Source organism: Zingiber officinale, chromosome 11A (assembly GCF_018446385.1).
Source record: "Zingiber officinale cultivar Zhangliang chromosome 11A, Zo_v1.1, whole genome shotgun sequence".
Classification (NCBI taxonomy): domain Eukaryota; kingdom Viridiplantae; phylum Streptophyta; class Magnoliopsida; order Zingiberales; family Zingiberaceae; genus Zingiber; species Zingiber officinale.
The window spans coordinates 28,314,502-28,386,590 of NC_056006.1; the positions used below are offsets into that span (position 1 = coordinate 28,314,502).

The window sequence follows — 72,089 nt, forward strand, 5'->3', positions numbered from 1 at the left end:
TTGTTATGGGTTGCCAAAGAATGATGTGTGTGTGATTTTGCCCCAATTTGAGAATTCACGTTTCTGGCAACAAATTTCTGAACAACCGTTATTTGATCCTCATAATTCCAGAGTTTGCCAAATTATCAATCCTATTTTTAAATATGCTTATTTGGTCATGAAAAACACTATATTTGGAAGGGAAGACAAAGAGGGATCGGTAAGACTTGTAGACTTGTATTGTTTGTGGGCAATGGTCGAAAATGTTCCAATTAATTCTGGTTATTTCTTTCTTAAACATTTGGCAAAACTAGGGAAATCAAATTCCACCACACCTATTATTTTGGGGGGATTACTTACTCAATTGGCTTTGGTATTAGGATGTGATTTGAGTGAGTTAGAGGTGGTGGAGAGTTTTTGTACGTTGGATTTCAATTCATGTTTAGCAATGAAAATGATTAAGCATGAAGAGCATGAATTTAGTTTAGTCATTAAAAATGGTTTCCCTTTAAAATTGCCAAATCATGATTTTACTACAATTCATAATAAAGAGAATTGGTGTTTAAAGTTAGCTAGGCAACAATCTAGAGCCTTGTCAACTTTTACTCAAAAAAATATTTCTAAGGGTAACCAAGAGATTCATAGTTTTATGTTTCAAGAACTTAATTCTGCTTTAAAGAATATTCATAGTGATTTAGATTCAACTAATGAATTTCTTGAAGATAAGAAGCTTATGGAGGAGGAACTATTTAAAAAGCTACAAGATTGTTTCAAGAGCGAAAGAGAATTGTGTGATAAGATTTCTAAAATGATGAATGCTTATAGGGCTAAAATGGAATTTCATGAAGATCTTAGAGGTTGTATGAGATTTGTGCAGGATGATATTGTTAAATTGTTTGAATATCATAATTTTTTCAGAAACGAAGTTAAATGGTTTGTTAAGGATTTTGCATCTTCCTTCCCTGATTTTCCTGATCTTCCACCTCCTCCACCATACTGATTTCATCGGGACGATGAAAAGTTTAGTTTGGTTTTCAGTTTTTAGTTTTTGAGTAGTTTTTCATGTTGGTTCTTATTTTCTTTGCTTGTTGCTTTATTTTGCTTGTTTTTGAAATAATCATGGCAAAAAAAAAATTTTGAGAACATCAAATCTTCACTTATATGCTTTCTTGGATTCAAGTGAAATGTTAGCACGATTATTGTCTCGATTCATGATGTTCGCATGATGCTACTAGTAAACTTTGTGTAGTTCTTTTTTCTATCTTGGGAAGCATTAATAAGCTAAGAATCTTATTGTAATGAGTTTTAGTTTTGGTTCAACCTTAAGGATTTTATCTTCACTACACTTGTGCTTGATGCTTGAATAGTTGATGTCATTGAAATAGTCATGATTCATCTTGTTTGCTTAGTACTTGGTTTCCATGGTGATTTCTCAACTTTCATTTTGGTTACTGGATGAGGCTCAAATCATTAAAGCTCATTTGGAAAAATCAAAATATCCCAACATGTGTGCTAAAAGTACATTTGTGAATAAGTTTTGCACAATGCAAACACTTATAAAAAAACTAAAATAAAATAAAATAAGGGATATAAAAAACAGTTGTCATGAGTGGAATCTAGCAAGTCACCCCTTTGAGACCGAGTTAGGTTACTGGGGAAATGACTGCCTAGCTTCCCTTGAGATTGAGCACACCTTTGAGACCTTGGGTTAGTTGAGAAATATGAACCAAGTGAATGGTGAGTAAGTGCCTATCACTGGTTACTTGTCTTTCACTGGAAACATTAGGAATTCAAATTTGATGACGACTTGACTAGGACATGGATTGAAACTTGAAGGGTGTTGAGTTACTTTTACACTGTGCACAAGATTCTTATGCTTGAACCATACTTTACTTGTTTCCATGATCACGCTTGTTAATGAAACTTTTTGATAGAGTTAGGAAAGTGCACTGGGTTTTATGAATGTGTTGTAGAACATATGAATTTAGACTGCAGCATTTTGCTTGAGGACAAGCAAAGGTTTAAGTCTGGGGGTGTGATGTGCGTAGATTATATACTCTTTTATGCATGTTTTACACACATTTACATACTTTGAGCATGCTTGATCTATGCATTTTATACTTCTAGCTTTCCTTTTGGTTCGGAGATCTGCTTTTGTGCATTTTCTATACCAGGAGTCGATTTGGTGAAGAATCTACATCTTTGGGCATGCATTGGAGGAAGCGAAGGGAGAAAGCACCGTGTCACCACATGGCCGTGTAGTATTTCCAGAGACTAAGGTTGTGGCCGTGTGCACCACACACTGTAGCATTTCCGAGCGAGAGGGTTCTCGCTGTGGAGTCCACACTGCAGTAGTATGTGAGAGGGAGAGGGACATGGTGTGAATCTCACACTGCCGTGTCACGGGCCGTGGCTTGATTCCTCCTCTATTTAAACCCTTCTTCATGAATTGAAAGGATCTCTCCCCTTTGGGAGAAAGCAAGATTTGGTGGTTTCCTCCCATTCTTGGGAGGATTTCGATTCTAAGGAGATCTCGACGATTTCGACTCGAGCGAGGATTGGATCCAAGACAAGGCTTCTTGTGATAAGTTTTCTTTCCTCTTCTTGTTTTCTTGGATTGGGGATTCAAGGAATGCTTGTAATCTCTATTTCTTGGGTTTTCTTCCTCGATTCATGGAGTAGATCTTGTATTCTAGGATTAAGGGAGTATTTGTATGATGGATTGATGTAATCTCTAATGGATTTGCCATTTTCTTGTTTCAATGACATTGACTTGCTTGTATCAATTAGATCTTGAATGATTAATGGTGATTTGTGCTTAATTCTCATTCTTGATTGATTGTTTGGATTTCTTGTGGACTTTGTAAAGATAAACTCTCACTCGATCATCCGAGGATCCACGGATGGCAAGTGCAAGCATGTAAGGACGCTTGAGAGATAATCTTAGAGGAAATAGGATATTCGAGAGTAGGATGGATTTTGATAGATTTGCTTGTATCTTGATAGATTAATGAGTCGTGAAGTTTCTACGGTTGATATCCGAGGAAGGCATAGTAATAGGTGCACTTCTGTGTAAGGACAACATAGGTACATGTCTAATTAATCCTATTTAGATACATTTCTCAGTCCTTAGCCGGTTGTTTATTACAAGAGGGAACCGACAACTTTCTACATGTTTGGCAATTGAGGGATAAGAATTGGTGAACCATTTACATTCAAGAAATCTTACAAAGAAACCGAAACTTCTAGAATCTCCCTTTATCATAACCCAAAACACTAGACTCTTGTTTGTTGATCTTTAAGACTAGATTTGTTTACCTTTACTTTGCTTTTGAAATGATTGGATAGTTGTTTAGCTAATTCGCATTGAGGCATTTCTAGTGCTTATTCCAGTCCCTGTGGATACGATAATCTTTTATATTACTTGTGACATTTCCGTACACTTGCGGAGCGTAACAATACGTATAGAGAGTTGTCTACGTTGACAACTTCGAGATCCGGCACCATTTGGATGAGCGGGAACGCGAAGGGCTTCGCTTCAAAGGTATAACCTTTTCCCTTGTAGATCTAAGTGTAGATCTAGGTAAACTCGTAATTGTAGTTTTTCGAAAAATTTTTCTTTGCACGGATCCGTTGGCTAGCGAGTTTCGGCGATGCGAAAAGTGGTTTCATCATGCCCAAAAACCCAACATCCAAGTAGTTAGGTTTGGGTCAAAAACGGAAACATGACTTCGATTCGACCCATTTCAGCTCCGAGTGGTATTCCGGTTGCAAGGACTCCATCACTGAAAAATCATTATTTAAAGCTCTATAGGTGCAGAGAAAAATAAACTATAACGTCAGATCACATGAGCATCACAACGAAGCGTACTGGGCCTCGTATCGATTAATCTTATCCCTAATATAAATTCCAAAACATTCTAATGTTGTCCTTTGCCATAATTCCAAACATTCTGTCAAACTGAAACACACACTTTCAAGCCCTCTGTAAATAGTGCCTGACGCTAACCTTAGAAATGAGGTATAACACGCTACACTAGATATACCTTTCTCCACTAGAATTTCACTGATTTACAATGATTTCAGTGTAAATGAGGGACATCAACGCATTGTCAAACCCATCGATGGACCTCACTTTATTCGACCGCCTCAGTCTGAGTTGCAAGGATCAAATTGAAAATCATTATTTAAAGCTCTATAGGCTGGAAAAAATAAAATATAATCTCAGTTGATCTGATAGCTGGCCTGAATTAATTTAGTATCTATCGCTCAACGGGCGTCGGTATCACATCGTCAAACACAAATATAAATCTCCCAATATAAACTCAAACACATTGTAAGGTCCCGATGAAAAACAATTTAAAATTTAAAGTCAAGTACGCCATACCAACCACTTCTTAAAGGCCTTCTTATAAACGGTATAACCATTCCTCACCAGAATGTAGCTACTGTTTAAACCACCTACCACACCTAGACACCTCTCGATTGATTCACTCTGAGTCCATAGTGGTACTGATCAGAAGTGACCATGTTTAAAGCTCCATAGGTGTGCTGACAAGTGATGGAAAAAAACAAATTCAGGCACCGTTGGGCCTGATATGATTGAATATTAGGCCCAACGTGGGCCTGGTATGGTATCCTTTCTTAAAAATTTATACTATCTCCCCCTTTCTAAAAACTCAAAATGTGCTACCATGCTCCTTATCAAAAAAGAAATTAAAGTAAAATAAATTGATTCACCATAAATTTAATTTACACAAACAGTAAATCATTACAAGAATAGTATATTACAATTGTTCAGTATTTACAGTTTATAGTTTTTGTCAAACATGATTTTATGTCCATGTCTAAATCTATAAGCTCTCATATCAGCTTGTACAAAGTCTGTAGATCTCTGGAACATCAAACTCTCTGCATAGCGCATTATAAAAAAAACACAATCCAACCTACAAAAGAAAAGCAGAATGCATCATAAAAAAAGCCAAATCCAATTATTATGGAAGATACACAAATACTTACGATTTGCTTTGTGTGGGGCCAATAACTTGAATCGTTTTATACTCTCTCCCGGAGAAAGGTGTAAACCTTTATGGCATCTGGTATAGTATGACCAGTTTAGCTCCTTAAAAAATAACACCTACAAATATCAAACCATAGTAATTAATACATAACCAATAATTATTGGATATACGAAATTTGTTACTTACAGTTTGATTAAAAACAGAAGTGTAATTTTCTATGGTACCAAGAGAGTTATAATGAATTATTTGACTTTTCTCCAGGTCCATAACCATTAGATGCCAATGATCATCTTGGTTATTTAGAGGATAGAAAATATATCTAATGTCCTTGTCATCATCAGTTTTTGCAGTTTGTTTCAATGCATCCACGTGCATCATTCCGAACAATTCCTATGCAAATAATAGAGGTATTTAGGTGACTGCATCCAATATATATTATAAACAATTTACAATGAGATAAGGGACATACTCGGAATCCAACCCCACAAAATATAGATGGGTGGTACGGTGAGTTAGAGTTTTTTGTCTTCATTAGCAAGAATATTCCAATAAACATTTATGCAATCCCCATTGGTGTATTACGTCCAATCAAATATTGTCATAAAAGATTGAATATCTAAAGAGAAATTATCATTTGTCCATATTGGTTGCACCGTCACCCTACACACAAGGATACAGTCAATGGTATATAATAAATTTAAAGTAAAAAAAATATCATTAAAGTCCAATAATAATAATCCTTCATTGACATGTGGTTTAAGTATTTAGGCTGGCAACTACCTTACCTTAACTGACTGAGCTTCAATAATGCATCGGCTATCACACCATCTTGACTCTTTTTAAAAAATGTCTTCGCTTGTTGTAATTAAAATTATACTATGTCATTAAGGAATATAAAATAACAACTTATAGACTCTCGACCGTACCTTCAATATTTTGGTTTTGACCTTGTTAAGTTCATCACATTTTGTTTCTAGCTGCGATGAAATTGTATCTTCTGTCTTTGATGGTGCAGGAGCATCTGGTTCGATAGTAAGAATAAGCTGTTTGCCTTTTTTTTTTGTTGCATTCGGCTATCAAACTTCTCTGGGTTCTCTTTCTTTTGGGGGCTACCCGAAAATTAGTTGGAATTATAGACAGATTAGGGTCTATGCCTTCTGATGCTCTTGGCTCCCCTGATATGCTTTGTATGACTTGTTGGAGTTCTTTAATCTTATTTTCGGCATCAGCTATGATTTTTTCTTTAACATTTAAAATTCTGTTATCCACGTCAGAATTTATAGTGTCAGCCTTGGTGCCACTCGTATCCCGTTCCTTACGTAGTTCACTTATTTGTTGATCCTTTTCTTTAAGCATAGATTCCATATCAGCAAATCCTTTGCTGTTACTAGACTATCCTTTTCTTCTATCACCGTTGCCAGGTTTTTATTAGCTTCCTCTAAACTTTGAGTAGCTTTATGTAAATCTTGCTTTAAACTGTCAATTTTGTTATCCTTTTTCTTGCACAAAATATAATCTACCGTATCGTCACACTGCAGTAGACCTTCTTCGGCTTGCTGTAAAGATTCTTGGCCAACCAACTCAAGAGACTCAGTTGGTTGAGGCCGGTTTGGTAGTAAATCCAACTCTGATTCTGCCGGAATTAAATCTACTAAAATTTTATCTGCAGTTACACGGTCTATCATTTTTTTGACTGTGTCAACATGATAGTTAGGTCACCTCCACCATAGTATTCTTGGCAATTTTTCTGGATGGTCTGGATCAATAATGCTGATGTGCTCATACACCCATACCTACAATATGATTATAAAAATAATTTATAATATTTACAAACACTACAAGAAAACAGGGCTTCAGAAACGGATTTTTAAAACAAAAATAAAATCTGTTTTAGATTTATATAAATCAGAGACAGATTTAATACGGAATTATTAATTCGTTTCATTTGAGTAAATTATATATTTTTTTAAAAAAATTAAGACAAAATTTAAAACAAATTTGAAACGAAATTACATATAAATTTTTATAAACAAAAATAAATATGAATTATAAACAAAATTTGAGACTGTATCATTTTTGTGACAACTATTGTTTATAAATTAATTAAAAGTTAAAACGGAAATAAAATCTGTTTCAGATTTATATAAATCAGAGACAGATTTAATACAGAATTATTAATTCATTATATATTTAAAAAAAATTAAGACAGAATTTAAAACAAATTTGAAACGAACATATAAATTTTTATAAACAAAAATAAATATGAATTATAAACAGAAGACTGTATAATTTCTGTGACAAATTTTGTTTATAAATTAATTAAAAGTTAAAACGAAAATAAAATCTATTTCAAATTTATATAAATCAGATACAGATTTGTTACATAATAATTAATTTGTTTAACTTTAATGAAATATAATATTTGAAAAGAAATTTAAAACAAATTTTGATACGAAGCTATGTATAAATTTTATTAAAAAAATAAATATGGATTATAAACGGAATTTGTGATCGTTTAAATATTTTTAAACGAAAATAGAATTTGTTTTATATTTATATAAATCAGAGACATGGAATTGTAAATATATTCACTTTGATAAAATATAATATATGAAAAAACTTTAAGAAAGAATTTAAACCAAATTTAATATGAAATTATATATAACTTTTTATAAAGAAAAATAAATATGAATTAGGTTTTCTAACCCTTTCTCCTCGTCTTAATTTGGCTTTGGCTTTGTCTTTGGCTTTATCAGAGTAGGTACAAATTCTTTTTCCCCCGCCTCTGATTTTATTTTTCTCGTGCTTGGTGGCTATCTTATACGGCTGCAAAGGTTGCTCGCAGTTGTGAGGGCGATCGTAACCACTTAAGGTTGTCTACAGTTGCTTCTCAAGGCCGCAAGGTTCGCGACCTTTTCAATTAGCCCCCTCATGCGACCGTGAGGTCGTCCACCCTACAGTCCCTGAATTCTTATTATTTTTATTGATTTTTACTAATAATTGTGCACTTTTATTGTAAAATACGGTAATAAAAAAATAATAATAATAATTAAATAATAAGATTTAATTGGGAAATAATCTTAACGGAATTTTTAGATATTTTTATGAATTTTTCAGAGCTCGTAAGATGTAATTGAGAGGACACATCTGCACTTGAGAAAGATCTATTTGGAATATCCAATTTAAATAGGAGTTGATAAAAGAAATTACTTAGGTTTTAATTAAAATAAACCTAGTTATCTAATTTAATTAATGGTTATAATTCCTCACCGTGCCCTATTCCTCTCTAATCGTCGAATCCTTCCTCACCTTATCTCGTCGCCGCCCCGATTCTTCCTCCTCTCTCACGCCGTGTTTACTCTCTGCTCTTCTTCTTCTCCTCATCTTCTCCAACCGGTGCCCCTTTCTCTTCTTCCGCGTCATCTTCCCTCCTCTGCCGTCGTCTCCTCGTCGCGGAGGTCCTCACCACGCCGATTGTCACTAGAGCACCGCCGACAGCAGTCTTTCTCTCCGCGAGCCTCACCAACACCAAGCTCTCTGGGCTATCAGGCGGCCCGATCCTCTTCTACTTTTCCCCTTGCGTCTCTGCCCTAGATGCAGCCGACGTCATCGCATCCGACCACAGTACCTGCAATTTTGGGCGGCTAGCGTCGCCGCCATCTCTTTCACCGGCTGCCACTTCTTCCTCTTCCATCTGCCACCATCGGAGAGCTGAGTACACAGGAGAGTAGGGTTGTTCTTCCGCGTATCAGCAGTTGCGAGGGGTTACCACGCGTTGCCCCCTTCAATTGTGCCGTGGCCATCCGGTCAGCCACAAGGAGGTATGAGATGTTGTCATCTCTATTCCTCTTCCCTGTTTGACAGCCGTCACAACTTATCAACGGATTGGCATCTTCTGGATTGCAGATCCATTGCTGCGGTGACCCCATTTGTGCTTGGATTTGTGCCACTGTCGTGTATCTGTGAATTCTGAGGCGGTGAGGGTTGTTGGACAGATTTACCATCGTCGAAAGAGCCACAAACTGCTGATAAGGGTAGTAATCTGAACCTGATCAGATTTATTAGGTTGTTTCTTTTATCATGTTGGATGTGTGTTATGTTTCTTATTAAATGCTTATATCAAACTTGATCTCCCTTAATTAGAATGCACACACTTGGCTTTAATTGTTTCATGCACCCAACTTGTTTGATAAAATATTCCGTAGTTAGGTTCTAATTTTTGCATGTCATGTGTTCATTTCACGTTCGGTGAAATGTCTCTTTCAATAGTTAGGTTCTATCTGATGCATCTTAGTTTACTTAACTCTTGCTTTGTATTGCTCTTTCAATTGTTAAGTTTTATGTCTTCATTTAAATTCAATTAGGTTAAGTTAGATTAGGTTTCTTTAATGCTCTAGGTTTTGTTCCATGCTTAGTTTCGTTAATTACTTCATGTTGACTATTATTTTCTGCAATTGTATTTTATTCATTAGGTTTGATTTCATAGTTGCTTTGCTATTTCAAATCTTAGTCTTAGAATCCAAAATTTTCTATTATCTTGTATTTGATTTTGTTATATGTACTTAGAGATTCTAAGTTTAAGATTCAAATTTGAAGAAAATCCTACTTAAGTATTTGTTCACACTGACCTAATTTTTATGGTTTTGTGATGCCTATTGTTTCAGAGCCAAAAGAGTCTTCATGACTTGTTAATTCTTTAGCATTGACAACTATGGACTAATTAGTGGGTGATCATTGATATTGATTATGACTTTTGTATAATTTTAATTTATTTGTATTAAAAATTCTGATATTGTAAGACTTGTTTCATATTTTGATTTGTTAGATTTTCTCAACAAAATTGGTTGGTTCATTAATCTGTACAAGAGAAGCAATTTATCTCATGGAATTCGAAAACAGGGAGGGCAAAAAGAAGAAAATGAAGGCATGCATGTTATTAGCTCGAGGATAGAGGAACAAATTATTGAAAGAGAAAAAAAACTTGTTATTATAGAGGGAAGAAAATCTCAAGGAGATGATTTGGAAATGATTCAAGAAATGGAATATACAAATCATTTATATCTAGGAAAATTTGATCTTTATAGTTTGATTATTGGTCAAATTTGTTTGGATAATGTAAATATTTATTTATTTTAATGTTAATTGTATAATACATTTGGAATTAGAAGTTATTTCTTTTTAATAATTTTAATTTATTTGAAATGAAGAATTATTTAAATATATTGATGAAAAATATAAAAATGTAATATAATAATATTTAGTGATAAATTTAAAAATAAAATTATATACAGATTTATAAATGGAATTGTAAATAGATTTATAAACAGGATTAATAACAGATTTAAAATAAAATTAGAGACAGAATTTACATTTGAAATTAATTTTATTTTGTTAACTTGAAACAGATTTATAAACAGTTTTTTCATCCGTTTCAAAAATTGGAGACAGAATATATCCGTTTCAAAATTAGCTACGGGGCTTTCACTAACGGATTTTTGAGACGGAATATTCCGTCTCAAACTTTCTTTAGAGACGGAAAAATGATTTTCAGAGACAGATTTTTTCGTCTCTAAAGCCCTGTTTTCTTGTAGTGAAATATCGTGATATATATGTGTAATCGGACTTACAGCCAAAATATTTGGAAATCCCTTGAGCAAGGGGGCCTTGGGCGTTGCATCAGTACTCACACTTGTTGACGCTTCTTTTGTTGCCATTGCGAACCTAGCTACTGTATAACCACGCCCAGCAAAACAACTCTTAGATCCCGTAATAACGACTACGCTCTTATTCTAACACGCCCACACAAACCCTAGGTTAAACGGTTATAGAAAGCATAACTAAATGAGCAACCGATCTACGCACGAAACTGATTCTCGAATGCCGGTGAAGGTAGAGTCATGCCTCGAACGGGCTGCGTAGAATGGCTTCGAGAAGAAGATGACGACCGAAGTAGGAGAGTGTGCACTTTTGTATATTGAAACTTGGGCCTGATATCCCATTATTTATTTTATTTTAAATTTAATCGACTCGATTTATGTGTAAGATTAATTAATTATTATTATTTTGAAATAATACTCTTTAATATCAGGCCCCACGTTGGGCCTGATATGGTAGAATATCAGGACCACGGTGGGCCTGATATTCAAGCATATCAGCCCAACGGTGCTTCAATTTGTATTTATTTCCATCACTTGCCAAACACCTATGGAGCTTTTAAGCATGATTGGCTAGCACCTATGGATTCCTTGAACTCCATAATACCACTCAAATGAAATGGGTTGAATAAGAGGTGTCTAGGTCCATCATGGGTTTTGACCAAAATTCACTGAGCCCTCCCCTACTTGGATTTACATGAAATCAAGTCCCCTGTGAATGTCTTGGTGGGAGATGGTATATATGGTGTCAAAAGAATTTATACACCATGGATTAGAAGGTATGGCTCCGTGCCAGTTGCCACATATTCCACTTATGGCCATGCTATAGACTTAAACCCTATGGTAGCACCTTCTAATTTTATTTATTTTTGATTTTTTCATAAGGATCATGGTAGCACATTTTGAGTTTATAGAAAGGGGAGATAGTATAAATTTATAAGAAAGGATACCATACCGAGCCCACTTTGGGCACGATATCTTCATATCATGCCCACGTTGGGCCTGATATGCACTCATATGAGGCCCACATTAGGCCTGATATCAGGCCTACGTTGGGCCTGATATTCAAGCATATCAGGCCCAACGATGCCTATTTTTTTCCATCACGTGCCACCACACTCTGGAGCTTTAAACCATGATTTGCTAGCACCGATGGAGTCCTTAAAATTCCAGAATCCCACACGAACTTAAATGGGTCGAATCAGAGGTGTCTAGGTACATTAGTGGGTTTTGAACAAAACCCATGATGACCCTCCCTACTTGGATTTACATGAAATCAAGTCCCCTGTGAAGGTCTTGCAGTTTCAGGACTAAGAAGTTCTTTGTCCGTATCATTTGGAACATCATGTGTTTCTTGCAGTTTCAGGACTATGAACCAATTTTTTTTTTCTCGTAACTTAGTTACTTTGGTGTTCCATATTTACAAGCCTAATTCAAATTTCAAAGCCTACCTTGTGCTCTTGAAACCGAGTGTTGGTCCGAGCCTATTTGATTTTCTAAACAATACCAACCGTTACCATGTTTTTAGTTTTGAGAAGATAGATATGGTGTGCAATACAACTTATATACATTATCTCTCTTTTCACTGATAAGCACCAGCATCGCAATTTGGATGTCACAGGATATTGTGACTTATATTTGACTAATCACTATACAATATAATTAATATTCCAGTTCCAGTTTATTCTCTTCTCATATAATACATAATACTGTATTAAACAACAAAGACTACATACAAACATATAAAACTACCTACACTACGTAACTTAATTTACATTCTCTACAAGTTTTTGCCTTAAAATACTATGGATATTTAATATTTTATGAAACGATACGATACCAGACCCACGTTGTGCTTGATATGCACTCATATCAGGCCCAACGGAGGTTGATTATATTTTATTTTTTTCCCTACACCTATAGAGCTTTAAATAACGATTTTCCAGCAGATTTGGAGTCCTTGCAACTCCGGAATATGACTCAAACTGAAACGGGTCGAATCAGAGGTGTCTAGGTCCATTAGTGAGTTTTGACCAAAACCCACTGATGACCCTCCCCTACTTGGATTTACCTGAAATCACGTTCCCTGTGAAGTTCTGACTGGGGAGAAGGTATATCTGGTGTTAAAACGTATTTATACCCCATTTATAAGGAGGTATTGCTCCGTGCCAGTTGACACGGAACAGGACACAACTTTTCTAAAGGGGACTTTTAAAATTGTTGTTATTTATTTTTTTTCATTAGGACATTGTTAGAATGTTTGGAGTTTATATTAGAGGGAGTTAGATTTAATGTTTTATGAAACGATACGATACCAGGCCCACATTATGCCTGATATGCACTCATATCAGGCCCAACGGAGGCTGATTATATTTTATTTTTTTCTCTGCACCTATAGAGCTTTAAATAACGATTTTCCAACAGATTTGGAGTCCTTGGAACTCCAGAATACCACTCGAACTGAAATGGGTCGAATCAGAGGTGTCTAGGTCCATCAGTGGGTTTTGACCAAAACCTACTGTTGGCTCTCCCATACTTGGATTTACCTGAAATCACATTTCCCGTGAAGTTATGATTGGGGAGAAGGTATATCTGGTGTCAAAACGTATTTATACCCCATTTATAAGAAGGTATTGCTCCGCGCCAGTTGGCACGGAATAGGGCACAGCTTTTTTGAAGGGGACTTTTAAAATTGTTGTTATTTATTTTTTTCATCAGGACACTGTTAGAATGTTTGGTGTTTATATTAGGGGGAGTTAGATTTAATTTTTTATGAAACGATACGATACCAGGCCCACGTTGGGCCTGATATTGAAGCATATCAGGCCCAACGGAGGCTGATTATATTTTATTTTTTTCCCTGCACTATAAAGCTTTAAATAATGATTTTCCAGCATATTTGGAGTCCTTGCAACTCCGAAATACCACTCGAACTGAAATAGGTCGAATCAAAGGTGTCTAGGTCCATCAGTGGATTTTGACCAAAACCCACTGATGACCCTCCCCTACTTGGATTTACCTGAAATCACGTTCCCTGTGAAGTTCTGACTGGGGAGAAGGTATATCTGGTGTCAAAACGTATTAATACCCCATTTATAAGAAGGTATTGCTCCATGCCAGTTGGCACGGAACAGGGCACTACTTTTCTGAAGGGGACTTTTAAAATTGTTGTTATTTATTTTTTTCATCAGGACACTGTTAGAATGTTTGGAGTTTATATTAGGGGGAGTTAAATTTAATGTTTTATGAAACGATACGATACCAGTCCCACGTTGGGCCTGATATGCACTCATATCAGGCCCACATTGGGCCTGATATTAAAGCATATCAAGCCCAACGGAGTCTGATTATATTTTATTTTTTTCCCTGCACCTATAGAGCTTTAAATAACGATTTTCCAACAGATTTGGAGTCCTTGAAACTCTAGAATACCACTCGAACTGAAATGGGTCGAATCAGAGGTGTCTAAGTCCATCAGTGGGTTTTGACCAAAACCCACTGATGGCCCTCCCCTACTTGGATTTACCTGAAATCACGTTCCCTATGAAGTTCTGACTGGGGAGAAGGTATATCTGGTGTCAAAACGTATTTATACCCCAATTATAAGAATGTATTGCTCCGTGCCAATTGGCACGGAACAGTGCACAGCTTTTCTGAATGGGACTTTTAAAATTGATGTTATTTATTTTTTTCATCAGGACACTGTTAGAATGTTTGGAGTTTATATTAGGGGGAGTTAGATTTAATGTTTTATGAAACGATACGATACCAAGCCCACGTTGGGCCTGATATGCACTCATATCAGGCCCACATTGGACCTGATATTGAAGCATATCAGGCCCAACGGAGGCTGATTATATTTTATTTTTTTCCCTGCACATATAGAGCTTTAAATAACGATTTTCCAGCAGATTTGGAGTCCTTGCAACTCCAGAATACCACTCGAACTGAAATGGATCGAATCAGAGGTGTCTAGGTTTATCAGTGGATTTTGACCGAAACCCATTGATGGCCCTCCCCTACTTGGATTTACCTGAAATCACGTTCCCTGTGAAGGTCTGACTGGGAAGAAGGTATATCTGGTGTCAAAAAGTATTTATACCCCATTTCTAAGAAGGTATTGCTCCGTGTCAGTTGGCACGGAACAGGGCACAACTTTTCTGAAGGGGACTTTTAAAAGTGATGTTATTTATTTTTTTCATCAGGACACTGTTAGAATGTTTGGAGTTTATATTAGGGGGAGTTTGATTTAATGTTTTATGAAATGATACGATTCCAGGCCCATGTTGGGCCTGATATACACTCATATCAGGCCCACGTTGGGCCTGATATTGAAGCATATCAGACCGAACGGAGGCTGATTATATTTTATTTTTTTCCCTGCACCTATAGAGCTTTAAATAACAATTTTCCAGCAGATTTGGAGTCCTTGCAACTCCAGAATACCACTCGAACTGAAATGGGTCGAATCAGAGGTGTTTAGGTCCATCAGTGGATTTTGACGAAAACCCACTGATGGCCCTCTCCTACTTGGATTTACCTGAAATCACGTTCCTTGTGAAGGTCTGACTGGGGAGAAGGTATATCTGGTGTTAAAACGTATTTATACCCCATTTCTAAGAAGATATTACTCCGTGCCAGTTGACACCGAACCTAGTGACATTGTGCTCTTGAAACCGACTGTTGGTCCGAGCCTATTTGATATATTAAACAATCACAACCATTACCATGTTTTTAGTTTGGAGAAGATAGAAATGGTGTGCAGTATAACTTATATACATTATGTCTCTTTCCACTGATAAGCACCAACATCGCATTTTGTATATTGTGACTTATATTTGACTAATCACTATGCAATATTATTAATATTCTAGTGACAGTTTATAATCTTCTCATATACTACATACCATTGTATTATACAACAAATACTACATACAAAGATATTAAACTACCTACACAACGTAATAAGTTCATTTACATTCTATACAAGTTTTTGCCTTACAAGACTGGATATTTAATCCAATGTTTTAAAATACTTATCCCTCAAAATTGATACCATTTCATCAATTCTAATCTTTTTCATGTCTCCTTGTTTGAAGTCCATCTTCATATCATATAGGAGACATTGAATGTATTGCATCACAAAGAAGTCACAGTCAACGCTGTAAACAATAACATTTTTATGGTCAATAATTTTTATCAATAATTTATATTCACACTCTGTGCTTGATTTACCTTGCTTGTTGTTGTGGATATTCTATTGTGCGGGAGACCCATTTTTCGAATGAATAATGCCTTTCCAAGTTTGGATGAATAGCAGCAACATGCTCACGACTATCTAATTTAAAATCTGATACCTGAAGATTGAAGAGGAAATTTCCATTTTCCATCAACTAGCATCTATATTAAAATACAACCATATACATTATTATTAGATGCTCACCGCTGATTCAAATTCATATTTGTATTTACTTCCACTTGCTAGAGAATTGTACTGATTGAACGTCATTGATTTGGTGTCCATCAGCAGCAAGTGGAAGTGTGCATTATCACTGCACAAAGGTATAAATATATACGTTACCTCTTCATCTCCTCTATCCGTCTTTATCAGGTGTTGGAAGGCAAACTTACTTGACGATTTCATTAATGACTACAAATATGCAAAGTCTTACAAACATAACCAAATAATAAAAAGAATTCTAAATTTTACTATACTCAAATCAATTCCTTACTATGAAGAATGTCGAACAATATATTGACTTGTTGTATGTGCTTCCAGACGGGAATGCCCCCCTAAATAGAATTTTACAATATGTGTCGATTACATCCCCTCTTGTCAACATCTCTCCATTCACACCAGATAAAAGGTAATACAAATTTAAATAAAAGGGTGGTTCCTCCCAAACTATATCATTTGTAAACCTACAAAGTAAACAAATTAGAGATTATTTTTACAAATTTAATTTTGATAACCTTAGCTCAAATGATACGAGAAGCATATAATAGTCATGACTAATGTAATTTACATACTTTATTTCCTCCAAGGCTTTTAACAAGTACGCCACCTCTTCGTCTTGTTTTTTTTTTTCTTGGAAGACTTAAATTGCTTCTTCACATACTATTGCACATAAACACAAAAAGCCAATTAGATAATCCATTAAATCTAACAAAATACAATGAAATTTGCATATATCGTCTTACAACAATTGCTTGTTTCCTCATTTTGTCATATTTGGCAAACATATCTACATCATTCTCTGCCTCTTCATCAGATTTGTCTTCCATCAATTGTACAATATTAATTTCTTCTTCCATTTCATCCAAATCAATTTTTCCTTTCCCCTTGCCCACAACACCATATTCTATGACAACTATTTTTCCTTCTCCTAGACTTGTATCTTTCTCCGTAGGCTCACTTATTTGTATATTTCTACGCTGCCTCTTAGGTAAAGTTTTGAGCCACAATAGACTATCAATTGGAGTGTCCCTGTAATCATAGCGACTTCTGTCAAGTCCTCTCCTACTTCTTCTTGTAACACCTACAGGTTCAATTTGAGGATCGTCTACAGGCTCGCTATATTGAGATCCCATGCCTTTATTTTCAATTATTTTAAGTAATTCTTTCACCCTCTCCTTCAATTGTATATTCTCCAATGTTAGCTCTTTAACTATGTTTGCTTGAATAATGCAATTACAACACTCCTTATTAATATGCCTTCCTACTTCAGTGACTTCAATTTGTGATGCCTCCATTGCAGGTGGATTTTCAGCAACGCCATCAAAGTTCTCAACCAATGATTTTTCATCTTGGTTAGGGATTAGGTCAATCACAACCTGTAAGAATATTAAACCACATGTTAAAACAAGACTTTTTAACCAAACTATAGTCAAAGTATTCAAAATTTACCTTTTCAGATGAGACTTTGTCAATCAATTCTCTCACCTTACTAATATGTGAAGGAATATTCCTCCACTTATTTATTCTTGCTCCTTTGATTTTGTATGATTTTTGGATTGGAACATGCTCCAAAAACCATGCCTGATTGACCATCACAAGGGTTAACTATTTTAAAAATGTCCGCAAAATATTAAAAAATTTGACATAAATTATACACTTACTGCTAAAAGACCAGCAAATCCCTTTAGGTAAGGGAGGTTGGTGTTAGACTGTTTTGTCTCAGTTGATGAAAATATGTCCCCAATCTTAGGTAATTGTGGAGCCATAAATTCATGTATTGCTTCAACCCAGTTGAATCTATCAAGATTCTCAAAATCATCTACTATATCTATAAGACTTAAAGGGACCTTATATGTACTAGAAGAAAATAAGACATAAACAAATATATACAAAATATAGAATTTGCAAAATAATAAAAGATCATCTTCGCCTTCAACGCGATTGCCATAAAATTTAAGCAACTCCTCAATTCTTGATCTAGTAGCTTCTTTTTTGTTTGAGAAGTAAGTTAGAAAGAGGTCACTGGATGCTTTAACTGAATTGATCGGAATTGAAGCTCCACGGTCTGCAATATCAAGCAGCAATGAAACGTCTCCTCTTGTGAAGCCAACCGGAACACCTGACCAAGTTAAATTATTATTATACTTCTACCAACACATACAAAAGTATTAGGAACACCGTCGACATGATACGATGCCATATCAGGCCCACGTTGGGCCTGATACGACATCGTATCAGGCCCAGGTTTAACAAAACATTATATTTTACCATACAACTACTTTGTGATTAAAATACAAAATTATAAATTGTACCTGAGAATCTAAAGGTTTGACTACTTGAATTCCAATTTTGAAATATATTTATCAAAATCCCACGGATGTGCTGTATATCTTCTATGTCCAAAAAAATACGAAAGGGTGTCTGTTTGATCAGCACTATGTGTTGGTCATGTAAAATAACAGAGCCTTCATGCGTTCCTTTCTTCGTGGATGGTTGAAAAAAACTTTTAAAGTGACCGAGGACACTGTTCCAATGCAGTTTGTGTCCAACATCAACTGAACCTTATACTTTATAAAAATAAAAAAATTAAAATCATACTATTTCAGCTTCTCAAGATCACATAGTTTGTAAAATGATAACCTTTACAGCTAATTGATGTGGAGAGGATGATGATGCACCCGATCAACGTCTTTGCGCCATTATGATACTAGCTGATTGATGTAAACCCTAGAATCCTTCAGTGTTGGCGTGCGAACAATCTTGGTTTTTAATTGAACTGAAATGCTTGATGCCGCTTGAGAAACACTCGAGGTCACTAAACTAGGGTTTCACAAGAGGGAGCTACACTCGCATGTCACGAAGAGGGAGGTACACTAATCATCGAATTTATTTTTTTAAAATCAAAGTAATTGAAAACTGTGGTTAGGATGCCTGGAAAATGATGACTGATCAGAGGAGATTGGCGGGAGGGCTATATTCGGTATTACACATCACTTACCTGCGTCTTTTGGTAAATACAAAATGATGATACACCTTTTGATAAATACATTAAATTTAGTATGTCTTTTAATAAATTACCATAAATTATATCCTAAGGATACAATGTACATCACAAGTATATTATACATACTTTGAGAATATCATAATCGTCCTGTCAATAAGGTGACACGTTGGGACAATGGATCTTAACTCCATTCCCTTTGTTTTTATTCGTATCATTCGCTTTCGTCCCATTTATATATTAAATTAAGTTTTGGTAAAGTGTACTTGCCGTATTTAATGCTGAGGCTAATTTTCTTAAAAGTTGTTTGCAGAAACAAGGAAAAAAATAGGAGCAATTTCATGAAAAAGACAAGCAACAACCGTAAATTAGAGAAAAATCTTCATTATAGTATTAACTTTACATGTAATTCTCATGTCCAAAAAATTTTATTTCCACTCTCTACATATAAAGTATTACTTGTTTCAACTCCCTCATATAAATATTGATACCTAAATTGCCCCTCAGATTTTTTAGGTATAAAAAATCCAAAATTAAGTACAAAAAGTCCAAAAACGAATATAATTCTTCTTAAAGTCAGTACTTTATATTAAAAATCGAGTATATTTTCTATCAAAATTGTCCCTCTTATATTTTAGGTATAAAAAGTCTAAAAATAAATATAATTCCTGTTAAATTCAGCACTTTATATTATAATCTAGTACTCTATACTAGGATCGAGTATATTTAAAGCCGTCAATTTGGGTTGGGCCCGACGGGTTGGCCCACCTCGCCAAACAATTTAAGCAGGTTGGGTTGGAATTTTATCAACCCAAGTCCGCCGTGGGCCGACCTGTCTAGGCCCGCGACCCGCACGGGTCGGCCCGCTCGGGCTTGGTTTGACCCACGGGTTAAAAAACACATGTAAGCTAAGTTTTAGGCCAATTTATTATCTTTCTTTATTATAATTTTGAAATAAAAATAGTACTTTTCATCCAACATAAGTACTCGTTTGTATTCATTTATATTTAAAATACATGTTTATGTATACATTTAATTGTAGAAAACTTTTTCGAAATAAAATGTTGAAGATATGAAATATTTTTTAATTTTTAAAAAATTTTTGATGGGCCCGCGGGTTGGCCTGTCCAACCCGCAACCCGCCTTAGAATGGGTTGGGTTGGAAATTTCTCAACCCGTCAAGTTAGCGGGTTGGCCCGCCCCGCCCCGTCCCGCCAAATGGTTAACCCGCCACGGACCGACCCACCCCGTCACGGGTTGGCCCGTCTGACAGCTCTAAGTATATTTTCTATCGAAATTAACCCTCATATTTTTCGGTACAAATAGTCTAAAAATGAGTATAATTCCTATTAAATTCAGCACATTAAATTAAAATTGAGTATATTTTGAGGTGAAAAAAGAATCCTACTCAATTTGATAGAAAATATACTATATTCTAATTTAATATACTGAATTTAAGAGGATTTATACTAATTTTTAGACTTTTTATACCTAAAAATATCATGGACAATTAAATAAATATATTTGACTGGGGTGTAAAAACAAAGATTTTCATGAATAAAAATTACATGTAAAATTTTATTTATTACATACAAAATTATCCCAGCAACACGCGGACCCACCAGTGATGTAGGAACGAACCCATCTCGCAGGGCGTAACTATCTGTAAACACCAATTTGGTTCGCAAGGAAACTTCCTCACAGGTCGCAAACGCATCGCCGCTGTCATCCATAATGACACGCCGCTCGATTTCTTCCAAGCTTTTTCTATTGCTCGTCTTCGCCATCCTAATCGAGGCGAAGGATAATCATTCAATTCGTTGGCTTCTTCCTGCTCTCGTTCCAATCGATTCTAGGGAGAAAGGTTCGATTTTTATCGGTTGATGTTCGGTTATCTTGTAACGTGAATTTAGTCCTTTCTTGTTAAAATTTAGCGCACAGATTTTCTTCTTGTCAAATCTTGTATGATCGGCTGATTTATGTCTTTGATTATCAACAGAGCGATTTGATGCAGACAGAGAGTTGGGCGTACAATTCTCACCGATCTACCTGATGCTTCAACTCTTGTCATGGGAGCCCTATCGTCGAAGTTGAGGGACACTAGCCACCGTTCGCGTGAGTACGTTTCCACGACAACTCCGAGCACTTCGAGGTACTCGGCATACCCAGAGAGTCATGAGAAGCCCCAAGCAAGAGAAAGGTTGAAGATGAAGTATTCAAGAATAGGCGATGATTACAACTCTCTTGAACAGGTGAATACTTTTTTTTTTATCCATTGCTATTGGTCTAAAGCTTTCCTTTTTTCATGATAGTAGCCAAATTGCTTGAGCATGGCGATGTTCTTAGCATAGAAGGGATGAAATTTGTATATGCCTAACTCAAATACTTAATTGAGAGTATTATCATATATCAATGGGTTTGAATTTTTTGAATACATTAGTTGATTAGTAGTTGAACTTGAATATCAAGGATCTAATCAGGTGATACCATGTGCCCGTGACTAGCAAATGATTCATGTAGTACCGGTATTGGCCAGTTAATAACTCACAATTCCTATATATAACTTGAAAAAGTATGTTAACATGATAGCGGTTAATTGGTGATACCATGTCGTACTCATTAGTGAAACATAAAGGGTATCACATGGGTGCTTATTACATGTGTAGTGAGTTAGTTTCACTGAATTGAAATGTCACTGTGTATCCATGGATAAGCAAATCCTTGCTGAACTAAGTAGCGTCTCCTGTGCGCTTGTCTTACTTTTCCTGAAGCTACTCATGTTTGTGCATCTCACTGAACTTAGAATAATGATGCACTCATTGTCATATGAAATAACGATGTGGCTGATTATGTGATGGCTGTGATGTTATGTGATGCTATATTATTGTAAGGACATGAATTAAGTTCAGGAGTATGATTGCATATGGCATTGTTTGTTAGTCCTAATTCTTTATCGGTTGATTACTTGCAATAACTGTAACCCCAATATTTACCATTTTGCAGGACTTCTTACCTAAACTTTGTCTCCTTGGCTTCTTATATGCGACAACAATTCAAGGATTAATGAGCCGAGCTTATTGATCAAGAGAATACATTGATCTCTATGAATTAATAGAACTCCTGGATCTACTCAAAATGTGGTTGCCTAGACTCAATTCACCTATACTTTGTCGCTTAAAGTTGGACATGTTCAAAATCGACTAATAGGTTCTATATGTAGAGGAGTTGATTGATTAGAGTAGAAGATTTAAGAGGTACAGGGTAATCAAAGAAATTGAGTGATTGTAATAAATAAAATTTAATTGATTCAAATATTAATAGTGATACAGTCTTGCATAGAGCTCATTGGAGGAATAAAAACTCTGTAGCTGACTTCAAATAATTGGGACAAATATGACTTGACGTGTTTGCTGAGTTTAGCTCAAGCCAAATTGAGTATGCTTCTCAAAGCACTGCTTGATATAAGAAGCCAATGTTAAGCAAACATTTGGAAACAGTTGTCATACTACACTTTATCCAATCAGTATACTTATATAAAAACTATTACAAAACCTAAATTAACTTATACGCATTTTCTTTTGTATATTAAATGGTTTTTCTTGGCGATACTCAAGTCATTACACCTTTGTAATGCAGGTTACTGAAGATCTTTCAAATGCTGGTCTTGAATCTTCTAATCTGATAGTCGGAATTGATTTTACAAAGAGCAATGAGTGGGCAGGTTTGTTTGTACTCTTAAATACCTTTACCATTCTTGTTGGTTCGATACACAGTTTAGCAATGCCACTAATTTTAGGAAGAAGTAAGTTTCTAAACAATTATCTTCTTCTCAAAACATTGGTTTCAAACAAGGAATTATATAGCCTGACTCAATTATTTGGAATTTACTAGCTTGATGAAATTTCACACTCTGCATCTTATATTAAATATTGCATATTTTATTCTTGTAATGCTGTGTGAACAATTAATCTGTTTTTATCATATTATTGCTAATCCAGTCTTTGGGTGGCTATCTGTGTTGCAAGGTCTGTATTTCCTGGTTGCGTGTAAGCATACTAAGAAGTTTATAAGAGCTGGTCATACTTAAATCCTCATGAACTTTAGCATGAATTAGCAAGCAAACTTAATGAAGTACATAAAGTAGTTTTACCAGTGAATCTTTAAAATATTTAATGCAATGCTATAATTTATCAGGTAAGGTTTCTTTCAATCGCCGAAGTTTGCATGACATGGATTGTTCTCCAAACCCTTATGAACAAGCAATATCTGTCATTGGGAGGACACTTTCTGCATTTGATGAGGATAACCTTATTCCTTGCTTTGGATTTGGAGACGGTTAGTTAACACCCATTCTATTATGCTTATTCAGCTTGGAGAGCTATCCAATTTCTGTTAGAATGTTTAAGCTACCCTTTATTGCAGCAACTACTCATGATCAGGAGGTGTTCAGTTTTTTCCCAAACAACCGCCCGTGTAATGGTTTCGAGGAAGCACTTGAAAGATATAGAGAAATAGTTCCACATCTTAGGCTAGCCGGTAGTTACAGATCTTTTCTAGGATGGTAAAGTTGCAGATCATTAATTAACTCTGAAATTGCCATATCACAGGCCCAACATCTTTTGCTCCAATAATTGAAACAGCGATAAGCATTGTAGATCAAACTGGTGGCCAGTATCACGTTCTCCTCATTATAGCAGATGGCCAGGTTAGTTATCAAAGATGCATTTACTATCTCAAATAATTTGACATTTTCACAAGATGTATTTTGATCCTTTTGCTTTCATTTGTTCTCCTCGGTGTCTTAATTGTGCTTGATGAGCCTATGCTTGAAGTTTTTATTCTTTTAAATGCAGAGTCTGTTCTGGTAGTGATGCATATTGTTTCTGTATTTTGATACTTAATCCGATCTAATCCTTCTTTTTTGAATTCTTTTCCAGGTAACAAGTGGGGTTGGCAAGAATAGTGGCAAGTTAAGCTCACAAGAGAGAGATACTATAAATGCTATTGTTAAAGCTAGGTAACTACTGGTAGCTGCCATACTACGAAGATTGTACTCAGAATGCTATATTTGGATTCCCTCTTTTGATGTGTGTTGTGTACTATAGTGATTATCCACTCTCTATTGTTCTTGTTGGAGTTGGTGATGGTCCCTGGGACATGATGCAACAGTTTGATGATAACATACCTTCTCGATCATTTGATAATTTCCAGGTCATAGATTGAACTTTCATATTTACATTAATGTTTCTAGTTTAACATGTTACATTAGTACTGAAAAGCTTGCTCAACACCTTTGTGCTTGCAGTTTGTAAATTCTACTGAAATCATGTCAAAAAACATAGCCAACAATAAAAAGGAGGCAGAGTTTGCTCTATCCGCTTTGATGGAAATTCCTTCACAATATAAGGCCACATTGGATCTCCAACTTTTGGGGTAATGGTCCTTCATTGTTTAATTACAAACCCAAGTTCATGAATTGGCAGGCTTTTTATCTATTACATTAGTTTTCTTCTTTTTATACAAGCTAATTCAGATTTGTTTTTTTCTTACTTCGCAGCAAACGCAGAGGAATTCCGAGAAGGAAATGCCTTCCACCTCCAATTAAGGGTCGCGGTCCAACCTCAAAGCGCCCACAGTCGAGCATTTCTGATCCTTCCCCTGGAGTTGATAAAAGTAATGCTGTGGTTTCTTCAGCTTCTGCTGTCAACGATAAAAAGGTCACTTATATTACCTTATCTCCCTTTGGTTCTTGCATGAGTTAATTAGTTAAGAGGAGGTGCTTTTGACAAGGTAACTTCCTTTTTTTTCGAACATACTGCTATTCTATTCTGAGTATCGGGTAGTAAAATCTATAAACAATTACTCGGAGTAGCTAAAAAATCAAGGTTAGTTTGCTTTATTCTTCCAACAAATGCTCCAATACCTACCATTTTTTGTTTGTTTCGATGTCAGATCTGTGGCGTATGCTCCAACCAGACCAAGAACCTAGCTTTCGGGTGCGGGCATCAGGTAAATTTACCTATAATTTCACTCCTTTTACATAACAGGAGTGAGTGTTTCTATCTTATTTTTATTTTTCAAAAACTGCATCTAGTTCTAAAAACTAAGGACTTTCTTGAGCAAGCATCCTCATCTTTCCATCTTTTCTAATCAGCCATTTCTGCTTACACAGGTTTGTTACGACTGCGGAAACGACATGAAGCTTTGCCCAATTTGCTCGAGTCCTATAAATACAAGGATTAGACTTTATTAATGTTCAGAAAGTGTTTTGCTTAAGGAATGCTTTAAACCAAATTGTCCTTTGCTTTGCTTCTGCTGTTGCCTGATGATTTGGGTGCAAGCAGAAGCAAAGCACTAAATCCTGCTTTAAACCCAATTTTAAGAGTTTGTCTAAAGTTCTGGGGGTGTAAATCTGGCTTGTTCTTGTATTTGCAAAACACTAAAACTTATATTATGATTTCAGTTGTGCACAACTCTGAACACTGTGCTCCTGATTTTAATTAGAAGATATTAACACAGTTCGTCTGAACATTTTTCCGTCTGAATGCAGTTGTGCCAACATTTTTCCTTCTGATTTCAGTTGTGCCAACATTTTTCCTGCTTATAACTTGAATGAGACATATTAATGGTTTGCAGTTTGAGGATTAATGGCAGTTAATGGCTATTACTCAGGTTAATTGCATGTGTGTGGATTTTGAGTTTATAAATTGAGGCTCTTACCTGGGCAACAAATGATCCATGAATAATTTCTCCTCCACGGTCTCTCTGCCCACTTATGTTCTCTCATATTCTCGATGATAGCTCATTGTTAAGATATAATTCAGTTCATCATGAACAACTAGTCATTGACTAGGATTAGGGTACACACATTGAATATAAGACCCATCGAAGTAAAAATTACCCAAGCAACCCGTCAATGTGGTAATGACTAGGATTAGGGTACACACGTTGAATATAAGACCCATCGAAGTAAAAATTACCCAAGCAACCCGTCAATATTTTACCACTCGGATTAGGGTTTAGGGGTAACTATAGAGCTTGAAATTACATTGAACTCAATTGACTTGTGCGTTAAAATGTTGGTTTGCTTACTTGGGCAATTTTTACTTTGATCGGTCTAACATTTTGATCGGTCTAACATTCAACGTGTGTATAGGTCGTGGTTACACAAGTCAATTGGGTCAATATAATTTCAAGCCCTAAATTTTGCCTTTAAATCCTAATTCGAGTGGTAAAATATTGGCTAAATTGCTTGGACAATTTTTATCTTGATTGGTCTAACATTCAACGTGTGTATCCTAATCCTAGGATACAACGGCTTGATCATGATAGCAACCAATCACCGATTGTTTATGTTAAGAAAAAAAGATGCAACTAGACAAGACAAAGGTAGTAGTGAAAGATAGATGACTTTTTTTGTTAGTAAAAACTTATTGAGATTACCATATGCAAAATTAAACGTGACATGGTGAAACTACACTTAGTACACAATCATAGCACACATCAACATATATGCAAAATTAAACGTGACATGATTATGACCCCTTAATCTATGATCCTCTCAAGCCAATGAGAAGATCGAAAAGTCAACCTAGGGCTAAGCATCTTCTCCAAGTGCCTCCTTAGTCGTCGTGTGTTGTTGTCCTTCTTCCTTTTTCTCACTGTCGTCCAGTAGACTACTTATTCTCTAATTTGTACATTACAAAATCTAAAGAAACCTCGAGTTACATTTGAGAGTAGTCTAAATTTACAACAAGAGTGATAAAAGATGAAGGCACGACACGCAGACCGTATTATGAATTACAACATACACACACATCCAATCACATTGGAGTTAAATGTCATAACCATGTACCACGTCATATAACATTCACAATACTTCTGTGGCATAAAATTTACTATGATTTCTACAAAGACTTATGAGTCGCAACGCCATGGTGGTCCCGCTAGCCTGTTAGCGGGCGAGGGTCAAGGGGCAACGCCCCTTGCGGGGTTTTAAGGTGCAGCGCCCCTGAAGAAAAATTATTTTGCATACTCATTTTATGAGTTGCTGCCATACCCGAGACCCTAAGCCCTAAAACCGACTTTGTTTTGTTCCCAACAAGACACCATTAACTGAGACCTTGCTGGTCACAGTACCAATTATGTTTCATTCCCAACAAAATAATTTTGGCCGAGACTCATAATCTGACCGAGATTCTCAATTATGACCGAAACTCATAATATGACCAAAACTCATAATTTGTAGATTATAGTAAACCTATCATGCAGTTTTATATCACATATAAAATTCTAACAACTTAGTATATCCCTTCACAACCTGGCTCTGATACCACTGTAAGGAACTAGGGCGCTAAACTCGCGAAAGAGCAGCGAAAAACATCTAGTTCCTTATCAAGAGGATCCATGCGAAGGGAAGAATAAACAACCTATACTAAGTTTCATGATAGTTATACCTTTGGTACGTGCACACAATCTCCCGACAACTAGGATCTCAGCACGATCAAGTGTCCGTTCCTTTTTCGGTATCCACACGAACAAGTATCTCTGTTTGTCTCATAAACTCTCAAAGTGGAGAAGAAAACTACCTTAGGTTGTGCTAGCAACCAAGAAGGTGAGTTTCGGCCAAGATGAGGAAGAAGGAAGAAGAAGAAGAAGAAGAAGAATTTTTCATCTAATGAAAATGATCATCCATAAATTTTCATTTATATCCATCTCATGAATACCAAAGGGTTTTGCCCTTTCATCTTTCGATCCAATAGCTCAAAATTGATCATTTAATCCAATAGTTCAAAATTGACTATTCATCTTCCTTGGTGAACTTAAGTTCACCCAATGAGTCTAACTCATTGATTCTCATCCAATTTCGAATTCAATGAATTATCATTTCATTCATTCGAATTGACTCCATGAGTCTAGTTTGAATTGGACTCAATCTAATAATTAGATCTAATTGAGTTTAACTTAATAAATCCAATTCGGATTAGACTTAATCCATGATTCATCATATGAACTCATCTCCAAATTACTTGTTTTTTGTGTGTGACTCAATAGGTTTTCGTAACGTTGACAATGTATTCAAATCAATATTTAGATACATAAGCAATGAGTGACATCTAACAAGGCATCATTGCTACCCAAGTGATGAGAAAGTCAAGATCCGACCTAACCTGTCTGTGACTATTATCTTGTATGACTTGGTCCTTCTATTCTTGATATCTAGATTGATCAATGAGGCATATACCGTGTCATCTTCTTATCAATCTTTTTGTTTATTGATCTCTAAGTAGACACACTCAATCAAATAAAGTCAATATCTCATATTGACTCATTTGATCATGGTCATGCTTTCTTGTATCTTACTAATCAAGGGGTCCACAGATATCACTTCTGTTATATGGAAGGGATATATCATCTACACCACTCACATCCCTCTGCATAAGTTATAGTATATCCAGTGATCGACTTTATAGTCCATCCTGTTATAGGTGACGTTTGCCGATACCAAAGTATACAACGCCTTATGTAGGGAACCGTAGTGACTTCAGGTTTAATGACTATTCATACCAATAGTCACATGAGAATGTTTATGACACTCATATAATGATCCATGAAATATTCTCATGGTGGGTCATTCAATATATATTCTCTAATATATACGTGTTAACATGATATCTCATATCCATGACTTGTGAGATTAAGTCATCCGTTGACCTACATACTAATCTCAACGCATTAACATTATCCTTGCATATTAATGCTTGACTTGGAATAGTTAAGAGTAGTGTTCTATGTATATCTGTAATATTTCACTATCAATTCAACTAATTGATATATTATAGATTAGAACCTTCTACTCCAGGACATTATTATACTTATTCATTCGACACTGAATTGAAATAAATATAATAACCAACTTTACCTTTTATTAATAATGAAATATGATACAAAAGGAGCCCTTTACAATCATCTCATAATTGATACTAAGGTAATACTAACAGAAAGGGAGTTGCTATCATCCACAATCTCTTGCTTTTGCTTAGTAAGGATGCACAATTAGATTAAGCTACTATAGACAATTAACATTAATGAAAATAATACCAACTTAAAAAGAATAAGTAAGAAGGCTGAATTTTACTCGGTTACAACGTAAGTGGTTGTTAATCCAAGGCAGATGAAAATACTAGAAAAATCTCCTTCGTTGAAGGTGTAGAAGCCTCTTACACTCTTTGGTAGCTCAGAAAGATACTAGAAAATGAATACTAAAGTTATTGTTAATTTCTTAGCTCCAGGGGTCTTTTAATAGCCATTGAAAAATCCTATCCGTGGCTCGGCGGTACCTTCAAGGAGATCCAAGGCGCCTTCAACAAGATAAGTTTTATCTGTTGAAGATAAAACTTTATCTTCAGCGAACGACTATTGAATGCACCTTCAAACTTGAAGGCGCTTTCCATGAGGCATTGAGGGTGCCTTCCATAGGCTATGGAAGGCACCTTCGACAGGCTATGGAAGGCGCCTTACACAAGGCGGATCAGTCTCTAATGGGTGTTCTTCGCGTGGGTGATACTCAGGTTATCCGGAGTTGAGCTCATTCGAACCCAACTCCGACCTCCTCAAGCAGGCTTTCTCTCCGGCTTCTTATCCCTCAAACGTTGTGCATGTCCTTCTTGTCCACCAGTGTACTTTTCCATAGCTCCTCGTCCCTCGGATGCACCGAGCCCGTTGGATCCTTTCCCATGTCATCATTCTCGTCTGTTGCGTCTTTTACTTGACTTGTACTCCTAAATTCTTGCACACTTAGACACAAGACATCAAATATAAATAGGACATAACTTAACTCAAAACTACCTCAGGTACTTACAGTTATTGTTGTGATATATCTGTCAGAGTGTGAAGATGATCCAGTAAAAATAAGCAATGTAAAACCAGAACTGACATCAAGAGGTTTTATGAGAGCACTTGAGAACCCAAATAAAAAGGGGCAGAAAAAATTGGTGCCTGATTGGCATTACCAGATACGCTTGATAAAGAGTTTGACACAGCAGAACTAATCTTTACAGACTAACTAGCAAAACTCAATCCAACAGAAGCCCTAAAAGAAAGACTATGAAAACTGTTGCTAAACTAACACCATGCGATTGTAAATACAGAGAGAGGAACTGAAGAAGTACTAACAGTACTTGACAATATAATGCAATATAAGTACTTAGAGTGACAAAGTTGCTTGAAATGTAAATGGATGACTCTATAGACTCATTCATCCAAGTAGTGTCATCACTTACTTTGGAAGTTGAAGAAACACCAAAACTAGTTAAGTTCAAGATAGGTGAATATGACATCTTGACCATGTGACATCTCCCAATGCATTGACTTCTTTGACAACTTCATCAAAATCTGAGCTTGAAGATATGATTTTTCTGTTTTCATCACTTGTAAGAAAGTGAGCCATTAGAACCAACCGCTGCTGAACGAGATGGGCGGATTCATAATTTTTAAGGAGGGCTAATAAAATATTTTTTTACAACTATAAATATATCTAATAACAACTCTCTTATTCCAAGACTTCCATGAATCATTATTACTTTCAATCTCTAAGATTCGAACTCCAAAAGGGTATATAGTTGTACTCTTTTGGATACGTGAGACCTTTTGTCTTCCATCACTTTCTTCTTGACCAACAACTTTCCTACTCCTTAACTTGCTTTGTCTGTAGTACCCAGTGATCATGCTCGTCCATGATCTCACACTCCTTGAAACTAAGGTCGCTCTCTTGAACACTGGCATGACACTTTCTAAGTGTTGAAACTTGTTGTGGAATTGGAGAAGTGAATCCTTGAAATCATCAAAACCAGCAGCACCCTTACAGTTTCCAAGTACCTTGATGACCAACCCATGGAGCTACAGCCCGACATCCATCACTCTAGCGTGAGCGCACGACCTGAGAACGACACCAAGAGTAGCCAACCAACCAACTCTGGGCTTAAGAATTGGTGAACAACGACCACCAGTTCTCATGTGCATTTCGACAAACAACTAAAGTGATTGATGGTGGGAGCCGTTATAAGAGAGGGAAGAGATGACAACCACAAAAGAGGTGTCATCTCTCAGTGGCATTTGGTCGAATAGGTGAAGGACGACAGAAGAGTATCAATAGGCAACAAACAATTGCAGGAAGCGATTGGCAAGGAGCAAACCAACAAGGTAGCGAAGGAGGCTAGGGCAAGTTTAACAGACCTGGGCATAGAGAGCGGCGCTGAAGGATGAATCCTTAGACTCGACACACACCTTGGTGAGGGACAAGTAAAGGTCCTCCTTCACCGGGAGCCACAGGGCATCCATGAGCATGAGGACATCAGAGGAAGAACACAAAGAGTCCTCCAAGCTGAGTTCATCATCTTTACACTTTTCGAAGATGTCTTTTCTAGAGGAAGGATTGTCTGGGAGCGGAATGGATTGGATATGGTGGGAGATTTCTAGGGTTGATACAGTGGCAATAGCTTGGACGATTCTTGAGCAATTGATGAGGACTAGGAAGGGATCTTCTTGAGAGCGGTCGAGACAAAACGCTTAAAAGACTGCGTAGCGATGCTGCTGGTGGCTAGATGAACTCCTCCTTGGCTCCTTCTCCAGCAGATCTTGGTGAGGGCTTCAACTTTATTATAGGAGACTAAACTTCTTTCTTTTTCATGGTTACAAATAGATCTAGAGCTCTTTCAAGATTGCCTGAAATGTCCCTAGCTATTTTTTTTAGTGTGTGGACGTCTCGAATCACAGTTGCATTTATAACCAAAACATACTCTCAATTTAACTAAGGTACATAAATAGTTCTTAAAACCATTAACTACTAGAAACATTAGGTATTCATCATACAGTTCCAGAATTAATATTCAAAGAAAACATTTAACTAATACAAAAATTAATCTGGAAGGTCTTCGGATTGTACTGCCATCGTCCCGAGCTTGTTCACCTGTCAATGCCTCCGACCTCATTCGTCTCATTACCTGAAATAGTTAAAATCTGTGAGTCGAGAGACTCATCACATTCAAACCATACTATAGATTAATTAGTTCCTAGATCCATGTGTCCAAGAGGGGAATCCTAACTTCACTAAATCTTTATTCATAGTAAAGTATTTTCCTTGTATATGCGTACTAAAGTATGAATGTAACCATACTGTATGCAAGGACATACACATGAGTGTGAGCATAAGTGCATAGACGTGAGCATGAACATACATTGACATAAACATAAACATATATGAACATAGACGTGAACGTGAGCATAAGAGCATAGACATATGAGCATAAACATACATAACATAAACATACATCTGAACATAAGCATGAACATAGGCCTTCATGATTTGGCTCGCTCCTCGGACGTGAGTCCCTAGATCATACCACTATCCCATACATGAAATTAACTGATTTCTTAGATAAGCTTTCAGGGCATGCCTGGGACATATCTTACCTGCCTCCTTGCTCCTACCATAATTGGTAGGGATCCGAGCCTTGGAACGAATACCCCTACCCATACATACTTTAACTAATACTAAAGTATAAGCTCCCCGGGCTTGCCCTAGGCATATCTTACCCATAGTGTGAGCTACTCGGGAGGGGATCCCCCGATTGATGCTCGAAGCTCTCCGGACAAAAGGTACATGACTAATTCTAATAGTAAGATTCTCGGACATGGGTCCCTAGAACTTAACTAGATAAGTGGCCCGGGCGTGGGTCCCCAGGGTCACACTAATTACACTTAAACATGTACCAGAGCATAACCATGATCATCACTCAAGCATGGAACATAAATATAAACATGTACATAAACGTAAACAGGATCATTACATAAGCATGGATATCACCAAAAACATGCACCTAACATAAGCTTGATCACTTTATAAGTATGGACATAAACATGTACATAAACATAAATATGATCCCTACATATGCATGAACATAAACATGTACATAAACATAAAATATGATCACTACACAACCATAAAACATAAATATAAACATGTGCATAAACGTAAGCAGGATTATTTCATGAGCATGAGAGTAACCATCAATATACACTTAACATGAACTTGTTCACTTCTTAAGTATGGACAGAAACATGATTATGTACCTAAACATGTGAGCACTACATAACATAACATAATTTGAAATTATCTAACTTATCCAATACATCTAGAGTGTTGAGTTAGTTGCTAACTTATAATTGAAAACAAGTAGAAGAACCTAAACATGGTGGTGAAGTAAAAACATGGTATTAACCCCTAAAAACAGTGAGGAAACTATCTTCCACATAATTCAAATCTTACAACTCATGCAACCATCTAGAACAACAAGAAAGAAATTGTTAACTTCTAAATGGGAAATAAGTAGAAGGATCTAAACATGATGGTAATGCCAAAAGATGATTTTAAACCCCTACCTAAACTAAAACTAACATCGCCTACAAAGGTATCAAACATGGTTGAGTTCGTAATATGTTGAAACTAAATTTTCAAAATTCCTATATAATACAAGTTATCCAGACATGGTTGATCCCAAATATGCCACACCTACAGTCCGAGACTACCATGCAATATAAAATTATCAAAACATGATTGAGTTCTAACCTCCTAAACCTTTAAATTAGAACCCACATGAAAGCTAAAGTTATCAACACATGCTTAAGTTCTAACATCCTAGACCATTGATCCGAAACTAATATGAAATCTAGAGTCATCAAAACATGGTTACTTTCATAGCCTATTAAACCCTAAAATATGAAATTAGCCTATAGCCTACAATGTTATCAAGATAAGAAGTAAGAGGACACATAAGCAAACTAAACCTAATCTGAGATTAACATATGATGGCCAAGGTGATCATGATCAAAAATAAAAAGAACTTGAACATAATTACACCTAAAATATGAAATTAACATATGCCTTAAGGTTAGCATAACATGGATAATTTTTTTGGCATATAATCCCTAAATCCAAAACCTTCATTAATCATGAAGTTGTTAAAACATATTTATCTCCTAACATTCTAAGCCTTCATATCCAAAAACCTATATTAAATATAAAGTTATCAAGATATATTTTATTTCAAACATTCTAAACCAAGAATTGAACTAGCTTATGACATCTATTGATACCATGATAAGAAAGAAGGAGAAATATAAGTATAACTAACCTAATCCAAACTCAACACCTCTACCAAGGAATTTAACATTCATAGTTTATAGGAACCAAAAAATTCATAAGATGAGAAGAACATGCCTTTAACTCCTTCTTGCTACTAAGCCTCTTCTTCTTCACTTCCCCTTATAGCTTGGTCCGACGGTGGTGGAGGCTAGGGTTGGCAGTGGTGAGGGCTAGGGGTTTGGCGAAAATGCAAAAAAAAATATAGGAGCAAGGCTTTTCTTTCTAAAGGAGCATGTATATATTGGTTGTTGTTAGTTAGAGCCCTAGAGCAAATCATTTGATGATTGTTGTATGAACTCATTGTATCATATTCTTATATATAGAAAGGCAATTGATTTTGGTTATTATGCTTACTTGTATTAGTGCCAAATAAACTAAGTATAATAGCGTCATTGAGTAGAAGGTTCTTACCTCTATCAATCGATTAGTTGAATCGATAGTGAGATGATATAGGGAACACTACTCTTAATCATTCCTAGTCGAGTATTAACATTCAGAGACAATGTTAATACAATAAGACTAGCATGTAGGTCAGCTCGATGACTTGATCTCACAAGTCATGGATATAGAGATATCAAGTTGACACATGGGTATACATTGGAGAATGTATACTGAATGACCCGCCATGAGAAAGTATCATGGATCATTATATGAGTGTCATATACTTTCTCATGTGACTATTAGTATGACTATTAGTCCTTGGACCTGAAGTCACCATGGTTCCCTACATAAGGAGTTACATACTTTGGCTTCGTCAAACGTCACCCGTAACTGGGTGGACTATAAAGGTGATTAATGGGTATGTAACGAATTATGCAGAGGGATGTGAGTGATGTAGATGGGATTTATTCCTCCTATATGATAGGAGTGACATCATTATTCTTGATAGAGTGAGACCACTAAGTGCATGACCATGCCCAAATGAGTCAATATGAGATATTGAGCTCATTTGATTGAGTGAGTCTACTTGGTGTTAAAGATTTAGATTGATTAGAGGATGACACGGTCTATGCCTCACATTGATCAATCTAGATGTCTAGAATAGAAGGACATTGTCACATATTGTGAGAGGTCACAATTAGTAGTCACAGGGTGATGTTGGATCTCAACATTCTTGTAACTTGGGTAGTAATGATGTGTTGCTAGATACCGCTCATTACTTATGCTCCTAAATGGGTTTAGGGGCATTGCCAACGTTACAAGAACCTATAGGGTCACACACAAAGGGCAATTAGATGGAGATTAGGTTCATATGATGAACCATGAGGATTGAGTTCATGTGATGAACCAAATTGGATTAAGAGTAATCCAAATTAAACTAATTGAGTTGGACTCAATTTGGTTCATGTGTTAAATGAGTCTAATTTGGACTTAGACTCATTGAATCAATTTAATTTGATGAATAAAGATTCATTAAATTGAAATTTACTTGAACCAATGGTTAGATTTGATCAACCATGGGAGAGAAGTGGTTAAGTTTGACTTGAGTTGAAAGGAAGATGAAGAGTCAAGTTTGACTTGACTATTTGCCACATCATTAGTGAGTTGGCAAGATGTGGACCAATGATGATGCTCCACATCATCATGGTTACTTAAGTGAGATGCTACCTCATGGGAGTTACCAAGAGTTGTGACTCTTGGCATTCTATGGAGGTTACAACCTCTCTTAATGTGGCCGGCCACATCAATTCAAAGGTAAGTTTCATTTTGTGTTGAAACCTCCATCTTCTTCCTCTAGCTCTCTTCTTCTCTCCCTCTCCTCCTCTTAGCCGAACCATACAAAGGTGCTAGCACACCTTTTTGTTAGGTTTCTTCATCTCTTGCTTGTGTGGATACACATAGAGGAGTATCTACTTTGATACTCTCGAGATCTGGCGAATCTTGGACGAGCGGGATTAAGCGAAGGGCTTCGCTTCAAGGGTAACATCCTAATCATGTAGATCCAAGTTTTTGAAACTCGTACACGTAAAGTTTTTCGAAAAGAATTTTATTTCTTTGCACGGATCCGGTGGCGGGGGGGGGGGTTTCGGGGTTTCCGCGACACGAAAAAGTGATTTTCGCGGCTCGAAAAACCCAACAATTGTATTAGAGCCATGTGCGAAGTCGTGTACGAGTTTAATTTGTATTTTTATGAAAAATAACATATCTGTAAGTTTCTTTGAATTTTCTAATTTTATAGTTTTTATGGGTATTTTTCTCGTAGATGCGAAGCACAAGTGTTTAGACACTTGTAGGCTTCGACTACCGAGAAAATTTTTCTGAAACGGCAAGGTTTCACCCCAAAACGTTTTGGGACAGCGGGCTAAGGTGCTGTAGGATCGAAAAGGAACACTCGTGATGGTTATATCGCGGGTAGGGGTACTTCCACTGACCTCGCAAGGGACTTCGTTCCGCGATTGCCCCCGAAAATCGCTAAACGGGACCGCCGGAAATTTTTACTCATAAATATTGTGAAATAGTAGTAAAAATTACAGAAAATTATAGAAATTACATAATTTAGAATTATGTCTTATTTTGTGATAGTCATGGCCCAAAAAACCCAATTAGATTGGAAATTGTGTTGTAATTCATAATACGGCCTGCGTGCCGTCATGTGATTGTGCGTGCTGTATATTTGATACACGACCTGCGCATCGTGCCTTTCTCTTTATTTATTCTTATTGTAAATTAGTTTAGACTCGAATGTAACTCGAGTTTCACCATTTTAATGTACAAAATTGGAGCGGTGGAAGGTCCACTCGAAATTGTGTTGTAATTCATAATACGGCCTGCGTGCCGTCATGTGATTGTGCGTGCTGTATATTTGATACGCGACCTGCGCATCGTGCCTTTCTCTTTATTTATTCTTATTGTAAATTAGTTTAGACTCAAATGTAACTCGAGTTTCACCATTTTAATGTATAAAATTGGAGCAGTGAAAGGTCCACTCGAGACGGAGTTACGAGGAGGGCGCGAGCAACACAAGGTGGTCAAAGGGAGGAGCTTGAGAAGCTGTTGACCTTAGGTTGACCATCCGATCTTCTCATTGGCTTGAGAATATCGTAGTAGGGCCATGACTAATCACAAAATATTTAATTAATTGATTGTGTGTGTATGTGATGCATGCTAGTAAAATAGTAATTAATTAGCGCCTTAACGATTAGATTAGATCTAAATCGTGTACAAGATGCACCCTAACGATTAGATTAGATCTAAATCGTGTATATGATACACATCGTCGATTAGATTAGATCTCAATCGCGTCAACTCTAAAATGCCTACCATGCTGTGATACATATCACTACCTCGATCACATGTGTTGTTGAATCGCCAAAGCGAGCAACACATATTATTCGGAGGGACAATCTTGGTCCCGCCTATCAACGCATGGGTGAGTAAAGACTCAATTTGATTGAGTACAACTAGTTAAATCGAGTTGTAGGCATTATCCAATAGTTAGAAAGATAGGACAAAATCACGTTTATATTAATTCTTGGGCGATTAGCAAGCTAACTCAAGTTTTAATATAAATGCGGATTTGATCCTATAAACAAAGTTGCGTAGAGATAATTGGTAATTAGTTATACTGAGATCATACTAAGTCTTGGCGTTTTAGCCAAAACTCAAGGTTATGATGTGGATCTTGTCTCACTTGAATTATAGAATTCAGTGGAATTAAAGGCCTAATTAAATGATAAAAGAATATGATATTTACTTTCTTCTTTAATTTCTATTGTAGATTGCCATGGCGTCAATCGAACTCTTTCTCCTGCGTGTCCCCTTGAATGACAAGCTCAGCCGAGCAAATTTCTATCCAGCAATGAATCGAATAGTTCTTACTCAGAGCGTAAAATCGCTGAGTAGCCCATTCGGAGGAACCTCGCCATTGCCATGGCCGGGCTTACAGAAGCATCAAGATGATATTATGTGTCTGTCTAATGCTCACGACCATGAACTCTGAGCTTCAAAAGCAACACGAGTTGATGGGCGCATATGATATGGTTGAACATCTTCGTCTATATCAAGGACAGCAGACATGAGAGATCAAGGTCAAGATCGAAGCAAGGGCGTAGGTCCATATGTACTCAAGATGATTGGGCATAGAGAACTTACAGAGGTTGGGATTCCCACTTGGCCAGGCCCATGGACGATCTTGATCTACGATCTGTAAACAATTTGTCATGAACTACAACATGAACGAAATTGACAAGCTATTGCGTTAGAAGTGTTGTTGAGCTCAACCTGAAGGTTAAGCCCAACTCCATTTTGATGGTGTAAAGGCACAAGGGCAGGGCAAGCCTAAAGGCAGGAAAGTCCCAAGCCAGGCAAATGCAAAGAAAAGCCTCTAAAGGAGGGTCGCCAGGATGCTACCCGCTTCCTTGTGGTCATCGGGCATTGGAAGAGGAGCTAAGGTACGAAGATCTTAAGAAGAAACAAGCGAGACTTCCTATATATGTTATAAGTCAATCTATCTATTTCTTCATCATGGGTATTAGATACGGATGTGCTTCTTATATTTGTACTAATGTGCAGAAGTAGCGGGACATTGACAAAGGCGAGGTGGACCTACGCATGGAGCATGGTGCTGTTTCTGTAGGGACTTATTTTCTATCTCCGCCCTCAGGGCTTGTACTAGAGTTGGATGATTGTTGTTATGTGCCCGCTTGACTAAGAACATAATTTCAGTTTCTTGTTTGGATAAGAAAGATTTTTATTTATAATAAAGAACAAATGTTGTTCGTTTATTTAAATGATATGTTCTATTGTAGTGCACCTCGATGAGACGGACTCTATATTCTAGACCTTGAGAACCTATCTATAACATAAGTATCAAGAGGATCAAATCAAATGAACCAAACCTATATGTACTGTCGCTTAGGTCATATAAATGACAAGCGCTTATCTCGGCTCCAGATGGTTTCTGGACTCATTTGATTTTGAATCTTATGAGACACGAGTCGTTCTGTTGGGCAAGATGACCAAGACTCCTTTAGTGGACATAGCGAGAGCGACGGACTTGTTAAGTCTTATATAGTGATGTATGTGGCCCTTTCAATGTCGGCTAGAGGTGGTTATAGCTTCATTGACTGAGAGATATGGTTATATGTACTTGATGACAATCCTTTGAAAACTTGAGAATTCAAAAATGAAGTACAAAATCAGACTGACAAGAGTATTAAGATACTGATCAGATCAGTGGTGAATATAAGCCATGAGTTTGACTATCTGGAGGTGTGGGATTCTATACCCCTCCTCCTGGAACACCACAGTGGAATGGTGTATATGAAGGAGGAATCGTACCCTATTAGATATGATACGGTCTATGATGAGTCACACGGATCTTCCTATATCCGTGGGCTATGCTCTAGACACGACAACCTTTATACTCAACCGAGTTCCATCCAGGTGATAAAGACACCATATAGGATATGGTGGGAGATGCTCGGTGTCTTTTTTATGGGTTGTGAGGCTTACGTGCGGCGTCAAGTCTCGGGACAAGCGGGACTCAAATCGGCAAGTGCTACTTTATTGAATATCCCAAGGAAGCGAAGGGATATCCCAGTCAACACAAAGTAGTTGTGGCTAAGGCGGGTATTTCTAGAAAGGGACCTTGTTTCTAGAAAGACTAGTGGGAGTGAAGAAGTTTAGGATATGGACCATTGCATGAAGCCTTGATGGAAGTTGAGCTGGAACCACAAAGTGTTGTGGATGATGAGATTGTTCCACAAGGAGTTGAGGAACAACAACCGGTTCAAGTAGACATACCTCTAGGTCGTCAGTCACTGAGAGATATTCATTTCTCTTGTCGACGCATTTTATGATTGAGGATAAGCCTACCTCCTATCTCAGGAAGATGAGATCGATTACGAGAAATGGTTAGAGCCATGAGATCGAAATGAAATCCATGTACACCAACCAAGTATGGACTTTGGTTGATCCACCTGACGTCGACCCCATTGGGTGTAAGTGGGGTCTTTAAGAGAAAACCCGACATGGATGGACTTATATATAAGGGTCGCTTGGTAGCTAAAGGTTTCAAACAAATTCATGGTATTGAATATGATGAAACTTTTCTTCTGATAGCGATGTTTAAGTTCATTCGGATCATGTTTGCTATTCTCAAGATACCACGATTATGAGATCGGCGGATGAGCCCAAAGCCTGTTTCAATGGAAACCTGCTCGATGATGTGTATATGACACAACCTGAGGGTTTGTACATCTTGGAGAGTATGCAAGTTGTATAGGTCCATTTATGGACTAAAGCAAGCTTCGGAGCTGGAATCTTCGATGCAATTAAACAATTTGGTTTCATCAAGAATGAAGATGAACCATGTCTACAAGAAGGTTGTAGGAACAGTTGTCTTCCTTGTATTGTATGTAGATGACATACTACTCATTGGGAATGACATCCCTTTGCTTGACATCTGAAGACTTGGCTAGGGACTTGTTTCTCGATGAAGACTTAGGTGAAGCGATCCGTATGCGTATTCTATATAGAGATAAATCTAGGAGATTGCTTCGGAGTACAGTCAAGTCACACTTTATTTGAGGTTTTATCAGTTGCAGAACTCGAAGAAGGATTTTCGTCACATGGTGAGTCTTCGAGACTCAAAGTCCCTCTTCTAGAGAGGAGAGACTGCATGGATCGGATCCCTATGCCTCACCGATAGGATCTATCATACTGTTATGTACTCGTCACGATGTCTCGTGATGAGGAGGATGACGAGATACGATAGTCGATCTAGGTGAAAGCCACTAGATAGCGGTCAAGAATATTCTTAAGTACTTGAGAAGGACTAAAGAATATTTCTTGATATATGGAGGTGATGAGCTAGGCTTGTAAAGGATTACGATGATGTCATCGGCCTCCAGGATGATTATTGATTTGCGATCGGGGTTGCATAAATGGTGGTCTGTGTGAGGAAGAGTTGATAGGACCAACCATTCTATTCTACACGGTCGAGTATATTGTCGCATCGTCAGAAGGGAAGGTGGTTGGATCCGAGTTCATCTGAACTGGGGTGTTTCTATCATCGTTGACCCTATTGAGTTCTATTGTGACAACAATGGAGCTATTGATAACTAAGGAACCCGCCTCGCACCAGACGGACCAAACACATACTACTTCTCATTTGAGAGATCATCGATAGAGGAGATGTGAAGATTTCTGAGACCTCTGAGGCTAACATCGTGAGATCCCTTGACCAAGGCTTTGAGAGAAAGCATGATGATGGTCACTATGTCATTAGATCTTAGAGCCTATCTTGACACTAGTGCTAGTGGGAGATTGTTAGTTAGAGCCCTAGAGCCAATCATTTGATGATTGTATGGACTCATTGTATTCTTATATATAGAAAGACAATTGGTTTTATTATGCTTACTGTATTTGTGCCAAAAAAATAAGTATAATAGCCTGAGTAGAAGGTTCTTACCTATATCGATGTTCAGATGAGTGATGAACACTAATGATTAACATTCCTAGTCAATTAGGATAAGCAATAATAAGACTCGATAACAGCAAGTCATGGATCTTGACAAGTCATATATAGGATAGTTGACAATACATTGAAGAATGAATGTATACCTGAAAAGTATCATGAGAAAGTATCATGGATCATGAGTGTCATATACTTTCTCATGTGGCTATTAGTACAATTAGTCCTTGGACACGAAGTCACCATGTCCCTCAGGAGTTATACTTTGGCTTGTCATGTCCCAATGGTGGACTAAAACGATCTTGGGTATGTAACGAATTATCGTGAGAGGGATGTGAGTGATGTAGATGGGATCTATCCCTCCTATATGACGGGAGTGACATCATTATTCTTGATAGAGTGAGACCACTAAGTGCATGAGCATGCCCAAATGAGTCAATATGAGATATTGAGCTCATTTGATTGAGTGAGTCTACTTGGTGTTCAAGATTTAGATTGATTAGAGGATGACATGATCTATGCCTCACATTGATTAATCTAGATGTCTAGGATAGAAGGACATTGTCACATATTGTGAGGAGTCACAATTAGTAGTCATAGGGTGATGTTGGATCTCAACATTTTTGTAACTTGGGTAGTAATGATGTGTTGCTAGATACCACTAATTAATTATGCTCCTAAATGGGTTTAGGGGCATTGCCAACGTTACAAGAACCTATAGGGTCACACACAAAGGGCAATTAGATGGAGATTAGGTTCATATGATGAACCATGAGGATTGGGTTCATGTGATGAACCAAATTGGATTAAGAGTAATCCAAATTAAACTAATTGAGTTGGATTCAATTTGGTTCATGTGTTAAATGAGTCTAATTTGGACTTAGACTCATTGAATCAATTTAATTTGATGAATAAAGATTCATTAAATTGAAATTTACTTGAACCAATGGTTAGATTTGATCAACCATGGGAGAGAAGTGGTTAAGTTTGACTTGAGTTGAAAGGAAGATGAAGAGTCAAGTTTGACTTGACTATTTACCACATCATTAGTGAGTTGGCAAAATGTGGACCAATGATGATGCTCCACATCATCATGGTTACTTAAGTGAGATGCCACCTCATGGGAGTTACGAAGAGTTGTGACTCTTGGCATTCCATGGAGGTTACAACCTCTCTTAATGTGGCCGGCCACATCAATTCAAAGGTAAGTTTCATTTTGTGTTGAAACCTTCATCTTCTTCCTTTAGCTCTCTTCTTCTCTCCCTCTCCTCCTCTTGGCCGAACCATACAAAGGTGCTAGCACACCTTTTTGTTAGGTTTCTTCATCTCTTGCTTGTGTGGATACACATAGAGGAGTATCTACTTTGATACTCTCGAGATCCGGCGAATCTTGGACGAGCGGGATTAAGCGAAGGGCTTCGCTTCAAGGGTAACATCCTAATCATGTAGATCTAAGTTTTTGAAACTCGTACACGTAAAGTTTTTTGAAAAGAATTTTATTTCTTCGCACGGATCCATTTTCTATGGAAGATAAATTCAAATATATATATATATATATATATATATATATATTAATATCTCAAATGTATTACATACTATATGATGCGGTGACAAGGAGGGTCCCACCCCACAAGGGTTATTGTCACGAGGGAGGTCAAAGTCAAGGCGGTCAACTCTCCTATATCATCGATCGGTCGAGCAACCCACTCACCCATCTGGGATAAAGAAGGCCCAATCCAACATCCTCACAGCTCGGCCACACACCGAGCTTCCGACTCTCAGGAAAACAGGGCAAAAATATCTGCAAGGGGCACGTCGAGCTGCCACCCTGCTTGGCCTTACATCAATCCTCGGAGCCAGTGAAGTGGAGTCACGACTAAGCAGGCTATATTCAGACACAATGATATTGTAGCCGAGTGGCTCCCTCGCACGGCGCATCAGCGGAACACTGACAGTGGAATGTTAGCCAAGCGGCCATCTCGCTCGGCCCAAGGGCAAAATAGCATTCGGAGGGCTGAAGGTTGGTTGAGCGGCTCTTCCGCTCGACCCAGTAACAGACAAAAGGAGGATCTGTCGATATCCTTTTGGGAGCCAGTGCCACCAACAGACGGCATGGTCGGCGGCATTATCAGGCAGGAGATCGTACGACGGAAGTTTCCACTGTCACGTCAGAGATATGCTCGGTTCGTTAAGATATTGTGTCGGGGACACTTTACTGACATGTCTTTTCAAGGAAAGCTTTGAGAAGCATGCACGCCTCGAGAAGCATGCACACACGCTCCTGGAGCCCTATATAAGGAGGCCCAAGCTTCAGTGAAGGTATGAAAGATTACTATTGCTGCTACTGTTTCTTTGCTTCATTGCTCCGCTGCTTCCACATATCGCTGATGACTGACTTGAGTGTCAGAGGGCCAACGCCGAGGAACCCTTCCCTAGCCCGGCATTGACTTAGTTGTGGTTGCAGGTCCAAGTGAAGTCTACGTGCGGTTAGTAGGAGCGCCACATCCCATCATCCGTCACCTTGACTTTCGGGCAGGATCAAATTTGACGTCGTCTGTGGGAATCACAACCTGCATCTGAGCTGAGAAGATGGAGAACACTGGACGACTTCACACCGTGACGCTCACCCAAGAAGAGCTCGACATGCTCATGCAAGCCCGAGCAGCGAAGATAGTCGAGCAACAACAGCAGAAGGTGCTAGCCGATCGGCAGGCGCAACAGACAACATAGACATCAGGAGGTCGAGCTGTGCATGAGGACCAGCCAGAGCAACTCTCCATCTGGGGACAAAACATAGGGTTGACCAGCACGCATGGAGAAGTGCCACCCGCGCTTATACCCTTTCACCAAGCTCTATTCTAGACGCCCTCGGAGATAGCCCAAGCAAACCAAGAGTGGGGATCCTCTTCAGATGAAGCGCCCATGCGGGATGCACAGAAGGGCAAGGCGCCCCGAGGTGACACGTCTCCCGAACGGATCAACCGCAAGTTCTCTGAAGCAATATTGTAAGATCCCTTGCTGAGGCACTATGCTCCATTGGCGATCGGTGAATACAACGGGTCAGCCGACCCCGACGATCATCTGGATAAATTTGACAACGCTACTACGCTTCATCAATACACAGATGGAGTAAAGTGCCAAGTCTTCCTCACCACGCTGATAACCATGATTTTGCTACATTATCTTGATTCACAATGTATGTTTTTAATGATCTTATCATAGATTGAACTCATGTTTACATCACATTTCATAATTGCATTTAATCTTGGACTTAATTGCAAATTAGCCTATAATCATGGTATTTGATGCTAATAGTTGATACCGTTCATCAGATCAGATCAGAATTGCTATCAAATCTAGGGCTAAACGAGGTGATCAAGCCTTGGAGGAATTTGGACCGTTCATCCAAGATCGGATGAGACCTAAGCCATCAGTTGAAGATCCAGCCCATCGAACCTAATGAAGAGCAGATCTTAGCCATTGATGAAGATCCGAAGCTTTTGATCCAGATTTGAAGTCATCCAGCAGTTAGATGAGACCAAAGCATTCTGGACCATTGGATCAAATATAAGTTGATTTAAAACCTGAGAAGCTGCAGTGACTTCACGAGCTCGGTTTTCTTCCTCCCGATATTCTCCACTATTCATCCTTCGTCCCTGATGCTCCTTCCACAAGACAGATCCATGAGCTAAGTTTTCTTCATCGTCGGCGATCTCTAAGTTTCCAGTGTTTGTCGTACGAAGTTATAGAGCAGCAGAGGGCGTTCCCCAGTCCGTGAGTTGGATTTCCTTTCCGCAATCTAGTTTAGAGGGCATTCCCCAAATTTACGATTTCCATTAGCCAACAGAGCTCGAAAGGCGTTCCTAGAAGCTTCCGATTTCATTCCGACTTCCACTTCATCCGATGTACTTGATTTGATCTGATCAATTGATTGAGTTAAACGATTTCCAGAATTCAGCATCTGTTCTTTGTACGATGAGAGTGTTTGCTGATCGTGAGCTCGAAGGGTGTTCCTAGAAGCTGTGATTGTATGCTGCATTAGCTGGGATGCTTGGTTCTTCGCCAGTGATTGCCCGAAGGGTGTTTCCAGAGGCAAATCTGTTTCACAGCAGAGAGGAGAGGTTTGGTTTCGGATTTGGGTTGTGGAATGTTATTTGTTTTTATTTTCTTTTCATTTTTTGATGAACTTGCTCAAATCATCAAATCTGATTTCTTGCTTGCAATTCCAACCTTATTGAACCTTTGCAATTGATCTATGTTCTATTTTGAATTTGTAATACTGTTTACTACTATTTTATAGGTTTTGGTTGTTAAGTTAGTAATCCTTACTTTATACAATTAATCTTTGTGACTGTGATCTTGTTTAAATGTTGAATGCTTAACTTGAGTTTTGATTATTACTTCTATTCAACATTACTTTGTTTGAGCATTTGAGTTTAATTGTTGAATTTAATTGTGATTGTGAATTGAATGCTATTTTGATTTCTACAAGTTTGTTTGGTGATTGAATTTAATGGTTACTGGATTGTGAATGGAAGATATAGTAGTTGACTTATTTGATTCAATGTTACATAAGAATCTGAATTTAGTTGAAGCTCACTTGATGAAATGGAAGAGAATCATGTTTAGATGAAATTGACCTTTCTTTGATTCAATTCTTGAATTAATTAGATGAAAACAATTTGTAATGTGAGTTAAATGAAAGTGCTTAGTTGACCTTGTTGATGTAAGAATTCAATTTGAATTAATTCTAGAATTCGCACACATTTACTAGTTATCCTTGGAAAAATATGACTTGGGACTCGTTGCTACATCTCTTTTCTTGAGTTTACTTTGGTTCCCTATCTTTACTAATTTAAAGCGCCTTGTGACATGCAAAATGACGACTATCACATGCTCTCCGGATCGACACAATGCTAGTTCAGAAGGCTGCCGGATGGATCAATACGAAGCTTTAAAGACTTCTGAACGACCTTCTTACACCATTTCGCGAGCTTCAAAGACTTCTGAACGACCTTCTTACACCATTTCGCGAGCAACAGACGCTACCAAAAGACGAGCGTCAGTTTATTTTCCTTGAAGCAGGGACCGAGAGAAGCTCTTCAAGCCTATATTCAGTGCTTCAATCATGTAGCCATGGATATCCCTTCGGTCTCATCCGAGACCATGATGAATGCATTCACTCAGGGGCTCATCGAGAGAGGCTTCTTCCGATCGCTCATAAGGAAGCCGCCCAGGGATTATGATCATTGGTGAAGCATCATTTATTTTAGGCATATAGATATATTGATATCATTAAAGGTTCTTGGGCTTTCACAAAAGGCATATATTGAAAAGATGCTCATACGGTATGACATGCAGAACTATGAAACTGGTGACACATTTATATCTAGGGGTAACATTTAGTTTACAATAATATCCACATATTGAACTTGAAATAAAAAAGGGATGCAGAAATTCCTTTATGCGTTAGATGTAGGGAGTCTTATGTATACTCAGGTTGTCACGCCCTGGGGGAGTCCCTGCCAGAAGAAATTTTGGTAACATCTCTCCTGTACGGGTGACAATCTGAAACTTTCTACATTCTCCAAATATCTCGACCAACACGGCCGGAACATATATGCATAACAAAAAAGTAAAACAAACAAGGATCCACGCAGTTTAATAATAAAGCTGAAGTAAAACATACGATAAGGAAACCAAGTCAAAAATCCTACTCAACTATACTCATAAAACATAAATCACAACGAACTCACCTCTTCTGCTGTCCAGGCAGGCATGTAGTAAAATCAAATCCAAACCAAATCCATCGACATCACAAAATCCATACAATGTCCATACCATCAAACAGAACAAGTTTAGCATAATCTAAGTAAGAAAACCAAAATACCAACAATATCCTCGTGGTCTGCAGGGGACTAGCGACTAGAACTCCTCCGGACAGCATCAACCTGAAAATAGCAACGGAGGAGGGTGTGAGTCCAACACTCAGCGGGTAACAACTAATATACATAGTAAGGAAATAACATCTAGCACTAATCATGCATACAGTCTCCTGACGTAATAAAGGTAAATGCAAACTGAAATAAACAGGAGAATACTGTACTAACCAGGACCTGGTACAAGGATAAACAGTCCGAGAGGTATAGAAATCCTGTATGCATGTCAAGCATGGGCATCCAACCAATATGCAGCAAACACAATCACAAGAAATAAATGCATCAATGCATATGATGCCAATGCAGTCATGGTCACCCCTGATGCCAGTCAGCCATCTCACACACAATAGTGGGACCGAGTGGGTAGGGCTGTGACAACCGTGCACTCTGCATCGCTACTCTTGATGAGTGACCGAGAGGACGGGATGCTGTCGGAGGACGTACATCCTCCTACCCCAAATCATAAATGGGGGAGTGCAATGCTCTCATCTCCTGGTACACGATGACGGGGAGGGATCCCGACGTGCTACCACGCTGCAATCACACTACCCATGAGCGGACCAATGGAGCACCGAACGAGCAAACTGACGTGCTACCACGCTGTATCACGCTACCCATGAGCGTCACAACGGAGCACCGAACAGTGATGAAACTGGCGATGTGCTCGACAATAATGGAACAATCTATCACACAGCATGCAATCATGCGAATGGCGCATGACACTAAGCATGGTAATATACTGAACCAATCTATATACATATATGATGTGCGCCATAGTCAATAAATCATATCAAGGGTACACAGATCAGATAAGGTATCACACCTAGGTCCTGAACATGGTGAAGCATGGTTATATCACTACCCCTATAAGCATGTATAATCAGGTAAGTAATAACATGAGATGCAAAACAAGCAATCAACAAAGCATGTAACAGGTATCGGGTAGTGACTAACCGAAGCAAATAAGAAACATAATTATTGCTATTTGTTAAATTCACTACTATGCATATCAAAGACATAAAGTCAAAAGTACCCGCCTCCAAATAACAAGATCCAAATTGGTCCAAATCCGACGTCGAGATGCTCGTCTCGCGTCAAAGTCCTGTGATATCAATGTGTATATTTTTATTTAGCTACAATCCAAAGAAATGGCTAAATAAAATCCTTAAGGCTAAATTTGGGTAAACCCTAATCAACCTAACCATCCAGTATAATTCACTTACAACAAAATAATCATACCTAACCAATATCAAGTTCAAAATATGAACTATAATTTATCATATATCAAAACGTACCTAAATCACTCCATAATAAATTATATATATGTAACAATTTATACCTAAAAGAACATGTATCAAGAACGTGCCAACTCAACCACACTCCAAACCCTTACCTTAGGGTTGCTGGACCAAAGATTCTGTTGGAGACAGAGGTTGCTGCTCAAGCAGGAAACTCCACCGACTGCCCAAGCAAGAATCAAGAACTGAGATCAACCACAGGAATCAAACCACAACCCTAATTCCACACCTCATATCTTACCTCCAAAATCAACAAGATCTGCTGGACCTGGTGGCCGCCGGCAGTGTGGTACAGAGACAGCGGCACTAGGAAACTAGGGCAGAGGAGAAGAGAGGAAAGGGAGGCTCGGCAGAACCCAGAGCAGCAACTCACACAAGTGCGATGCTCGGCTTGGGCAGAAGAAAGGGTCGGCTCTCAACGGTGTGCGGAGGTGGAGAGGCTAGGGCAGAGAGGGACGGCGGTCGGCGCTAGGGCTCGGGTGTCGGCACTGAGAATCGGCCGAGAGGAGTCAGTGGCGTCGAGTGCGGCTCAAGAGGAAGTGAGGAAGAGGGCTAAGGTGTGCGGCTCGGGAGGAAGTGAGGAAGAGAAGGAGGAGGAAACCGCTCGGCAGTTAGGGCTCGGAGGAGGGCGTCGGGCAAGCTCGGCGCGAGAAGGCTCGGCACAGAGGTGGAAACGGCGATGAGGAGAAAACAAATAAAATAAAAAAAAAATAAAACAATTCCTCACTTAAATGGGGTAGCCAAAACAGGCTATCCCGGGGCCTCATTTTTATCCCCGTAAACTCGCCCATATGAGCTCCGAAAAATTTCTAAAAATTTCAAAAAATTCCCTTTTCATTATTCGTAAATTTTTGATATTTTACATTCTCCCCCACTAATAAAAATTTGGTCCCCAAATTTCAGTATCTACCATCAGCAAGTACTAATAACAGGTAACAAGTATAAATGCTGAACGGTAAATTAACTCACATACCTCAAGTAAAAAGGTGGGGGTATCGAGCTCGGATCGTATCCTCGAGCTCCCAAGTAGCCTCCTCGTCGGAATGATGCTGCCATTCGACTTTAACCAATCGGATTGTCTTGTTCTGCAACTGGCGCTCCTTCCGGTCCAGAATCCGTATCGGAATCTCCTCATAAGTGACGTCAAGATGAACGGGAACTGAGATATCTGTCATCACATGTGTCAGGTCAGGTACGTATCTCCTCAGCGTAGATGCGTGGAATACATCGTGCACGCCTGCCAGGGACGGTGGTAGTGTCAGCCGGTAAACTACCGCTCCGATCCTCTCCAAGATCTCGAAAGGGCCAATGCTCTCACGGCTTCAGTGGGTGAAACTTGTAGGAAAACATGGTGCGATAGAGAACTCCAAAGGGTGTGGTCTCCTCGTCGACATAACTCTTTGGCGGTCTCGTCGACATCCATCCTCCGATCGTAAGCGCGGACCAACTGCATCTGCTTGAACTCTATGAGGTCCCAACAACTAGGCCTCCCCAACCTCATCCCAGAGGGTAGGCGTCCGACAAGACCCATCATACAACACCTCAAATGGTGCCATCTAGATAGCCGAATGAAAGCTGTTGTTGTAGGCGAACTCTACCAATGGCAAGTGGTCCTCCCAACTGCCTCCAAAATCCATAACACATGCCCTCAGCAGGTCCTCTAAAGTCTGAATGGTCCGCTCTGATCTGTCCATCTGTCTGTGGATGGAAAGCTGTACTGAAACGGAGCTGAGTGCCCAAGGCCTGTTGCAGACTCTGCCAGAAGCGAGACATGAACCGAGGATCTATGTCCGAAATGATACTCAAAGGAACACCATGCAGTCTGATGATCTCTCGGCAATACAGATCTGCCAATCGATCCAGGGAATCAGTCCTCCGGATCGCTAAGAAGTGCGCGGATTTGGTTAATCGATCAACGATTACCCAAATCGCGTCATGGCCTCGACATGTCCTAGGCAAACCTATCACAAAGTCCATAGTGATATGTTCCCACTTCCACTCGGGAATAGGAATCCGCTGAAGTAGCCCAGCAGGTCTCTGGTGCTCAGCCTTCGCCTGCTGACAGACAAGACATCTAGCTACAAAATCCGCGATGTCTTTCTTCATACCGTTCCACCAATAGGAAGGCCTCAAGTCTCAATACATACGGGTCCCGCCTGGGTGGATAGCAAATCATGAGCGATGCGCCTCCTGAAGTAGCTCCTGTAAGACCGGGTGAGACTGAGGTACGCATAATCTGCCTCGGAAATATATAATACCCTCCTCGTCTCGTGTAAACTTGGTCTGCTGCCTAGAAGCTATCTGGCTGCCAATAAACCACAAATGCTTATCCCCAGCCTGAGCCTCTCGGATCCTCGTTCTGATCGACAACTGAGCAACCATGGTAACCAGAATACCTTGCTCTATCCATTCCTGCTTCTCAAGGCCCAACTCGAAGAAATCCTGGATCAAGTTCGTGACCACAACTCGGTGGCATGCTAAAGTCCCTCTGGACTTCCTGCTGAGTGCATCGGCAACCACATTAGCTTTTCCCGGGTGGTAGATAATGGTGCAGTCATAATCTTTTAGGAACTCCATCCATCTCCATCTGTCGGAGATTGAGTTCCTTTTGAGTGAACAGATTTTTGAGACTCTTATGATCCGTAAGAATCTCAAAGGTAATGCCGTACTGATGATGTCGCCAAATCTTCAAGCAAAATAATGGCAGCTAACTCCAAGTCATGTACAGGGTAGTTCTTCTCATGCTCCTTCAACTGACGAGAAGCATAGGAGACTACTCTGCCGTGCTACATCAGAACAACACCCAAACCCTGTAGAGAAGCGTTGGTGTAGAGTACAAATCCATCTTCTCCAGAAGGTAAAACCAAAACTGGAGCTGACACTAATCTCCGCTTCAGCTCCTGAAAGTTGGTCTCGCAGTCCTCGGTCTAAGTGAACTTCACGCCTTTCCTGGTCAGGCGTGTCAGTGGCATTGCTATGCGGGAGAAACCCTCGACAAAACGTCTGTAATATCGAGCCAGACCAAGGAAGTTATGAGTCTCCTGTATAGACTACGACTACTACCAACTGTAATAACCTCTAGCTCATGTGGAAACACGTATACCCCTACGGTGACCGTGTGTCCCTAACACCTCACAGAAGACAATCAAATACGCACTACCGGTCTTCACATATAGATGTTCTCATTGAAACATCTGTAGAACTATGCGAAGATGGTGTACGTGACTCACCTCGGATCTGTAATAGATCACAACATCGTCAACAAAGACAATGGAAACCGATCCAAACATCCTAGGAATACCAAAATCATCGAGTTCTTGAAAACATCTAAGGCTCCGCAAGCCCTAATGGTAAAACCAAGACACACAATGTCCGTATCACAGACATTCCTAACCATAAGATCCCCGATAACAAGTCTGAGATCTAATCACCAACAGTATAAATCACCAAAGAATAGATCCTCCAGTGTGAGAGCAACGCTCCATCACAAGAAATACCACATATGTGGGAGCAACGCTCTACCACAAGAAATCCTCAATATGTGGGAGTAACACTCCACTACAAATAATCCGTAATATGTATCTGCAATAAATATAGGAGCAATGCTCCGCTACAAGCAATCCGTAATATGTAGGAGCAACGCTCCACCACAAACAATCCATAACATGTGGGAGCAATGCTCCACTACAACAATCCAAAATATGTTGGAGCAACGCTCCACCACAAGCAATACATAAGTGACCAAGGCACCTAACCATCTAGCTAGATACTGCATGAGATCACTCTACCACAGATCACTGTGGGCAGTCAAGGGTATAACAACCTAGTAAACATATCAAATCCCTTTGTCAACTCTCTCAATGTCGTAGTGGGTCACTCACTAGTAGGAGAAGTAGTTGACAAGGTGTACAGCCAAAGACATAATCATAGACACTTAACATAGGTAGAATCATCATGAAACTACCAATAACACACGACACACGTGCATACATAACCTAGATATGATCGACATGATCCTCCAATTATTTTACACCAAACGTATACACAACTCAAGTATAATCTATACAATACCTCCAGCAACACATATCGAAGATGTGTGTATATATCAACATAAATATAATCGACAATACACCTTCAATAAGTCTCACCCCATATATACACATACACCTTGAGTATGATCAACATAATACTTCCAATATATCAAGATAGACACGAGTGCACCCACAAATCAAATATAATCAACAAGATACCTCGAATATTACACCGAACATATCTACACATATCACAACTCAGATTAAATCGATAAGATACCTCCAATAAAACACTCAAATACATGTGCACATTCCACAACATAGATTAAATCGACAAAATACCTCCAATAAACCAATCAGACATGTATGCCTAACCATTCGGGATAATCTACTAGAAACCCACAATAATCATAATTGGACAAGTATACACCCAGTACATGCAATCAGACCGTCTATCATAGAACTCCTGCAATACATAATAATCATATGTACACACCACATAGATATGCATAATCAGCTTATTTAATCCAATCAACCTGACATTCTCTATGCTACCTTCTATGCTATTCAACTAGGTACATACAGTCTAAAATTAAAGTACCCATGGAATAGGATACATCGATCCTCTATAGATTGACCAAATCGACAACGGTATACGGCTAATTCAGTCTTTTCCCACGTTAGTACAAGTCATGTACTCAATGTACTCAAGATATCCAACTAAGCACGAATAACCCAAAGATCAACATCACTACAAAATATAGTAAGTCGATCCCCTGCTAATTGGACCAACCAAAACAACTGAATCGGTCACCGACTATCTAAATCTACAAGTGTAAATCAGACTTCTATTGACCGATCTAACAAGAGTAAATCAATTATCTACTAATAAAATTAACTAAGATATAATGGTATTCTACTGGCCAAATCAACATGAATATGTAGGTATCATCCACTACCCAGCTAATAATAGCAGAGGTTGATATGTGCCTCCATCTCCTACTAGTAGCAACAGAAGCTAAAACTACTGATGGTATGATATGAAAAATCACCAGAGTCTATAATCCTTGATCACTATTAAGGTCGACCATTCTCAATGGCTAACCCACCACATGTAATATGTGTTACAATAACCAGACAGGTACTAAATAAAGAATGCTAATACATGTCATAAACTATATAATTAAACATCATACCTATATGCCGCCTGGAGATGTTCCGTCGCTGTCCAGTCCCCAACTTTTGACCTCAAAATTCCAAACATGAAAATCGCCGGAAATCCATATAAATCCGAAACGGAAGTCCGAAACATAAACATAAAGGAAATCCATAGCTCCGAAAATAAATACCCAAGTTTACTAGTAAATTGGGGCTAACCCTAAAATCCAGAACATCATACGTGGTATCATAACCTGCTCTGATACTAATAAATTGGTATCAGATAATCTCAAAAATTCGTAACATGAAAATCAAACAAGTATCGCCAACCTAGCTATAATACCAAATAAATTGTCACGCCCCGGGGGAGTCCCTGCCAGAAGAAATTTCGGCAGCATCTCCCCTGCACGGGTGACAATCTGAAACTTTCTACATCCTCCAAATATCTCGGCCAACACGGCCGGAACATATATGCATAACAGAAAAGTAAAACAAACAAGCATCCACATAGTTTAATAATAAAGCTGAACTAAAACATACGATAAGGAAACCAAGCCAAAAATCCTACTCAACTACACTCATAAAACACAAAATCACAACGAACTCACCTCTTCTGCCGTCCAGAAAGGCATGTAATAAAAGCAAATCCAAACCAAATCCATCGACATCACAAAATCCATACAATGTCCATACCATCAAACAGAACAAGTTTAACATAACCTAAGTAAGAAAACCAAAAGACCAACTGATCCAGCGGTAAGAACAGGGACCCCCCCTCTGAGGGAAGTCAACGCCACGTGGAAGTGAAAGGGCCGAACGGCCGACCGGAGGAGGGGAGACCGATCGGCTGAACGGGGTTCCATCGGAGTCCAAGGCACCCGGCGAGGAGTCAGGGTTTCGACGCTCGTTGAACGGGATTGTATGGCCGAGCGGGTGGCCCACTCGGCTGAAGGCATAAGATAGCAATGCTGCGAACAGTCTCCACAGAGCACACTACCGGGAATATCCTAAGTGGACCAGCATGTGTGATCGGCCGGACGTAAGGGGACTGCCGACTGGCCGGACACTCGGCATGGAGTAAGAAGAGAACAGGACCAGGAAACATCCTCTGACAGTGGATATGGCCCACGAGCGAACCATACGTAGGATCTTATGACAGGGTTCCGCTGTCCCATCAGAGACGTGCTCGGACTGTAGCAGTAAGGGTCAGGTAAGCTTTTCTGACAAGCCCATATTGAGGTATGGGCTGAGGACACGTATTCACCTCGATATGTGTGCGTGAGCCCCTTTCCAGCTCTATATAAGAAGCCTCACACATCACCGGAGGTACGCATTCTACGATTTTTGGAGCCATTGCTTTGTTGTTTGCTTGCCTGACTTGAGCGTCGGAGGGTCATCGCCGGGAACCCCTTCCCGGCCCGACTTCTTTGCAGGTTCGCCGGAGCGTCGTATGACCGGTCGGAGATCTACATCATCAACAAGGAGAGAGCCACGTGCCCAGCGTCCGTTGATTCAACGATTCGGACAGGATCAATTTGGCGCCGTCTGTGGGAACACTCCTGAATCCGATCGGAAACAATGGACGAAGCTGGACGACAGCACTCAGTGATGCTCTCCACAGAGGAACTTGACGCTCTGATCGAGACGCGAGCAGCTAAACTTGTGGAACAAAGGCAGAAGTCGCAAGCCGAGCGGATTGAGCAGCAAGCAACATCAGCATCGGGTGGCCGAGCGGAAGCGCCGCCGGCCACAGTTCCATTCCATCGGGCCCTATTCCGCACTCCTGAAGCCGCAGCAGTTAATCGTGATCGAGGATCTTCTTCAGATGAAGTACCAAGACGAGACAGCAGAAAAGGCAAAGCCCCCCGAGCGGACGCCTCGCTCGAGCGGATCAACCATCAATTCTCAGAGGCTATTCTACGAGACCCTCTTCCAAAGCACTATGTGCCTCCGGCGATCGGTGAATATAACGGAACCACCGATCCAGATGATCATTTGGGTAAGTTCGACAACACAGCTACGCTTCATCAATACACAGATGGAGTGAAGTGTCGAGTTTTTCTTACCACCCTCTCGGGATCGGCTCAACTGTAGTTTCGGAGGTTGCCGGACGGATCTATCACAAGTTTTAAAGACTTCCGAATGACTTTCGTCCACCACTTCACAAGCAGTCGGCGCTATCAAAAGACTAGTGTCAGCCTATTTGTCATCAAACAAGAATCCCGTGAATCGCTCCGAGCCTATATCCAGCGGTTCAACAGGGTGGCCATGGATATTCCTACGGCCACCTCGGAGACCATGATGAATGTCTTCACACAAGGCCTCGTGGATGGGGATTTCTTCCGATTGCTCATTCGGAAGCCGCCCCGAGACTACGACCATATGCTACACCAAGCCAACGAATACATCAAAGTGGAGGAAGCCCAAGCGGCCCGAAGAAAGGAAACTCCAACCGAGCGGGCTCCTCCTGCCGAGCGGAAGCCACGCACTGCTCATCAGCCGCCCAGAGGACCGAGGGCCAAAGCAATCCGCTCCCCCCATGCTAGGTCCCATGTGCAAGAGGTAGCTGCAGAATGGCCCAGACCGAAGAAAAAGGTATGGACCCCTATGTTTTGCTCATTCCACCGGACAGACACGCACAACACAAGAGATTGTCGGAGTCTTCCCTTGATCGCTCATCCCATTCCCCGGAGTGGCGGTCGTCGATCGCCATCATCCGACAGACGACAGAGAACTCATGAAGCCGATCGGACGATACCCGACCGCCGACAAAGACAGACTCCCGAGCAGCATCATACTCCCAGGCGTGAGAATCTCCGGATGTCTAGGGAGCGGTCCCGACCGTCCGCTCGGGAAGAAGAAAATAGAAGTAACACCTCTCGAGGCGAAATCAACATTATAGCTGGCGGGCCGACCGGAGGCGACTCTAACCGAGCAAGGAAGGCGAGCGTCCGGCAACTCCAGATCCATGCGGTCGGCTGCAGCCAGGAACGGGCGAGCGGACCCGAGATCAGTTTCGGGCCCAAGGACTTGGAGGGAGTCGAAGTGCCACACGATGACGCTCTTCTCATTAAAGCGGTAATAGCCAATTACACTATTCACCACATTTTTATCGACACAGGAAACTCGGTCAATATCATATTCAAAAAGGCCTTCGATCAACTACAAATTGATCGAGCCGAGCTACTGCCCATGACCACCCCCCTCTACGGGTTTACGGGCAATGAAGTTCAGCAGGTCGGACAGATCCGGCTGGCCATTTCACTGGGAGAGGAGCCGCTCAGAAGGACGCGGACTGCAAACTTCGTTGTGGTGGACTCTCCGTCGGCGTATAATGTCATATTGGGACGACCAGCTCTCAGTGAATTCCGAGCGGCCGTCTCCACCTTCCACCAGAGAATCAAGTTCCCGGTTGAAGACAAAGTGGGAGAAGTACGAGGAGATCAACTAGCGGCTCGGCGATGCTACGTCGAGATGGTCCGAGCAGAAGCCAATTCCGCTTGGAAGGCGCCACGGATCGAGGTGAACGCAATAACTGAAAAAACCTCCCTCTTTGGTTTATGAAGAAAAAGAGAAAGTGCAGATTCACCCGACCCAATCGGAGGCCACAACGTTCATTGCGGCCGATCTGGAGGCAAGCCAGAAGGAGGAAGTGATCAAGTGCCTACAGAGAAACTGTGATGTCTTCGTCTGGTCAACGCATGAGCTGCCCGGAATCTCACCGAGTATAGCGCAGCATGAGCTCCACGTCCGACCGGACGCTCGGCCGGTGAAGCAGAGAAAGAGGGACTTCAGCGCCGAACAAAATGCAATCATCCGAGCGGAAGTCGAGAAACTCCTGGAGGCCGGCCACATACGCGAGGTCCAGTTCCCCAGCTGGTTGGCGAACGTGGTACTAGTCTCCAAGCCAGGCAACAAATGGAGAGTGTGCATCGATTTTCGGGATCTTAACAAGGCATACCCAAAAGATTTTTATCCTCTGCCCCAGATCGATCAACTGGTGGACTCTACGGCCGGCTGCGAGTTGATATGCATGCTCGATGCATATCAAGGCTACCATCAAGTGCCGCTCGCCCGAGAAGATCAAGAAAAAGTCAGCTTCGTTACAGCCGACGGCACCTATTGCTATAATGTGATGTTGTTCGGACTGAAGAACGCGGGAGCCACTTATCAGCGCTTGATGAACAAAGTGTTCAAAGAGCAGATCGGGTGAAATCTGGAAGTATACGTGGACGACATTCTCATCAAGTCCGCCCGAGCGGTCGATCTCTTTGAAGACATGGAAGAGACTTTCCGAATGCTGCGGAAGTATGGAGTTAAGCTGAACCCTCAGAAGTGCCTGTTCGGAGCAAAAGGCGGGCATTTTTTGGGATACATAGTGACCGAGCGGGGCATCGAGGCAAATCCCAGCAAAGTAAAAGCATTACAAGATATGCCGTCCCCAAGAAATCTGAGGGACGTACAACACTTAACCGGTCGGATAACTGCTTTGTCCAGATTCATCTCCAAGACCGCCGACCGGAGCCTACCTTTTTTCAAAATCTTGTGCAAGGACACTAAGTTTCACTGGGATGAAGAATGCGATCGGGCGTTCGAAGATCTGAAGACGTACTTGAACTCTCTACCTGTGCTAGCCAAGCCGACTGTGGGTGAGCCACTTTGTATCTATTTATCTTCAAATGAGCAAGCAGTCGGCTCGACACTAGTAAGGGCGAGCGGAGAAGAACCTGTATATTTTCTAAGCCATATTTTAAAAGATGCTGAATCTCGCTACACTGGGCTCGAGAAGCTGGCTTTCGCTTTGGTCCTCGCCGCTCGGCGCCTCCGTCCATATTTCTTGGCTCATACTATCATCGTCCGGACGAATAGCCCATTGGGAAGAGTGTTGTTGAATCCCGAAGCGTCCGGACGGCTCATCAAATGGACAACGGAGTTGAGCGAATTTGACATTCAATACCAGCCCCGTTCGGCGATAAAGGCGCAGTCCTTGGCGGATTTTGTCACCGAAGTACAAAGGTCAGAACCCGAAGCTATGTGGAAAATATTCGTGGACGGATCATCTACTCGGCTCGGAAGCGGGATTGGCGTACTATTACTCTCTCCTCAAGAAGAAAAAAAGCACTTATCCGTCCGGCTGGATTACAGAGCTACGAACAACGAAGCAGAATAGGAGGCCCTTATAGCCGGCTTACAGGCCGCCCAGCATGTGGGGGCCGGACGGGTGATGTTTGTTACATTCAGACTCCCAGTTGGCCGCTCAGCAACTATCTGGTACTTTTGAAATTAACAACGCTCGGCTCAAACTCTACGCGGAAGCCTTCGAAAAGCTCAAGGCCAATTTCAGAGAGGTCATTATCCAGAAGATACCCCGAGTGGAAAACCAGGCGGCAGATGAGTTGGCCAAACTAGCAAGTTCAATAACGTCGATCGTCATCCAACAGCCAATTAAACAAGTATCTTTGGTGGCACATGTCGATTGGATGGAGGGCCTCATGTTTCCGAGCGACTGGAGGACAACCATCATAGAGTTTCTGCGCACGGGTGCGACACCGTCAGATTGGGAAGCTGCCCAGCTATTAAGAAGGAGAGCCGGTCGGTTCACGCTCATTGGAGACCAACTCTACAAGAAGGCTTTTTCCCGGCCACTGTTGAATGTGTAAGCTCGGAGGACGCGGCGTACATCCTTCAAGAAGTACACCAAGGATCGTGCGGAGGGCATCTGGGCGGATGATCGTTGGCTAAGAAGATCCTGCTGGCCGGATACTTCTGGCCAACCTTGCAAGCAGACGCCACTCGGACTGTCGCAACGTGCCTTTCCTGCCAGAAGTATCACAATTTCTATCACCGACCGGCAGAGGAAATGAAGACAACTACCGTATCATGTCCGTTCAACCAGTGGGGAATGGATATCATGGGTCTGTTTCCTATGGCGACCGGTCAACGGAAGTTTTTGCTAGTGGCTGTCGACTATTTTTCCAAATGGGTGGAGGCCGAACCATTGGCCAGGATCACCGAGCAGATGGTTAAAAAGTTTATATGGCAACACATCATCTGCCGGTTCGGCATCCCTCGTCGACTTGTTTCCGATAAAGGGCGGCAGTTCGCGGGAAAGTTGCTCGAAGATTGGTGCAAAAGCTACGGCATCGAGCAACACTTCACGTCTGTGGCGTATCCCCAAAGCAATGGTCAAGCCGAAGTAGCCAACCGGGAAATTCTTCTCATTCTGCGCGCTCGGCTCGACCATTTGGGAGGAAGCTGGGTGGATGAAGTGTCTGGCGTCTTATGGGCCATCCACACGACCCTAAAGGAAGGAACGGGCGTCACACCTTTCCATCTGGTGTACGGCGGCGAAGCGGTTATTCCTGTCGAAGTCGGCGTCGAGTCCGTCCGGATCCAGAACTATGATGATGGCAACGCTGAGCGGACGAACATGGAGTTGGATTTGGTCGACGAGGAGCGAGCCAAGGCGTCCGTCCGGTTGATGGCTTACCGGCAACAGATGAAGCAAAACTACAATCAGCGCGTAATCCCCAGAGCATTCCAGATTGGCGACCTTGTCTGGAAGTAAGTAAAGCCAGTCGGCGACGTGGGCAAACTGGAGCCTCCTTGGGCGGGCCCCTTCAAAGTCATCGAAAAGCTCCGCTCAGGTGCTTATTATTTGGAGGATGAAGACGGGCAGCAGCTGGATCGACCATAGAGCGCAAATCATCTCCAGCCGTACCGAGCTGGGTACGAGGTGCGCTGATGTAATTTTACATATGCTTGTCGCCTATGTACTTGTAATGCAGGCACCAAAAATGATAAAAGGATGACAAATAACTTCGCCGAACGGCAGTGTTAAAGTTAGCCTTAAAGACCGTCGAGCGCCGACGTTAAAAATCGAGAGACGAGCCGGCGTCTATAAATCTTCCGAGCGGAAGACCGTCGAGCTCCGACGTTAAAAATCGAGAGATGAGCCGGCGTCTATAAATCTTCCGAGCGGAAGACCGTCGAGCTCCGACGTTAAAAATCGAGAGACGAGCCGGCGTCTATAAATCTTCCGAGCGGAAGACCGTCGAGCTCCGACGTTAAAAATCGAGAGACGAGCCGGCGTCTATAAATCTTCCGGCGGAAGACCGCCGAAGTTCGGCGTTAAAATTGAGAGACGAGCGCTATAAATCTTCCGAGCGGAAGACCGCCGAGCTCGACGTTAAAAATCGAGACGAGCGCCTATAAATCTTCCGAGCGAAGACCGCCGAACTCGACATTAAAATCGAGACGAGCCGCTATAAACCTTCCGGCGGAAGACCGTCGAGCTCCGACGTTAAAATCGAGACGAGCAAGATCTATAAATCTTCCGAGGGAAGACCGTCGAGTTCGGCGTTAAAAATCGAGACGAGCATCTATAAATCTTCCGAGCGGAAGACCGTCGAGCTCCGACGTTAAAAATCGAGAGACGAGCCGGCGCCTATAAATCTTCCGAGCGGAAGACCGTCGAGCTCCGACGTTAAAAATCGAGAGACGAGCCGGCGTCTATAAATCTTCCGAGCGGAAGACCGTCGAGCTCCAACGTTAAAAATTGAGAGACGAGCCGGCGTCTATAAATCTTCCGAGCGGAAGACTGTCGAGCTCCGACGTTAAAAATTGAGAGACGAGCCGGCGTCTATAAACCCTCCGAGCGGAAGAAGGTGATCAAAAGGACTTGTAATCGCTATTAATATCGTTTGACCAACTATGCGTTCCGCTCGGCCCAGTACCCAAAGGTACTTCATCAATATCCAGTGAATTTTCTCTTGTCGAATCAGAATATATTCGTCTGAGCGGAAATGGTACGCAAAGTACTTCGTAAAAATACCTTTCGAGCACGAGAGGTGTGATAAGAGGCGAGCGGACAACACACATATTAACTAGCAAAAGGACAACAAGCGAAAGGATAGCATATTAAAAAGACTGGTCGAGTGGCCAAACTACAAAAAAAAGGAGTGTCTTTGGCCGAGCGGCCAAATTACATGTAAAACTTCTACTCTAGGTAATCATAGAGGTCCTTGGGGATGTTGTCGAGAAGAGCCACTTGATCTGCGGCCGGGATGACGGCAGACTCGGGAAGGTGCCCCTTGGACTTCAAATATGTCATCGTGGCGCTCATAGCAAGGTCAAATGCAGTATACATCCGCTCGCAAACCTTCTCCGAAAATTCAAGCGAGCGGATGTAATTCTGTCTCAGGGCGGCGACCCGGCTCGGCTCGGCCTCTTGATATTTTGTGAAGACCGCTTGGGAGGCAGCGAGGGATTCCTGCAGAGTTTTCAGCTCGTCGTTATGCTTGATTGCGTCGGCCGAGCGGCCCGCCTTCTCTTTATCGAGCTGCTCCATCAACTCCTTGACTTTCTGCTCCAATCCCCGAGCCTCGACATTCTTTTTCTCCAGATCGGAGATGGTCGTGTTTTTTCGAGTGGTGGCCAGGGTTATTTTCTGGTCGAGCGACTTGACTTGCTGCTCGGACTCGGACAAGGCGTGAGCCTGATCGACCGTTTTCTTCTGCTCGGCCGCCAGCAAATCCTGAGTCTTTTTGAGCTCCTTCTGGAGCTCGGCATACGAAGGGCCTTGGGGAGGAGCGCCGCCCGAGCTCCGTAGCCTTTTAAGCTCCTCGTCCACCATGGCAAGCCGATTGGAAACGACGATCTCCTCCACCCATCTCTGACAAAAGAAAATTTATTATAAGCCGATCGGAAAGAATGTGCAAGGGAGTTGGAGAAAATACACCTACCCCGGTGGCCTGTTGCATGTGGCTATCGGCCAAGTTGCGGAGCGGAATCAGTGCCACATGCGCCCGAGCGTCGGCCCACATTTCAGCTAAGGGCCCCTTCATCGTGATCATGTGCTCAGGCGCTGTGGGTCGGTCGGCCTCGGGCAACAGTTCTTCGGTCGGGAGGTGGAGGGAGACTCGGATGGTGCGGCGCCGACCGGGGGTCGTCTGGGCAGAAGCCGGAGACGGAGCGGAAGCCGACGTAGAAAACTGGGACAAAATTATGGAACGATGGACCTGGCGGGGAGCGGGCGGAAGGACGCTGACTGGAACTGCCTCGAGAGGGTCCGCGGACGCGTCAAGTTGGGAGGGAGTCCGATCGGACGAAATCGCCTCGATCTCTGGAGCTTTACCTCGAGAAGCGGCGGTAACCCGCTCGGATGGATGTATAGCTGAAGCAGCCGAGCGGAGTGGCGTTTCCTCCCGGCGTCTTTTTTGTCGGAGGGGGCGCTCTTCCTGTTGGGCCGAGCCCTCTTCCCGAGCGGAAGGCTCTCGACTAGCAGTTGCGCCAGTCACTTGCTCTGGAAGAGAAGCTTGAGCAGCCGACTCCCCAGCATGGGTCCCGCTCTCCCCTTCATGCGATCCGACCGGCTGGATGCCAAGCGCTTCCATCTCCTTTGCTGCCGCGGCTTCGAGCGCCGCCGCCCTTTTCTTCAAGATGCCAGCCATCACTGACTCCATGACGGTGTTCGCTGCAAAGGAAAACAGAGAAAATCAGTTAGCAATTAAAATGAATTTACCAAGTTAAATTCTTACTTAAGCTGTTCGGTATTGGGGTTCTGATCGGACTCAAGCCGAAGATGTACATAACCCCTTCTGGAAGGAACTTGTTGATGTCTAGCCGCAGACCGGATAGCATGTTGGCGGCGTGGAGATAATCCGGTCGGGTCTTGAATCTTTTCAGTTCTGGGGAGAGTGGATTTCCGACCTGCCATTGGGTTCGAAAGGGAGCCCGCTCGGGAAGGCGAATGTAAAAGTAAAATTCTTTCCAATGCTTATTGGAAGAAAGAAGTTTATTGAAGAAAACCAAGCCAGGCCGAGCCTGGAACATGTAAGTGCCTCGCTCGGACTGTTTTGGGTAATAGAAGTAGTAGAAGACCTCCGGTCGGAGGGGAATGTTATGGATTTTAAAGAGGACGATTACACCACATAAGAGGCGGAAAGTATTGGGGACTAGGCTTCCGAGCGGAATGCCGAAAAAGTTGCAAACTTCTACAAAGAAGGGAAGAATGGGGATTCGCAGACCGGCCGTGAACTAGTCACGGAAAACACAAAACGCTCCGTGCGGCGGTTTGTTTGGCCGAGCGGAATTTGTGGGTAAGATGATTTCAAGGTTGGAGGGGATCTCAAAAGTATTAATTAGAAGGTCGGCGTCACGCCGACCGAATCACGACTCCATGGTAGTGTACCATGGGCCGAGGGCTTGGTCTTCGGGTTGAGAAGATTGGGCCATGGTCTGGACGGACGAAATCAAAAGAGAAGGAAGAAGATGGCAAAGAAACAGTAGCCCAAGAACGAAAACTTGGGAAAGAAAAGCAACGGAAATGCCAGAAACAAAGAGAAAAAGAAGCAGAAAGAAGCAGAACCTTACAACGGAGAGGAGGACCGAGGGAAGAGCACCAAAGACCGCCGGAAACAGAAGCGCAAGATCGCCGGAAGTCTGGAGCGCAAGAGGAATTGGGAGGCACGCGATAGCAGACGTGAGGTGAAGGAAAGAAAACGAAGCCTTTATAGGGTGGAGCCCGAGCGGCCTCCACCGTTGGATCCAGGTCACGAGAATCGGAGCACGCATCGCACCGTTCATTTCGAACCGCCTCGATCCCATCAAAACCCACGCCATCGCCGTACGATGACGGCAGCGTCGCCACATGGCATTCAACCACTGGAACACATTTAATGAGCGCGTGCTTGACCTTAATGATGGAGATTGGCGGAAAATTCGAAGAGATGCTGAGTAACGGTGGCGTTGACTAGCGTTTTGGCTGCCCCTGGTTTCTGGGCGGATGGTGGTTTTAGCACGCCGCTCGGCCCAACTGATGGTCCAGTCAGTCGGACTAATCGCCTCCTTCGACTAGACTTGAAGGGGAGGCAAGTGATCCAGCAGTAAGAACAGGGACCCCCCTCTGAGGGAAGTCAACGCCACGTGGAAGTCAAAGGGCCGAACGGCCGACCGGAGGAGGGGAGACCGGTCGGCCGAACGGGGTTCCATCGGAGTCCAAGGCACCCGGTGAGGAGTCAGGGTTCCGACGCTCGTTGAACGGGATTGTACGGCCGAGCGGGTGGCCCACTCGGCCGAAGGCATAAGATAGCAATGCTGCGAACAGTCTCCACAAAGCACACACTGCCGGGAATATCCTAAGTGGACCAGCACGTGTGACCGTCCAGACGCAAGGGGACTGCCGACCGGCCGGACACTCGGCTTGGAGTAAGAAGAGAATAGGACCAGGAAACATCCTCTGACAGCGGATATGACCAACAAGCGAACCATACACAGGATCTTATGACAGGGTTCCGCTGCCCCATCAGAGACATGCTCGGACTGTAGCAGTAAGGGGTCAGCTAAGCTTCTCTGACAAGCCCATATTGAGGTATGGGCTGAGGACACGTATTCACCTCGATTTGTGTGCGTGAGCTCCCTTCCAGCTCTATATAAGAGGCCTCACACATCACTGGAGGTACGCATTCTATGATTTTTGGAGCCACTGCTTTGTTGTTTGCTTGCCAGACTTGAGCGTCAGAGGGTCGTCGCCGGGAACCCCTTCCCGGCCCGACTTCTTTGCAGGTTCGCCGGAGCGCCGTACGACCGGTCGGAGATCTACGTCATCAACAAGGAGAGAGCCACGTGCCCAGCGTCCGTTGATTCAGCGATTCGGACAGGATCACCAACAATATCCTCGTGGTCTGCAGGGGACTAGCGACTGGAACTCCTCCGGACAGCATCAACCTGAAAATAGCAACGGAGGAGGTGTGAGTCCAACACTCAGCGGGTAACAACTGATATACATAGTAAGGAAATAACATCTAGAACTAATCATGCATACAGTCTCCTGACGTAATAAAAGTAAATGCAAACTGAAATAAACAGGAGAATACTGTACTAACCAGGACCTGGTACAAGGATAAATAGTCTGAGAGGTATAGAAATCCTGTATGCATGTCAAGCATGGGCATCCAACCAATATGCAGCAAATAAATGCAGCAAACACAATCACAAGAAATAAATGCATCAATGCATATGATACCAATGCAGTCATGGTCACCCCTGATGCCAGTCAGCTATCTCACACACAATGGTGGGACCGAGTGGGTAGGGCTGTGACAACCGTGCACTCTGCATCACTACTCTTGATGAGTGACCGAGAGGACGGGATGCTATCGGAGGACGCACATCCTCCTACCCCAAATCATAAATGGGGGAGCGCAATGCTCTCATCTCCTGGTACACGATGACGGGGAGGGATCCCGACGTGCTACCACGCTGCAATCACACTACCCATGAGCGGACCAACGGAGCACCGAACGAGCAAACTGACGTGCTACCACGCTGCATCACGCTACCCATGAGCGTCACAACGGAGCACCGAACAGTGACGAAACTGGCGATGTGCTCGACAATAATGGAACAATCTATCACACAGCATGCAATCATGCGAATGGTGCATGACACTAAGCATGGTAATATACTGAACCAATCTATATACATATATGATGTGCGCCATAGTCAATAAATCATATCAAGGGTACACAGATCAGATAAGGTATCACACCTAGGTCCTGAACATGGTGAAGCATGGTTATATCACTACCCCTATAAGCATGTATAATCAGGTAAGTAATAACATGAGATGCAAAACAAACAATCAACCAAGCATGTAACAGGTATCAGGTAGTGACTAACCGAAGCAAATAAGAAATATAATTATTGCTATTTGTTAAATTCACTACTATGCATATCAAAGACATAAAGTCAAAAGTACCCGCCTCCAAATAACAAGATCCAAATCGGTCCAAATCTGACGTCGAGATGCTCATCTCGCGTCAAAGTCCTGTGATATCAATGTGTATATTTTTATTTAGCTACAATCCAAAGAAATGGCTAAATAAAATCCTTAAGGCTAAATTTGGGTAAACCCTAATCAACCTAACCATCCAGTATAATTCACCTACAACAAAATAATCATACCTAACCAATATCAAGTTCAAAATATGAATTATAATTTATCATATATCAAAACGTACCTAAATCACTCGATAATAAATTATATATATGTAACAATTTATACCTAAAATAACATGTATTAAGAATGTGCCAACTCAACCACACTCCAAACCCTTACCTTAGGGTTGCTGGACCAAAGATTCTACTGGAGACAGAGGTTGCTGCTCAAGCAGGAAACTGCACCGACTGCCCAAGCAAGAATCAAGAACTGAGATCAACCAGAGGAAACAAACCACAACCCTAATTCCACACCTCATATCTTACCTCCAAAATCAACAAGACTTGGCTGGACCTGGTGGCCGGCGGCAGTGTGGTACAGAGACAGCGGCACCAGGAAACTAGGGCAGAGGAGAAGAGAGGAAAGGGAGACTCGGCAGAACCCAGGGTAGTAACTCACACAAGTGCGAGGCTCGGCTAGGGCAGAAGAAAGGGTCGGCTCTCAGCGGTGTGCGGAGGTGGAGAGGCTAGGGCAGAGAGGGACGACGGTCGGCGCTAGGGCTCGGGTGTTGGCACAGAGAATCGGCCGAGAGGAGTCAGTGGCGTCGAGTGCGACTCAGGAGGAAGTGAGGAAGAGGGCTAAGGTGTGCGGCTCGAGAGGAAGTGAGGAAGAGAAGGAAGAGGAAACCGCTCGGCGGTTAGGGCTCGGAGGAGGGCGTCGGGCGAGCTCAGCGCCAGAAGGCTTGACACAGAGGTGGAAACGACGATGAGGAGAAAACAAAAAAATAAAAAAAAACAATTCCTCACTTAAATGGGGTAACCAAAACAGACTTTCCCGGGGCCCCATTTTTATCCCCGTAAACTCGTCCATACGAACTCTGAAAAATTCCTGAAAATTTTCTAAAACTTCCAGAAAATTCCCTTATCATTATTCGTAAATTTTCGATATTTTACACAGGTATGTATACTACCTAATATAGTGTGCACAGTAGGGATGTTGGAAAGTTTTTAAGTAACCTAGGACTAGTGCATAGAAAAGGAGTGATGAGTGTAATATGGTATATTTATAGAGAACTAAAGAATTTATACTTACGTATCAGAGATTTAGTCACTTGGAGATGATTGGATATTCAGAATATGATTTTATTGGATGCCTAAATAGTAGAAGGTTCACTTTAGACTATATTTATATGCTTATTGGAGGGGCTATCTCATGAAACAACATTAAGAAAATGCTAATAGTCAATTCCACTATGGAAGTAGAATTAATAGTCTACTACGAAGCATCCAATTACTAGATTTGATTGCAAAACATTATCACAATGTTACATAGCATTGATGGAATTGATAGACCATTAAAGATCAACTATGATAATAAAGTCGTAGAACTTTATACCAAGAATAATTGTAGCTTATCAAAGTCAAAGCACATCAGCATTAAGTTTCTTGCGGTTAAAGAAAGAGTTCAGAGTAACCAGGTGAGAATATAATATATAAACATAAATTTCATGTCAGATCCGCTCACTAAGGGGTTGACTCCCAAGGTATTTTATCAGCATGTAATGTATATGAGGGTTCTTCTTTTAGAGGAAGTACCTATTTAGTGGGAGTTTGTATTTGGTCTTTTTTTATGCTCTATATTAATAAAACACATGTATTTTATTTTGTTTTATTATACGGACTTAAGTTTGAAACATACATATGTATTTAATTTTATCACTCTGAAATAAAGTTATCATGATTTACTCTTAAAGTTTTTTGTATTTGGGAATTGCAAACATGATATGGACTCATTTAAGTCATAAAGTGAGACTCTGTCTTGAGTCATATAGGTTAAATCATGATTTGCTGCTACGGTTTAGTATAATGTGTTTGCAAATATGATTATGACCCCCTTTTGAGTTATCGGGAGGACCAATTGAGAATTGACATGTGAAGATCACATTTCATATAATTCTCATATTACACATCTACATCTGATTTATGTCATTGACATTGGTATTATGATTATTATTGGGACTTGTTATAGTTATAATAACTATGACCTCTTTAGTCATATATCAATAGATTTAATGCATCATATTGTTCTAAAGGGGTATTTTTACCCATAAAGTTTGACATTGTTGAGCTTAACTAAGGTTATATTTGTGTATTACATATAGAATCACATGTAGCCCAAATGAGAGATTGTTAGATTTAATCTCAGATTCGCTGGACTTACATGTTGTTTTCTAACGCATGGATTTTATGTTTAAAGGCAAACCCATTAAGTGATCTAATTCATTTTAATTGTGAGTTTATATGTGTAGAACCTGTTAATTCATATTTTTTTTTTATTAATGATGGACTGATAACAAAATTGGGTTTATTACTATCCACATTTTAATTGGGTTTATATGTGTAGATCTTGTCTTTACTCTAGTTGTTGTTGTTGTTGCTATTAAAAATATTCAACATCCCTACTAAGTTATTCATGTTCTCTTTAAAGAACTTCTCATAAAGTTAAAAACTAGCTTGAATTAGATAATTGGTAAACTTGTGTCATTCGTGACAATTTAAACATACAAATGCAGATGTACTCAATGAGTTATCAAGCTAATTTTGAGGGAATTGCTCCTTCAACAATTCTTTTTTTTATACACTTAAGCCTCCATATATGCCAAATCTAAGAAATTCATCACCATCATTTTTCCCTTCCCTTTCAGTCAGATAGCTTTTTGGCCACTACCTTAAATTTCATAGACACTTACCCTTTCCATCTTCATCCTTAATTTTTCTTCTTCTCCCTCTCTAACTTACTTCCCTGTCCCATAGTGTTCCCTCTTTCCTCTTCTTTTCTCTTTTTCTTCATCTTTGAATTCTATCATATCTTCTTTCCTTTCACACAATGTCCTTCCCTTTCCCCTATCTCTTTGATTTTTATGCTCCTCATTAGATTTATAACGACATTGCATTGTACTTTAATTTTTAGTTAAGGGGAAATAAAAGATCAATATTCCTTCCCAAGAGTTTGTTTGTTAACATATAAGCTTTTGAGAATTTTTAATCAATCATAATTAAAATTGTTCGAATATAAATTTCCACCTTTTACTTGTACTTCAACTTGTAGAGTTTAATTCTTTGAGCATGTTCATAGATGCTGGTTGCCAATGAAAAATTTAAAAAGTTATCCAAAAACTAGATGACATATCTCTTCATAAATTTACCTCAACTAATTACTATACTTCCAATCAAAATTAGATTGAAAAAAGTAGAACAAAATGAGCAATGCTGAAACAAATATGAAGAACATTAATAGCGAAGAAGATATAGTACAAATGAAGATATATCGAATAGTGAAAGATTGTTCTCTTGATTGCATATAGATGTAAGCACGTAATCTCTCTAGAGGTACAATATAAATCTCATAAAGCTGTAGCATCACACACATATCTTAATTTTTTTTGTTTTTCATTAACTTAATTCTGTCTAGCAACTTCAAAAGGAGAAGACAACTTACATTAGTAGAATAGCAATTTAGAGGTGGACAACCTTTTTACTATGATTATTTCTAATATAGGTCTTAGAAAATTAAGTATTGAGAAATTGTTGAAACCAGGAGGTAGATCTCTTGGGGTATTTCTTTAATCCATTTCTGCAATCCACATATATGATGCCAAATTGAACTGTGTAGCCATTCAACCATTCAAAGTTATCTAACAATGACCATGCAAAGTATCCTCTCACATTAGCTCCCTCCCTGCCAAAGTAACAGATATATATAAGCAAAAAATAATCAAAAATGATAATTAGCTTTCCATATGTTTTTAAAGATATATCAAATTCTCTTTCGAGTCGAAGTAGATAAACTCTAATAATGTTTTAATACCATACCTGATAGCTTCCCCAACAAAGTGTAAACGTTGTTTGTAGTAATCAATCCTCGTATCATCTTGAAGGGCTTTGTCCAGTGGCCATGATGCATTATTCACCTCATCAACTCCTAATGAACAGAATCAGTCACACAAAGAAATAAATTATATTTTCAAGGAACTATCAGATAGATCTCCTACCATTCTCTGTGATGTAGATGAGTGGATTGTTGTATTTGTTCTTGAGATACAAAATTATCTCTCTTATCCCTCTCGGGTAGATAAAGAGCCAACTAGAGGCAGCCTACATGGATCACATACCTTCTTTTTATACATGTTTTATAACAAAAATAGTTTGTCTCCTAAAGTTTTTATTTATTTATCTTTTCTCAAGCTAACAATACATACCTGTGTGCCAATTCTAACTCCTCTGCGTATACCTGTAATATTGAATACAGTTAGGTGAAACCGCATGAGTTCAGGCATTAGTAGCTTATTCGATTTGAGTTTACTGAATCATTACCAGTTTGTAGGCTATGAGAATCTAAATCATAGCTAACATTAACTCTTGACAAGAGTGAAATGGAATCGGCAAAGTATGTGGTATAGTAATTAAGTCTGATGAAATCAAATGATGATTTAACCAATTGAGATTGTTCAGTGCTAAACTTTGGAAGGCGATCCCCGACAATTAGATTAAGCCTTCACACTGTCTACTTCATGAGTAATTCATGAAAAATTGAGAGGAAGGAAAGAGACCTGGGTGAGTGTGGGTGAAGGTATCCCAAATACTCGGTCCTCTCCCCCCTTCTGAAACTGATACTGTAAACGTTAAGCACATGTATAGAGCTTTAAACTTTATATATATAGCAAGGGAATTGTGTAGCTTCATCGGTATTTTGAAGACACAAGGGGAGTTGAAGGTAAGCTAGGGACCTGGTAAGAAGAGGAGGCTGCGCCGAAGACGAAACCGGTCGGAAAACTGCTTCTTTTAGCGAGTGCAGCAGGGAGAAGGAGAAGAAGCAGCAGCAGCGTGGAGAAGAAAGCGTGAGCCATGAGAGTCGAGGCGATGGCGAGAAGTTGGCGAGTAACGTTAAATATAGGAAGGAAGGATATGAGAGCAACTGAGCAAGTGTAAAAC

The 72,089-nt window shown here is 40.4% G+C and overlaps 1 protein-coding gene across 1 annotated transcript; it reads left to right on the forward strand.

The window, feature by feature from the left end:
- The first annotated feature begins 8,263 nt into the window (after positions 1–8,263).
- On the forward strand, positions 8,264–25,658 carry LOC122030992 (E3 ubiquitin-protein ligase RGLG2-like). Its single transcript, XM_042590038.1, has 13 exons — positions 8,264–8,821; positions 8,907–9,034; positions 21,113–21,365; positions 22,750–22,834; positions 23,308–23,448; positions 23,536–23,649; positions 23,721–23,818; positions 24,051–24,130; positions 24,219–24,324; positions 24,419–24,546; positions 24,671–24,830; positions 25,066–25,122; positions 25,286–25,658. Exons 3-13 carry the CDS (start codon positions 21,183–21,185, stop codon positions 25,364–25,366), a joined length of 1,233 nt encoding a protein of 410 aa, XP_042445972.1. The 5' UTR covers positions 8,264–8,821; positions 8,907–9,034; positions 21,113–21,182; the 3' UTR covers positions 25,367–25,658.
- The last annotated feature ends 46,431 nt before the right edge of the window (positions 25,659–72,089 follow it).

Excerpts from the sequence above, each read along its gene's own strand:
- LOC122030992 (XM_042590038.1), top strand. The coding sequence starts at position 21,183 with ATGGGAGCCCTATCGTCGAAGTTGAGGGACACTAGCCACCGTTCGCGT. Across the intron at positions 24,547-24,670 it reads TTGGATCTCCAACTTTTGGG|CAAACGCAGAGGAATTCCGA; the intron begins GTAATGGTCCTT and ends CTTACTTCGCAG. Across the intron at positions 25,123-25,285 it reads CTTTCGGGTGCGGGCATCAG|GTTTGTTACGACTGCGGAAA; the intron begins GTAAATTTACCT and ends CTGCTTACACAG.